At 36.5% G+C, this 72,089-nt stretch overlaps 1 protein-coding gene across 1 annotated transcript; it reads left to right on the top strand.

The window, feature by feature from the left end:
- Nucleotides 1-17,869: 17,869 nt before the first annotated feature.
- On the top strand, nt 17,870-63,424 carry LOC120068949. Its single transcript, XM_039020588.1, has 11 exons — nt 17,870-18,844; nt 20,288-20,564; nt 20,764-20,949; nt 22,751-22,903; nt 23,658-24,128; nt 25,242-27,455; nt 35,388-35,590; nt 35,674-35,829; nt 50,014-50,248; nt 55,308-55,615; nt 62,658-63,424. The coding sequence occupies exons 1-11, from the start codon at nt 18,072-18,074 to the stop codon at nt 62,971-62,973; spliced, it is 5,292 nt and encodes a 1,763-aa protein (XP_038876516.1). The 5' UTR covers nt 17,870-18,071; the 3' UTR covers nt 62,974-63,424.
- Nucleotides 63,425-72,089: the final 8,665 nt, after the last annotated feature.

Genomic DNA, 72,089 nt, shown 5'->3' with positions numbered 1-72,089 from the left:
ACTAAGACTTCATCTTTCTGAAGATTTCGAAACAAAAGCTCTAAGAAGATTTGGAAGACTTAAACTTCTTGTAACATTTGAGAGAGAATCAAAGGAATATACATTGGAGATTCTACCTACATATATTACAAATCAATATAAATATAATGTTCAAATTTCACGAATTAAATTTCATCGAAAATCTTGTCGAACAGTTTGGCACACCTAGTGGGACATCTCTACCATTCATCTCTTTTTCTCCTTTAAGACCTATTCAAATAAGTCATGGAATCTAAAGGCAACACTTCCAAAACCACAAGTCATGTTTACATGAGACTAGTTACTCGCAGTCGCTCATAGGTATCTCAATAGTTTGAAGAGTTGTTGCCCTTTAAGGTTGTGAAAAATATATGGGAACAATTTTCAAAGCCACAAAAAAGTGGAATCGTAATCAGGGAAAGTTCTATACTTGACAAACGTACTTCATCTTCTGAACAGTTAAGTGAGGAGGCATCAGATCCGTATCTGATGTTAGTCGTGATGGCCGACGTCGAAACAAATGAAGAAATGATGGCCAAACTCAAAATGAAAGTTAACATGCAGATGAACGTTGTTGAAGAAAGGGATTATGAAATTGTATCTCTCAAGAATCACATCAAGAATCATGACATTGTTAGATAAATTCATACACTTACAGTTAAAGATAATGACAAAGGGAAGGTTGTTCTGCAATAAAGACAACAAAAAATTCAACTTTAATTTTTTCGTTGTCTGTTCAGCAATTGCAATAAATGATTGTCAACTCCATCAAGGCTCTATCTATTCAGCAATTGCAATAAATGATTGCCAACTTCATCAAGGTTCAATATGGTGGACCTATTCAAACTTCCCCCTTATGTTCCAAGTTATATACAAAGAAGATTAACAATCTAAGAATGCTAAATAGATACCAACCACTTAAGTTCCAACAGTTTGATGGGAAGGACAACCCAAAGCAACATGTCTCTCATTTCATTGAAACATATGAAAACACTGTCACGTGAGGAGATTTGCTAGTCAGATAGTTCTTTCGAATTCTAAAGAGAAATACCTTCGACTTTTACACTGACCTTAAATATAAAACTATTAATTGTTGGGAGCAACTTCAAAGAGAATTCCTCAACCACTTCTACAACTCTAAGCGTACTGTTAGCATGATAAAGTTTACCACCACCAAACAATGAAAAGGAGAGTCGATCATTGACTACAACAATCATTGAGGAGCATTAAGCCTCGATTGCAAAGATAGATTAATTGAACTGTCGACAGAGAAAATGTGCACTTAAGGAATGCACTAGAGACTTTTATATATCTTGTAATGGAGAAAAAACCCGCATCTTTGAAGAGTTATCAACCCAAGCTCATGATATGGAGTTAGGCATTACCAATATAGGAAGCAACGATTTACTGGTCCCAGAAGTAAAGAAAGAAAAGAAAGAAGTGACGAGCATCCAAAAGGTACCGAATGGTGCTACTAAAAAAGCTATGACGACCTCTTTAAAGTTTATCTTTAAGGAGAAAAATATTGAGAAACGTCAAGATTGTGGGGAGAAAAGACGCCTGACGTTGAAAGATAGACAAGAAAAAGTAACTTTTCCAAACTCTAATATGCCTGATATGTTAGAGCAATTATTGGAGAAACAACTCATCGAACTTCCTAAATGTAAATTGTTGGGGTTGGTGCCCTAAATCTCGTATGGACTGTAGTTTGTAAACACTTGTATGAACAAACATTCGTGATTTATAATATATGATATTTTATTCACTTCAGTCTATGAAATATTTGATAATTTAGTTGCATTAATCACAAACCAATAAACTAAGATTCATGGTTATCATTGTAACTTAAACATGTATGTGGAGACATACAAGTAGATCATGTTTTAAGTGATAACCTAAATGGTCTATAGTATAAGGATAAGGAGGAATACCTTATCCTGGTAATACTACGAGTATGACCCACTTTATAGGTGTTACAAATGTTGTAAAGTGCTACAAATGATCTGATCCTGTTCATTCGTGTATTAGACATGCGAGCGGGGATATTCTGTAGAAAGGAGTTTGTATAAGACGGGACCATGAAATGTTTAGTCTCGTTATATAACGTCATTCATAATTGAGACTTTCATTTCACTAGGATGACCATAGGTAACATGACCTTAATCCTGAGTGAGTTGTGAACTCCTGCCTATGAGGGCAGTCCTTTGATTTGCATGGGTGAAAGTGACCAGATCTCGGATTCAACAAGTCTACCATTTTGGAAATTCTTCCAATTAGGGAACTGGGAACTCAGCTAGACAAGATGGAATTGGGTAAGTAGATAAATTGCTCCCTTAAAGGCTAATTCCAAGGCTTGAACAATGTGACACCACACCCTCTCTTGGCCCGAGAAGGGTTTAGTCATAGTGAGACTATGATCTATTGTTCATTAGAGAAATCAATGGTACTTAAGAAGTTAGATGTAACTACAGGGGCAAAACAGTAAGTTGGCCTAGCTGTACTTACGAGCAATTTGTGAAAGGTCATCGTACTGTAATTGGTTTTATCCAATGGATGCACAAATATATCTATAGTGCAAAGAGTGCAGCTGTCGATCTTTAGTGGAGTGCCCGACAGTTAATGAATGGTGGAGCTTCAAGCTATTTACCTACCGTTGGAGCTTCAAGCTATAGGTTCATGAGGTCTCCTTGGTAGCTCAATGGATTCAAGTTGAGAATCAGTTTTTGGGTTAATTTGAAATGTTCAAATTAACAAGAGGAAATTTGATTATATATGAAATAATTAAATTAATTCAGTTATATATGATATAATTGATATAATGTATTTGATACATTATTATTTGATTAGAGAAACTAGTATTTGAATATGATTCAAATATAATTTCTATGAAATAGATTCATAGTTATTAAATTTAATATAAATATAATTTATTAATACCATAAAATAGAAAAAGAACTATGGTTTATATATTGTATATGATACAATATTAAGACTATAGGTTATAAATATAATATGATAAGTTAGCTATCATATTTATTTATATTTATTAATTATTTGATAATTAATTTCTTTTTCTCCATAACCACCCTTAGTGGGTAGTTGTACGGTTTTATGGTAAAGTGGAATAAAGATGAAAATTGATTTTCTAATTATTCTACGAAAATGAGATATCAGATTAACTAGAGTGACTACGGGATAGAATCAAGTTTACTAGACGATAGTTTGAGAGACTAAACGATCAAGATTCTATTCTATGCGATAGACTTCATCTTGTACACGATAGTTCGTTCATTTACTCAATCGTTTCCTCCTCCACTCTAAGTCTTCCCTCAAACCAAAATAAGCCAGAACCCACCAGTCCTGGATTCTCACGCCGAGAATGCCAAGGTAATCTAGTGGTAGTGTCTGGATCTGTTCGAGGATCGAGTTTCTACTTGCTGGTGTTCGAGGGAGTTCGAGTTGCTCGTTACGTTCGAGTTTGATCGAGAGATATTCTTGAAGAAGTGTTCTTCAAAGGTATTGTCTCTTTATCCTTGTATTTAATTCAAAGCATGTTGTAATTTATGAGTTAATGCATAATCTGTTTAGTATGACTATGAATGTATGAGTTCTTTCACAATGGAGTATGGACGATCCACTTCCGCTCATAGGTCTTCTATAACTAAAGTTCCTTCAGTGATGACCCTTCATAAATTGCTCGTAAGTACCGTTGGGCCAAAATTACCGTTTTGCCCTTGTAGTTACATCTAACTTCTTAAGTACCATTGATCCCTTTAGTGAATAATAAGTAATAGTCCAACTATGTCCAAGTCCCTCTCGGGCTAGGAGAAGGTGTGACCACTATGTTCAAGCCCCGAAATCATCCCTTAAGGGAGCAATTTATCTACTTGCCCTTCCATTGGGGAAGAAATGAGTTTCATCTCGTGTAACTGTGTTTCCGGCTCCTCAGTCAGATGAATACCCGAAATGAGTTCACACCTCACTCAGGATTCAGATCATGTCACCTATAGGCATGCTAGTGAAATGTAAGTCTCTATTATAGACTAATCATTTCGTGGTCCGGTCTTATACAAATTCTTTGTATAGGATACCCCACTCATATGTCTCTACATGAATGATCAGGATCATATCATTTGTAGTACTTTATAACACTTGTAACATCTACAAAGAGGATCATATCATTTGTAGTACTTTATAACACTTGTAACATCTACAAAGCGGACCATATCCGTAAGGTACCCAATCTTATCCATCTACTACAGACCATTTAGGTTATTATTTAAACAAGATCCACTTGTATGTCTACATACTTGTTTAAATTACATAAAATAACCTAGGATCTTAATTTGTTAGGATCTTAATTTGTTGGTTTGAGTATATGCTTATAAAATAACACTTATTTTATTAATAACAATATGTTTATACAAAGTTTACAAACTACGAGATTACAAGGAGAGATAAGGTATCCACGTATGTCTTGTTTAAGTTACTAGATAACTTAGAATGGTACTTGAATAATTAATTAAACTTCTTTATTAAATTATACAATATATATTAACTGTCGGGCACTCCGTTAAAAACCGACAGTTGCCACTATAGATATATTTCTGTGTTGATATAAACTCACTTTACAGTTGCAACAGACCCTTCAATGTAGATGAATTTCATCTACATTCCCCCAAAATGGCAAGTTTATTGAGTCGAGAGACAAATCCCCCTCAGGTTTTGTTCGTAGTCTGGTCTTATACAAACTCACTTTACATTTGTGAAGTCTACAAAACGGGTCGTATTTGTAATGCCAGTATCAACCACCTCTACATAAGCTATAGATGTTAGTCTTGGATGTTTAAATATCAAATAAAACATCTCATATTTTATTAAATAAATTGTTTATTATAATTACGAGACCCTACGACATTTAGGATATCAACTCTAACAGTTTAGACCTTTCCGAAGTCATCTTACATCCAATGGATCGAATAGTGATATAATGGGGCTGTTTAGACCTTTCCGAGATAAAAAAAAAACACCTTTTGCAAAGATATGTGGAAGTCCAAACAAAAAAGTTGCTCCTCCTTCTTGAAATGTTAGTCAATATAATAGCTTATAATCTGGAATAAAATAAAAGAAAATAATGCGTTAAAAAAATTAAGAACAAAAAAATGGCAAACTTAATTCTTTTATTTTAAAGAAAAGAAGCTGTAAAACAAAGTGATTAAAAAAAATTGATTTTTTTTTTTATTGTGAAGAAAAAAGTTGGGATAAGTAATATAAAAAAAGTAACGAAAAGAAGTTGTTTGTATAAAATAATAATAATAATAATAATAAGAGAAGAGGTATAAAAAGGGGGGTGCAGTGGCGTCGGGAAAATACAAAAATCACAGAGGAGCCGATTTGTCTTTCCGGCAATGGCGGCGTTACGGCAGCAGTAGAAGCTGATTTCGACGTCACTCAACACCAACACAACTACCACCGCACCTTTCGATCACGGCAATATAACAAAAAGCAAAAAGAAAATCAAAAGACAAAGAGGAAGAAGAAAAAAAGAAGATTTACAAAGCACAGGAAGAAATTGGAAGAAGATGGGCTTCAAAATTTTCCCTTTTCATCACTCACACTAAGGAAAAAAGAAGTAGTTTGCTAATGGGTGAATTTTCCTTTTTTTTTTGGGGGGTTCGATTAAATTCTATTTATAAATGAAGTGTTAAGGGTTTGTTGAGATTTAAAATCAAAATCTCAAAAGAAGTAAGACTTTAGATTGAATTTGAAATCCAAACCTCAAAACAAGTTTAGATTTTAGATCGAAGATTTGACCTTTTTTAAAAATTTTAGTTAGATTGAATATTTTGGGTTTTAATCTAACCAAAGTATTTTATTTATTTATTTATTAATGTCAAAATTTGTCCCTCCACCAAATTTGACTAATAAAACATGGTGATTTCATTTCAGATCAAATTGAAAGTATAGTCTAAAATTAATCATGCTTTTAAAAATCAATTGGTTAAGTGAATTTCAATTTCCATCCAATTATGATGCTTGCTTACCATAATTGTTTCTAAATTAGGGCAAAGCAATGCAAAATTAAATTATAAACTAAATTCATATTTTGATAAATTAAATTGAAATCATTGCTCAAAACATACAATGTTTTCGAAATTCATCCACACATGAATGTGCATAAATTTCGAAAAGGGAACATTTGTTGGAGAAGAAATCTTGACTAATTACAAAATGCCACGTGTCTTCCATCCGACCATTTGATGACAATAATGGCTTATCAACTTCAATGACCATAATTACCTAAACCATGATCGATAAATTTGGCCAAAGGTTCAATTAGGTTTCAATTTATAAAGTGGATTGGGTCAAGTGGTTAAAACCGCTCGAGTCCAAAATTTGAACCAATTCAAATCTACGGTGGAAAATTTGGACCGAAGAAAATATTGGGCCTAAGTCCAACTTTAGCACAAAACCAAAAGGTAATTAGTTGTTAGCTCTCAAAAAGAGCTAATTCTATGTCCTTAATCCTACTGATTTGGATAATTCTTGTATTCTATTTGTCTTATTTTGTAGAAAATTGATCCCATGAAGCAAGTGTGTTGTTGAGATGAAAAATCGAGCTAAAAGAATGGAAAATTGGGAGTCAGATGCACTAAATTGAGCGGAGATGTCAAAAAGACCAAAGTGCCCTGCTTCAACGTTGCAACGCTCACCAATTGCCTTAATCCAACGTTTGCTTGACGCTTGAAGGCGGTATGCTGGTGTGCAGGGTAGCGTTGCAATGTTGCCCCGAGGGTTGCAGTGCTTCGAAGATCTTACAATGCCATCGTCGTTACACCACCCCAATGCTCTAGTTCAACGCTGCAAGGCAGTAGCTATTGAATAGGGTAGCGTTGCAATACTGCTCCGAGCATTGCAATGCTACAAACTTCTACGGACGAACTCCTCCACGTGCGTGCAACCGAGCGTCACAGCCTCGTTGCAACACTTTCTCAACATTGAGTTTGAAGCCGCACAGTGTTGCAACGCTCTCTCTAGCATTATGACGCTGCGCCAAATCTATATATGGGTGTTTTCTGTTCCAACCGAGTGGTGTGAAGAAAAACAGAGTTTGAGGACGTTTTTGGGAGCCGATTAAGTCAAATTGCTGAGCAAATTTCATCATATTCAGCCTCATTTCTACAACTTTGATTAATTTTTTAATATGCTTATGCTAGGCTAGGTAAATTTTTCTTGGGATTAGTTGTATGTTTAAATTCTTGAAAGATTTCTAGTTAACTTACTGAATTATTGTGAATTCTTTGAGATGATTCGATTTAAGTTTAATAGAAATTTTCTGAATTGATATGAAAAATTGGTTTATTGAAATTCTTGTTTGCAAAATCGTTATAGCCTATGCAAAAATTGATTGATTTAGTTGCAAAAATTAGGATCGCGTGTGTAAAGTCTAGATTTTTTCTGACCAAACTCATGTATGCCTTGATTTAATCATTCCCAATTAATCATGCTATAAGATATGGCTCTCCGGCTTGTAGTATGTCTCAACAATTGAACCCTTTCGTAATGTAATTCGGTTTTCACTTATTAAAAAAAGTTGTAAATTGAATTAGAGCTAATTTGGTTTAATATCGAATTTGGCTAATTGGGTTGTTAGATGGGGTTCACAGATTTAGTACAATTAAGTGGTGTCTAATGATAAAAATATTAAACATACATACTAAGCCCAAGACTTTTTCATTGATTTAATCCAACCCTTTTGCATACTCATTTTTGTTTCTTTATGTTGCTTGACAAACAGAAAATTGTGATTTCATTTTAGATCAAATTGAAAGTATAGTCTAAAATTAACCATGCTTTAAAAGTAAATTGGTTAAGTGAATTTCAATTTCCATTGTGAGTTTTTTAAACTAACTTAAATGGCCAAACTCTGAAGAATTGAAAATTGAGGTTCTCAAGTGCTGAAGAACTCAACAATGAAGGTCCCAAGTTCTAGAGATGTGAAGATCGAAAACTTAAGAGACTGACTCCAAGCTCCTTACTTTAAAACTAAAGCTGAAAGACTTAAACTTCTTCTAACATTTGAGAGAGAGTCAAAGGAACATATATCAAAGATTGTACCTACATATATTACAGATCAATACAAATACAAAGTTGAAATTCAACATTAATTTTCTTTGAAAATCTCATTGAATAGTGATATTGCTCATCAAAATATTAAACAATTTTCTTGATATAGCTATTGCAAGAGAATATTTTATATATGAACAAAATAATACATCTTCTTTGTTATATGCTCATTAGTTTATAATTACTTATTGATTTAAAATCATACAACTACTGGTGCATATAATTAGACTGAACAATACTTGATATAAAATAATACTTCAGGTGCTTCTTATCAAAATGAACATTTATTTATTTATGCAACTTTAAGTGCATATAATCAAATTGGAAGATAATTACTAGAATACATCTTTAAATTTGCCAAAAAATAACCAAATATATATATACATTTTCTCTATATGAAATATATAAATGATTAATAAATAACTTTAAAAAAAATTAATTAACCATTATATGATCATAAATAAAATAAAAATGGACTAATTCAACTTCCAGGTTAGTTTCCAAATAGAGGTGTTCCTTTTCGATCAACTTAAATACTTCAATCTAGACAGAACCATCTTTAGACAGAGTTTATTTATAGTCAATTTTTATTTTAACAACATTAAATATAAATGAATCTAATTAGTGGATATATTATATACAAATATATCAATTGTAATATTATACATGGTGTATATATAAACCAAAAAAAACTTGCAATATTGACCATATGATGTACAGAGTATCAAAAGCAATTTAATAATTTAAACATTATATGCTTATGAAATGGCAAAAAACTATTAAGCAATTCATGAGACAAAGAAGATAGAATGAGGGCATTTGAATTCAATATACTAGGCTCAAAATCTAAAATTAGATTCATCGTAAACAAATAATAGATGCTTCTCATAACATGTAAAATAAAAACTAACATGTTGATCATACTAAATCACGTATAAGCTATATGTCGTCAACGCTCAATATGCAAGGTGTGTATTAGGTATATTACACATATACACCCATATATATAAAATGTATAAAAGACGTTTACCACAAATAATAAGTATAAAACAAATCCTACCTTCAACTCAATCAAAAAAGGTAAAGTCTTGTGCTAATAACATGTTATGAAATTAGAATATTATAAAACCAACCAGAACAAGAAAAACACAAAACAAATGGAGAGTAAAGGAGAGAACTCAGTTATTCTCAAAATGTGATGTGTGTTTCTAGAGATTTACACACCTCTTATTTACATTGTTTACAATAGAGTAGGCACCAAGTAAAATGTGCTTAAAATAGAGGAGGTGGAGAGTCTAAAGGCTAAAGTAAAGGAAGACAAAGTGAGTAGGAAGAATAGTTAACTGATATAATATGGAAATCTAATTAAATTCTCATTGTTTACAACAAAATAGACCGTTATACCCTTACTATTTAAGTTAAATTTTCGTTAACCGAAGTAATATCAATTGGGTTCTTACATTCTAGAAAAAATCCTCATTATATTACTCAACAATCTTGATAACCTTTTCAAAACATGCCTCCTAGTTTCCATATAACAATCTGCATGGTTTCATCGGGCTCTTATTTCAGTATCCCTCTTAGTATCTGTAAATATGCCTGAAACTTATTGATTGAGTTGTGGACTAGAAATTTGAGGAATCCATTGAATTCATAGGCTTATCCAAAAGGATGTCAAATTACAATAGCGGTGACTTCTTTATGAGTTTTCAGTTTACTTTCAAATTGTAGATTTGGAGTGTCAAAGAAATTGATTGTTGTGTTGTGGAATGACCACTATCTTGAAAGCAAATTATAAGACTACCTTGGTGCTAAACCGTTTCTTCTTAGTTGCTCCCTAAGGTTAATATCAACACCCTTCTTAGACGTTCACTCATCAGATAAAGATCTAAATTAGGTGTGAACTTTGCATAGACCAGAAGAATAAAAAAAAAGTGAGAGACAATATTAAAATTAAGCTCCCTTATGAAGAACTCCAAAAGAAAACATTTTTAGATTTGAATTAAATACAGAAAACATTTTAGACCTAAATTAAATAAAAAAAACATTATCAGGTCTAAATTTAATACAAATCTAAATGAAAGAAAGAAAAATGTTTTTCACATCTAAATTAAACCCTTATAAAATTTTCAAAAGAGAACAAAGCAAAAGATAGTTTTATGACAAATTATTCCAACACTTTATTAATCATTTTTAACCAGAGTTTTGTCAAGTTTGAGTAGTTTAAGGTTATTATTTAACCAAACTAGTTGTTGTATCTAGTTGAAATGATTATTATAGTCTGCTTGCAGCCACTATTTTCAAGACAAACAACGCTTTAAGTGTACTTCAACTACTTTTTGAATCTTCACAAGTTTTTGAGATTTGGTTAATTGAATTTGTAAGTCTTGCTTTCCCATATAACTTACTTTTGAGTTTAGAAATTGTTAGACGTATACAATGTGTATTGTAACTATCTGTATCTAGTTGAAATAGTTGTTTGCTAGTGTTATCTAGTTCGTATAAATCGTTTTCCCAAAAAAAGTTGGTATAAAATCTAATGTGTACTATATTAAAATGGGCAGAATGGGGAGAATCTTTGACTCCCCATTTTGCCCTTACTTCTTTTCAAAATTCCTTTTTTACTTTGTTTTCCTTAATTTCCTTACTTCACTTTTTGCTCAGACATTACTGTTTTTTTAATCTTCATATCCTTTCTTTTTAAAATCTTTTAGCTTCTTCATTTTACCATCCTTCAGGAATAACTAATTTTTTATAACATGATGGAAACTTTTTATGAACAAGAAGTTCCATAGAATTTTGTTGCTAAATGATTTCTTCGTTAAAAGTCATCGGATCACAAGAACGATGTTCAAGATTTTTGAAAGGTTAGTAGCCATTTTCACTTAGTTTCACAATGTTATTGGAATTTTAGTTTTCTCATATTCATTTCATAAAGATTTCATAAAATAAAAATAAAATAAAAAAGGTTATTAGTCCCACTTCATTTCTTCGCGTTATTCCAATGTATTTTGATAGTAGGAAGTGTCTACAATTCTTATGAGGCGCAATCAAATTTTATAAAAGTAAATGATGGAGAATGAAGTTTGTTTGAAAAGGAACATTTTTATGATGGGCATGGATGGATGGCAATTGGATTCACTTACATTCATCCATTACCATGATTTATTCCAATTTTCTTGCTTTATGGTTATGTCCCGAATTTACTTGGGTCTTAAAATGTGTGTGAATTGAAGATTTTTGTGGTTTGACTTTTTTTTTCAGAAGTAAATGATGAACAAATCATTTGAAATCTTTGATCGAAGATTAGGTTGGGGTTTGATTTTACTTTTTTTTATTTATGTAGATATAGATTTTAATAAGATTACTTCTATTCTTTATATATTAAATTTTGATATTTTTATTTAAATCTTTGATATATTTATAAGTAAGCATGTTAAAGAATCTCATGTTTTTTTTTTCCTTTTATACCTTGATTTTTCTTTTTATTCATCTATAATAATAATTTGTATCTTGGTGGAAGATTTATGTTACTCCTACCGACATTCACAAATGCAATCCTCTCACTCTAATGCCTCAAAAGATACAATTTCCTCTTCAAAATAATAGAAACGATCCTAAATCTATTTTTTTTTTTTTTTTATCTTTAGATTTTATGATATTTTGATATACATGAATTTTTTATTCAAGTTGTTTTGTAGTTGGTTGAGATGATGGAGAAAATCGTGCGGATGGAGAAAAATAATAGGTGCATGGGAGATATAGATAGAGATTTGAGAAAATTAGGAAATAGTGAAAAATGGATGGAGAAGTTGATAAAAACGCAGAGTTATTATGTAAAAATGCATTTAATTTTATTCCTAATTTTAGAACTACAATCATGAATTGATCTTCCTCCTCTATTTCCATAATCTATTAACAAAATTAAATATTATTAGTTGGCCATGAACAAAATTCATCATATTATTTTAATGTATCGGTAGATTTAGTAATTAGCTATTGGTATGTGTAATTAAATCAAAATTAAATATTACTATCCGATCATGAATAAGTTTCTATTTATTAATATAATTATTCAAAATTAAATATTATTTTGTATCGATTCTCTTAATTAATATTTTTTTTAGATTTCTAACGTTTTTTTCTTTTTTCCGTTTTTTTCTTTTTTCTTTTTTTTTTTAAGATTTTAATTAGATGGAGATTCATTTGATTATGAAAACTTAAGAGATGGTCTGAGAATCCATTAATTTATTTAATATTGTTATTTTAATCCTCAATCTTTTTCCATTAAATCTTTCATTTGTATCAATTCTCTTAATTAATCTTTTTTTTAAGATTCATAGCTATTGAAATTAAAGACATTTTTTTATAACCGCCAAACTTGAGAATTCATTAATTGATTCAATACTGTTATTTTAGCTTTTTTTTGTTTTTTTGTTTTTTTTTGGGTTAAATCTTTCACTTGTATCAGTTATTTTTGTAGATTCCTAACGATTGAAAGTAAAGTCAACAGGTACCCGAATTCGTCAATATAAACTTTGAATATTTACATTTTTTTTGTTTAATTTTTATATCTCATTTTATTTAATTTTTGGTTTATTTTCCAATAAAAATTGTCTCAAAAAATAAAAAATACGTCACATCCATTATAAATTAATTTGAAATAATAAATATATAATTTTTTACTCAAAGAATGTTGAATTAAAATTTTAGGTTAAAAACCAATTAAATCACAATTTAAGATTTATTACAAATATTTATGTCAGAAAAAAATTTAAGCCACCTATATCAACGTGGCTTCCAACTAGTTTTTGTTAGACATATTTAAATAATAATATATTTAATTAAAGTATAAATTATGTATGTAGATTAATAATTTATGTTGGGTCTTATTATGTGATTTAATTAATTAAAGTCCTAGATTCTTAATTGAGTATGGACTTAATACGTAGAAGCTCATTCCTAACTAATTAGGATTTAGTGTAAACCTAATTGAATTAATATATAAAGAGATCTTAGGGCTATGATCCCAATATACCAAAATAATAAGTACTAAGGGCATTCAGAGTTTTAGTTGAGGAAGACTATAGTCATCTTAAAGTCCGTCGTCATCTTGAAGCTATTATCAATCACAATGAAATCCAATATGTTATTTATTCTTGACAATTTGACATAGTGATCCTAAGATTTATCTATTCAATATAGATATATAGTGATATTTTAACTAAACTGGTATGTAACACGTAGTAAGCATGTCAAAATTTTAGTTAAAAAGAAAAAGCACGTGAAATTTCTGGTTTAATGAACGGTAGGAAGGTCATAAAATTATTATGAAAGCGTAGTTAAAATATTATTTAGAGTGCACAAGTTTTGTGTGTCAATCTCCAAAAATAGACGAAACCTAAGGAAGAAAATGGTTCCAACCAAACAAAACAATCGGGACCATTTTGATAGTGAGTCTGAAAATGAATTTAGTTTTTATTACAAAAGAAAAAATAGAGAAATTCTTATAAATTAAAAAAAAAATCCAAAAAATATTTTGGAACTTTTTACTATAAAATTTAAATATTTTTAAATATTTTTTTATATTTAAAAAGACCCCAAAGAAATATATACTCATAACTGTGATGACAATTCTTTTTCTTTTTCTTTTTCTTTTTTCTTATTTTTCTTCTTTGTTGGGCTAGCCCCGTAATTGTAGGATTTTTTTTTAACTACTTATCCCCATTTTTAAATAGAAATTAAAAAAAAATAACGAACGAAATTATCACAAATGAAGAAATTACCATTTTTTATTTCTCAAATCAATTCCAAAGAGAATATGACAGAAATCTATTTAAATTTCAGAGTCTATAAAATTAGGAGATAATATCCCATTTTTTTTAATTCTAAAAAGAAATATCATGTTTTAAAATATATAAGTTGAATGCTCTTGTGAATCAATGTAAACATGCTAAAATACAAATATATTGTATGTGAGAATTAAAGTCGAGTTGAATACTTTTTTATTTGATATAGACACATAGCAAAAACACAAATACAAAGAAGGTGATAACTAAAGCCAATACTATTCTTAAAATAAAATAAAAAATTTAAAAAAAAAAAAAAAAAAAAACTAAAGCCAACACAAATACAATAATGTACATAATCGTGGACTACCTTCAAACGCCTTCAAACACATATTGAATAAATGAAATGTTGTGGATAGCTACATATATTAAAAATGATACTTCTGTTTTTTTTAAGTGATATATTTGTTAGTGTCAAAGTTATATTGTAATATTCACACTGTATTTTGCTATATATGAAAATATTTGAAATTGACAAGTATTTTAAATGAGAATAAAAAATAGAAAAATAAATTTATAATCACAAGACAACTAATAAATAAAAATAACAATGTTAAAGACTTGATTATGGGCAATCAAAGAAGAAAGAGAGGAGACAAAGAAAAAAGTAATGTGAGATAGAATTAAAATGAGATGAATGACATTCTCTTATTGAAAAAACTTCAAAACAAAACATTTGCTACCAATCAAAAACGGTTTATAGAGTTAGTCTCATGTGACTTCTCTAGTCTCTATAGCTAAAAGAACCCACAAAAATAGTTCGGATTGGATAAGTGGCAAAAACCATCATACTTACGTTCAAGCTTTCAATTGAGTAAAAATTAAACCTTCAAACTTTGAAAGTATAAAAATTATACTTTTTAAACTCAAGTATAAAAATTGAATTCTTAAATTACATTATATTTGTGAAAATAAAATCTATTTTACTCGTTTTCTCTCATATTTTTCTTCTCTCTAATTTCTTAGGAAATTAAGATTAAGATATCAAAATACATATATTAAAATAAAATGGTATATAACCAAATAAATGAAAAATGAGGGCTAGTATGATATGTTTGGAAACTTCGTAAACATAATCCATTGATTTGAAAAGTGGGGTCCATTTGATTTGTTATTGGTGGTTGGTGTTTTGTAATCATAATGAAATGTGGATCCTATTATGAAATTCGTAATTAATAAATGTAATTCTATTATGGAGGGGAGGATCATTAATCCAATTACATTTTATTATTACGTGTACCCACACACTCTTTTTTACTAACTTTTCATCATTTACCTTTTTTATTACGTTTCCGAAGTAAACAACACTTATATTTTTTTTATTACTAATAAGTTGAATCTAGATATATTTACAATTTGGCATGACCGATTGGGTCATCTAGGATCTATAATGATGAGAAAAATTATTGAGAATTCAAATGGACATCCATTGAAGAGCAAGAAGATTCTTCAATCTAATGAATTATCATGTGATGCTTGCTCTCAAGGAAAATTGATAACTAGACCATCACTAGCTAAAGTGGAAATTGAATCACCTACATTTTTAGAAAGAATTTATGGAGATATATGTGGACCTATTAACCCACCAAGTGGAACATTTAGATACTTTATGATATTAATAGATGCATCTAGTAGATGGTCACATGTGTGCTTATTATCAAGTCAAAATCTTGCATTTGCAAGATTACTTGCTTAAATAATTAGTTAAGAGTACAATTTCTTGATTATACAATTAAGATCATTCTTCTTGATAATGCCGGTGAATTTACATCACAAGCTTTTGATAATTATTGTATGTCAATTGGGATAAGTGTTGAATATCCTGTAGCTCATGTTCATATACAAAATGGTTTAGCAAATCCTTTATAAAACGTTTGCAATTAATTACAAGACCATTACTTATAAGAGCTAAGCTTCCTTCATTTACATGGGGCATGCTATTTTGCATGTAGCATCACTTGTATGCATTGAGCTTATCACAAGTAGGATTGACAAAAATCCCCGTGGGTCCCTGCCTCAAATCCTAGTTTGACCGAAGATGGGAGTCAAACCGAGGATAAAAAATGGGTTCCCAATCGGGGACGTGGCTCCCAAATATTTTTCTAATAATTTTCAATAATATATATATATATAACAGTAGCTTGCTACTGTTTTATTCTTTTAACCTTTTTTTTAAAAAAATTTATTCCATAGTACAATTATCTTCAACTTTTTATTAAATCTAAAATATTTTTAAATTATTGATTTAAATAAATAAAATAATAATAATAATATTTTGTTATATTAAATATTTAACCAAAATTTAATTGATTTTAAATAAATAAATAATTAAAAATAAAAATATAAACGAAGAATTTTTTCTATCGAGGACCCGATCCTCGAAGGGGGATTCCCTTACCCCAGCTTCGACTCCCCAAATTAGAGAATGAGGTGGGGACAAAGATTATAAAACCTGTCACAGACATGGATGGGGAGTGCATCCCCGCCCTCGCCTGCCCCCGTTGCCAACCTTAATCATAAGTACTCACCATTATAATTAGCTTATGGTCATAAGCCAAATATTTCCCATCTGAGAATTTTCGGATGTACAGTATATGTTCCAATTGCTCCACCACAATGCACTAAGATGAGTTCTCAAAGGAGGTTAGGAATATATGTTGGATATGCTTCCCCATCAATTATTAAATATCTTGAACCCCTGACAGATGATGTATTGCACAATTTGCTGACTGACATTTTAATGAGACAAATTTTCCAACATTAGGGGGGAGAAATTAAGAAATTTGAAAACGAAATTACATGGAATGTATCGTCATTGTCTCATTTAGATCCCCGATAGATCATTGTGAACTTGAAGTTTAGAAAATAATTCATTTGCAAAATATAGCAAATCAATTACCACATGCATTTATAGATGCAAAGAAAGATAATAATGAGATTTTAATAAATTATGTCATGTAAGGAAAAAGATAGAATCGTACTGATCTAATTATTGACAATATTTTTGCGTATAATATTGCTCTTGATATTACATCTGAAAATGAGGATCCTGAACTAAAATCCGTTGAAAAATGTCGACATAGAAAAGATTGACTTAAGTGGAAAGAAGCAATCGAGACAAAATTAAACTCACTTTCAAAATGTCAGGTTTTTGGACCAATAGTCTGAACACCAGAAGGTGTTAAACTTGTGGATACAAATGGGTATTTGTAAGGAAAAGAAATGAAAATAATGAGCTCACAAGATATAAAGCAAGACTAGTTACACAAGGGTTCTCACAAAAACCTGATATTGATTATGAAGAGACATATTCTCTAGTGGTGGATGTAATTACACTAAGATATTTAATTGGCTTGACTGTGTATAACGGTCTGGATATGCATCTTATGGATGTAGTCATAACATATTTATATGGATCTCTTAATAATGATATTTATATGAGAAACGTAGAAGGATTTAAGGTACATAAAACATATACATCAAATTCCTAGGAATAGTATTCAATAAAGTTACAAATATCCCTATATGGATTAAAATAATGAGGATGAATATTTTTGTGGATCTTAAAATCACACATTTGGCAATTTCCATACAAATGGGAGAAAGTGGAGAAATTTGAAATTTTCTCCTCTTATTTTGTTATTTTATTTTACTTACTTATATATTATATCTTATTTATTTTAATATTATATTGTATTATCATATGTGTTCCCGTGTGCTCCTAAAATTCACAACAATTTTATTGAAAATTGAGATTTATTAAAGTGACTCTAATCCAGTGTGGGAAACTGGAAAGCAAGTTTACCAAACACGTGGCACAAAGAGATGTACCGTTGGGTCTCCATTTCCGAATCTATAACCAACTTCACTCCTCATATACCAACGGAGAGAATCAATATTTTCCCTTTCGGAGCGATTCATCAAACCCAACGTAGCATTATCAAATCCCATAAACTCCAATAATCAGTAGCCACCGCCTCCGCCACCACCTCTGCCACCGCCTCCGCCTCTTTCCCACTCTGCTTTTTTTCGCTGTTCCTCAAATTCTCATTCTCATCCAATTATTCATCTCAAATTATGACTTCGACCTTCGATTGCTGCAGCCCTCTCGCCGGAAAACTCCATTCTGGACCCTCATTCCTCCTCATCGATCCCTTTCATGTCCGTGAATTTCGTGTTTTTCGACGCCGGAGACTCAAGCATTACCGCCATGCCAACCATTGCACCACCTTCACCGTCCGAAGCCAGTCGAACCCCTTCGAGAACCTTTTCCATAACTTGGTTTCGCAAGTTACTACCGTCAATTCCTTGGAGCTAATTGCTCCAGCGCTCGGATTCTCTTCTGGCGTTGCACTTTACCTTTCCAATGTCGTCTCTGCCAAAAATTCCGCAGTGTCGGATATTGGCGAATGGATTTTGTTGTCCAGCCCCACGCCGTTTAATAGATTCGTGTTTCTTCGCTGTCCGTCTATAGCTTTCCCCGGAAGCGACACAAACCTTGTGGAGGATGTGAGTGAGAAACTCGTGAAGGAGGACAGACACTTTGTGAGGCTCAACAGCGGGAGAATGAAGGCCACTACTGGCGATGATGAGAAGGAAGACAAATTGATGTACCAAAGATTGTGTATAAGCACCGACGATGGTGGGGTAATTTCATTGGACTGGCCGTCTAATTTGAACTTGAGGGAAGAGCATGGTTTGGACACTACGTTATTGTTAGTGCCCGGAACTCCAGAAGGGAGCATGGATAGGAATGTGCGGTTGTCTGTGATTGAAGCTCTTGGGCGAGGCCTTTTTCCGATAGTCATGAATCCTAGAGGCTGTGCTGGTTCACCTCTTACAACTGCACGGTATGAACACTGCCTTGTAACTTCTTTGCTTCACTTTATCATAGATATGTCGACTGCTGGAAGGGAATGGCTAATACCCTCTGTTTTAATCGGTTTTGTTATTGTAATAGTGTTGTGATTAATATTTCGGTTGCTGCTTGGCTTTGCCACTCTAAACCAGTTTACGTGAATGTTTTCTGTAGCATTAGCTAGGTGTTTCTGATTTATGTTACAATTGGTGTATGATGGAAAAGCATGTAGCTGGTACTAAGGAAGGTTGGGGATTTACATGCGGGATTGTTTGACCTTTTTTTGATACTGGTTAGTCGAGCGTTCTTAGCTTATTCTTGATTCTGGTTTAGCTGGCTCATCTTTATGTCCTTTCTCTTTTTGGCTACTGTTTTCAACCTATTGCTTTATGACACATATTCAGGTTGTTATTGGCTTGTGGCTCTATAATCCAATACGAATGAATTGCCTGAGTAGGCTGGGCATATTTCTTAAAAGCTATTTCTCCCTTCTCTCCTTTATCTTTTAACAGTTATCTGTCCCCTGCATACAGAGAACTCGCAATCCAAATGATGTCTTGGTCTTTAGGACTATGCTGAACGAGAACCATCATCATCCCCATCCCATCCCCCACACCCCCACCCCCCAAACCACCACCACCACCAAAAAAAAAAGAGAGGAAATATAAGTGTGCAGAGTATGGAGAAATGAGTGCGGTCTTCAAAAATTGTGGTTGTAAATATGTTAGTTAGCTGTAAAATGATTATTGGTTTTTATTTATGATTCTTTCCTTTCATGTATCAAGCCTTTCTCCTACATAGGAAGGGTATATATCTTACATTAAAATTATTGGTATACATATATCATATTCCATTCAAGTCAAGATGGTATCAGAGCTAAGAACTACAAAACCTTAGCTATTTTCTTTCAAATCAAGCCCTAGCCACTGCCGTTGTCACTGTCCCCTTCAGATGGAACCTAACTTTCGTTGACTGGAACCCTAGGTGTCATGCACAATACCTTTGGCGAATCTCTAAGTTAGTAGGTTCAAAAAGTTGTTGAAGGTTGGAGAAGAACACTCGAGAACTCGCCAAAAACACTAGTTTTTGCCTCTAGTTTGCTCATGGTACCGTCCCAGGTTTGTGTTTCGTTGTTGAAGGCTAGAAAGAAAAGAGAACTCTCAACAAGTTGGAACTAATCAAGAGCAATAGGAAATCGGAGCAGGAGGATTTTTGAGCTCTGACAGGCTAGAGGTGTGTGGGCAGTGCGTGGAAAGTGTTAGAAGCCCTCTCCTATCTAGGACTTACTAGGCCAGAAGATCATTCCACTTCAAAAGAAGGCTATGTATCTTACATAACAATTATTGGAATATAAATATCTTATTCCATTCAATTCAAAACATACTTTCTCATGTGAGGTATCCGATAAAATAACTCCTTTACTGTATTTATGTAGGTTGTTTTCAGCTGCTGACAGTGATGATATCTACACAGCTGTACAGTTCATTAGTAGTGCAAGACCGTGGACAGCATTGATGGCCATTGGCTGGGGATATGGTGCAAACATGCTGACCAAGTACCTGGCAGAAGTTGGTGAGAGAACACCACTTACCGCTGCAACATGCATTGACAATCCCTTTGACTTGGAGGAGGCCACCCAGACCCTTCCATATCACATGGCTGTTGATCATGATCTCACTGGTGGACTGATTAATATTCTGAGATCTAATAAGGTTTGTGATTCCTGCACCTGTTTGTTGCCTTACTAAATATAGCTTAATGTTTATGAAGAAGTGCTGAAACTTCCAATGCCTTATTGCTTAATGAACTATGCTTTCACATAGTGCAGCAATGTGTGCCTATGGCTTTGTGATTGTTGTTTACTACTGGGAATACTGGATTGTAATGCTAGATGACTTTCTTAATTTGCAGGAACTTTTTCAAGGGAAAGAAAAAGGCTTTGATGTGGAAAAGGCTCTTGAAGCCAAATCTGTGCGCGATTTTGAGAAACTAATATCTAGCATTTCTCATGGTTTTAATTCTATTGAAGATTTCTACTCCAAGACAAGCACAAGAAATGTGGTTGGGAATGTGAAAATCCCTGTACTTTTTATCCAGGTGCATGTTTTCTACAAAGCTTTTTCTTTGAGTTTTGCTATTAAACTGCTGAAACGATATGGTAGATTAGGTTCTTTCAGTTCCATATTCTATTTATTTATTATGTGTACATGTGCCCATAAAATTCTAGTCCGGCCGATTGTAATGTGTTAATTTCATTTATTTCATGATGTTAAAAATTAAACCAACATAGTTAATTAAATTTTGGAAAGTGGCATTATGATAAAGGAGCAAGAATAAGTTATCTAGCAACAAGCTGAGCATGATTGACATATTTGCTCCAGCTTGAGGGGGAGTGTTATAATATATATTTATATTATAATTATGAATAGTTGTCCTTTATTATAATTTTATATCCCCTAGATTAGGGTTTCATAGTTGCCTATATATATGTATCTTTAGCCTGGTTAAATAATAAGATCATTATTCTCTTCAAAAGTATTGGGAATAATAGAAACATTTCATTGATGAATGAAATTAGGGGAGAACCCCAAACACCTAAAAGTGATTAAAAAGGAGAGTGCCAATTACAGACTAAAAAAGATAAACTAATATGAGAGAAAGGGTGTTTTGTTCTACACCATGAATAGACAAAACGAACTCCATAACACAAACAAAAGAGAAAGAGACACGAAAAAGCTTCTATTCCTTTTGCCCCATAAACTCAAAAAGAAAGCACTCATCAGAGTGAACCAAATCGTTTGCTTTCTACCACAAAAAGGATGACCCACCAACAATGGAGCCAAGATGTCTAATGCAAGAAGAGCTCCATATGGAATTGATTGAAAAGGAATCCCTTGCTGACAGCTATGTTTCACGTAGGAGAACAATGCCAGAGTTATGCTGAAAAACCAAGGTACAATTCCTCCAAGAATTGAGGCCCCTTACATTCCAAGTTAGGAACTTCATTGGTGATCCGAAGCACCCTCCTGAATAGCCAAGGTGGCTAATTTGTCATAGTGAATAGATGTATATGATCCCTATAATTCTCTCTGAAGCTTTGACTTTTTACCAACAGTAGTTTGCGATTTCTTGGTTTTAGAGGGAGGAGGGTTGGGTGGAAGTGCCGTAACGCAAAGGCCATGTTTAGTCAATAAGGAAGCTAAATCCCAAAGGCTGAAAAGGCTGAAAGGCAAGGAAGGTGAGGCCATGAGCTGCGGCTGTGTAAAAGAAAGGGGGAATGAATGTGGTGAGTCAAGCCTGTGAAGCAGCAATCTGGTTGTCAGCAGTTGGTGAAGGGATAGTGTGGCTAGAACTTAAGTCCGTTGGGAGGGGAGGAAGAGAGTATAATGGCAGTTGATTGGATTCATCTGGTTCGTCTTTAGAGACAGTCATATCAAGAGGATGTTTTGTAAAATTCGGATCTTTGGTAGGGCTAGATAGATATCCTTCTGTATCGAAACCAGCAAATAGAATATTAGTTTTATTGACTGAGGTGGAAAATTTGTTGCCAGCTTGGAGGGTGGTGGGCCCATTCCGGAAGGTAATAGTGGAGAGAGAGGGTTGTGACAAGGAAGGGGAGGCCAAATTGTTAGCCAGTTGTCTCCTTTCTTTGCAGCAAGGTTGTATCTACGGTGTTAAATTATTTCACCTCATTATCAAGGCATTCTAAATAGCTGAGCTAACCAGAAAATTTGATGTTTTAATATAGATTGTAAATGCATTAAGTTTGTATGCTCTGAGACATCTCATCATCTTATATATAAAGTATTGTTTTCAATGAGTTATGTTTGATAATTGACATTGCTTTCTCATCGAATAAAGCAGTTTTCTAACTTGTTTAACTGTCTGAAATTATCAGAATGACAATGGATCAGCTCCAGTGTTCTCAATTCCACGCAGTTTAATAGTAGAAAATCCGTTTACAAGTCTTCTGTTGTGTTCTTATTCGCCATCTAGTATTATATCTAGCATGCAACCTGTTCTATCTTGGTGCCAGCAGTTATCAATTGAGGTAATGAATTATTTTCTTTCAATGTGATCTTGTAACGTGTTAATTTATTTCATCATCTTCTAATTTATAGCCCATAAAATGTTGGTGTTCACTTTCATATTTGTTTATTAACTTACTTCATTTCAATTTTGGGGGATTGAAATGTAGATGATGTTAAAACTTAATAATTTTTTTTATAGAACTTTAGATTCATGCAAATTTTATTAATTCCCAGCTTAAATGAAAGCACCTCACTTAAAGCAGATAAACGGTTATTCTATTTATGGGCCAGTTTGAAACCAGCTGGACGCAAGGTATCCTTATATTATATGTATGAGTCAGCATTAACTGATATGTTCCTTCCTACTCTCAGAGTTCTCTATAATTTAAGTCAAGGTTGCTTGATAACTAAAAAGATCATGGTTTGCACTTGGGTAAGAGTTGTTATAATTGGAAACTTTCAATTATTTTTGAAGGAAAGCAATATACGTCATATCCTCTGATGAACCAAGTGAAACTGATCTTGTTTTCCTTCCAGTTTTTATTCTATAAAATTGAAGGTATTTATTACCTTTCAGCAATTTCTTACTATTCAAACAAAATATGATAGTTAGTTCTGTTGGTTCTCTGTTTCTCTTGATTCATAGGGTTTGGATTTTGAAATATCTTTTCCACAATTTAATTCTACCAAAACCCTTTTGGTAGGAAAAATGTGGAGTTCTTTGGTGCATCTCTCCTAGCCATATTCTAATTAGTATGCATGTAATACACATAGTGGCTTACAGCGGTAGAGCTTGGACTTTTGAAAGGGCGTCACCCTCTTCTCAAGGACGTTGATATTACCATCAACTCTTCCAAAGGCTTAGCTCTCGTGGAAGGCAGAACAGTGGAAGAAAGAGGAAAAGTCATCAGGCAACTAGGTTACAACGGGTCAGATGCTTCATGTGGGTACCAATCAACAAGGTTTATCAAGAAGAAACTTGAAGAGAGTCACAGTAGTATCCATACTGACCTAAGATCTCAAAATAACTCACAGAGCAAATCACAACTCGAGGATAAAGGATCTATTGAAATTGAAGTTGGGGTTTTGAACCAAACCAGCTCTATTAGTGAAGATATGGATCAAAAGGACAAAGTTCGTTTGGAAGATACTGAAAAAGGTCAAGTGTTACGGACAGCTGAAGTGGTTATGAATATTCTTGATATGACTAACCCTGGCACTCTGACAGAAGAAGAGAAGAAAAAGGTAATACCAGACCGTCTTCTCATTCATTCGTATAAGATTGCAGATTTCTTCAATTGTCTAAGGTTATAAATTATGATAAGCTTTATCCTTTCTTTACACTTTCTGTTGAGTGAATAATGTCCTTGTGCATTTGCTTTATTTATTTATCTAGTTTTCTTTTAGATCTCTTGTACATGGAAAAAGGGGGGAAATGGGGAAAGTTCAAAGACTTGTTTGCCACCGTTTTCATGCGCTTTTCTTTCTTCTTCTTCTCTTTCCTTCTCTTTCCTTTTTTTTTCTGGGATTTAGTGTCATTAAGCATACATACTTGTTGGATGGAGGAGCCATTCCAACAAATGTGCCTCTTAAGCTTATTTACCAATTTAATTTTGTTTTGATATCTTTCAAGGTTTCACTCTATTCCCTTCTTTCTTTCTCCATCGTGTTCAATTTTGCTCTCTCTTCTCTCTCTCCCCCCCTCCTTTATTCAAGCCAGGAGCTGGTAGTTATCTAAGATTTTTCTGTGTTACTCAATATAATAACATGTACTTTTATAGAAAAACCCTATATATCTCCTTTATTCTTCTTTCTACTTATGAAAGCATGGTTAACTTATGAAGAAGAAAGCAGAGAATAGGGACATGGAGAGGCGTAGTGAAAATGAAAGGAAGCCGGTAGCTCCTGCTCCTGATATCTTTGTTCTGTAAGATCTGTACATCAATTTCTTTATCAAGGACAGATTTGCACCGAATTTTGTTTAGTCACGTTGGCACATTTTCTCACCCTACTAATTTTTCAACGAGATCTGTACGAAAATATATGGTATATGGTTTTTGGTTACCTTTGCCCGATTGCTTTTTCAACCAAAATTTAGTCAAATTAATTCTCTTCACAAAATTTTTAGTGCTAAGAATTTGAAAATTTACTCCGTTCATGATTATTTGAGAGTCAATATCTTTTGTGCTTTGTCAAGTTTTTTTTTTATGGTCCGAGTCCATTACTGCTTACGTTGTTTTCTTACGTGTGACATATTCCCATTTCCAATATAAAAAAGAGAATGAAGCTACATTTTGCTGGCTCGTTAAAAATTCTGTTAGCCACCCATTTAAGTTGTTCTGTTGTTTCCTTGTTCAGGTCTTGAATGCTGTGGGTAAAGGAGAGACATTGATGAAAGCTCTGCAAGATGCTGTACCGGAAGAAGTCCGTGGAAAGCTTACAACTGCTTTATCTGGGATATTGCATGCTCAAGGATCGAATTTAAAGGTTAATGATCTAATTGGCAGTTCTCAAAAATCTAATGCCACATCAGAATTAAAGAGAAAGACTGAGGAGAAGGTCAGACACGTGGCAGATGCTGAAGCTTCCTCACAAATTTCATCCCCTTTGCATGAGATGGGAGCTGTTAATGATGTTTCAGATGGTTCAGATAGCTATCGACCTACAAAGGACAAGTTTATTGGGGAACTAGAATCTGATTCTCCTTCCTCTGATGAACTCCAGTCGATTGACCAAAATGGTTCTCAAGCACTTGGTATTCAGGGTGATGATACTATCAGTTCTATAAGGAAGGAGACCCGTGGCTCTGGTAATACTGAGTCAGATGATGGATTTTCTAGGGAAAATACTTCTCAATATCTTGTTAATGGTGAGAAAGAACTAGAGATAGATTTGAAGCCTGAACTTTCGAGCAAGGGTGAACAGATAGGTAGCCACAAAGTAGCCATTGGTGATAATTATAAAGATCAGGGTGGTGGAATTGCTCAATCAGATGAGGAGGAAGAGAATAAACCCAAGAAAAATGAAGAGAAAGCTGTAGGTCCTTCAAACGATGATAAGGCGGTTTCATCTTTTACAACTGAGGAAGCACTTTCATCACTAGGGTCTACTTCAGAGGCTGAGGCAATACAAGTAGAACATGAATACAATGACAGTCAGAAGGATAATAATAATATGCAACCTGTTGTAGAGCATACTAAGCCTGTCGTTTCTGAATCTAATGTCAACAACTTCAGTGTTTCTCAGGCTTTGGATGCCTTGGCAGGGATTGATGATTCCACCCAGGTAGCAGTCAATAGTGTATTCAATGTAATTGAAAATATGATATCACAGTTAGAGGGTTCAGAAAATGAAGGTGAGGACAAGAAGAGTGGTTCCTTAGTTGATGATCATTGCTCAAGTAATGATAATGAAATGTCATTAGGGAAGAAAGAATGTGGTAACATGGATTCGTCTGTAAATCCTGAAAGGAAAAGAGATACAGAGCATAATGTTAGAAGTGGACGGGAAGAGGAGGAATTCACTTCAGACCTGGTTTCAATTAATAGAAGCTCTTTGATTAGATCTCAGCCAGCCCAAGCAGGCAAGGATGTAAATGAAAAGGACAAACTCCTTGATGATATGGATGGAAATGTGGAGATGACTTCAAATGTGTATTTAGATTCTGTTCACAATAAATTTTTCTTGAAATACATTGCCACAAACATCCCTACTGAATCACTTGATAAGAATACAACTACAGCTTTGTTGCTTGATTATATTCCAGAAGAAGGCCAATGGAAGTTTATTGAGCAACCGGGAAATGGAAGTGGTGCTATTTCAGCAACTGAAGGAGTTGATGGACAAGTGAATGCCTATGCACATGCAAAAGTGAAGAATACTGATAATGTTATTGAGCCACTTTATATGATTATGGACAGTGACAATCAGCCAGGGCCAGTTGGGGAATATCAAACCACGGTTAATGGAAAGAAAGAAATCAAATGTAATGATGGACAAAAGGATTTGGAATACTTTGTTAGAACTATTATACAGGATAGTTTGCAGGTTGAAGTTGGTCGTAGGCTGAGTGCAGTTAACAAGGACTTAAAATTGGGTGTTGACAGAGACATCGAACATGTTGCAAATTTGTTGTCAGTGGCTGTTGGATATGGCAGTGGGTGTAGCCAATGTTTGGATTCCATTGCAGAAAAAGTGGGTACTCTTTGTGACGAGCGGATTATTAGATCACTTTCCTCTTCTGTTCAGGAAACTGTTTATTTGAAAAAGATTCTTCCTTTAGGTGTTATTATCGGCTCTAGCTTGGCAGCTTTAAGAAAACATTTTCATGTGACTACACTGCAAGATGATAACCAGGGCCAATGCTCGTTCTTTGATCAAGCTAAAAAATCTGGTCAAAGAAGTCATGGTGAAGCTAATAATGGGAGAGAGCCCACTCAAAATGTTATATTGACCGATACAGTGTGTGTGGAAGGAGGATGTGCTGAAATGAGAAATTTAGATAAAGATACTGTTGTGGTACGAGCTGTCACAGCTGCTCTTGGGGCATCTGCATTACTGTTACATCAGCAGGTATATCTGCTTTAAGATTTTTGTTTTTTATGCATTGCCTTTTGCACCTTGGCATGAATAAGCCTCGAATATGTATAATTTTAGCAAAGGAAATAATATTTTTCATTTGGATGTCCTTTTTTGGCTAAGAAACAATTTCATTGATAAATGAAATATCCAAAGAGTACACAAAATACAAGTGAGGAGATACAAGATGAACCAAAGTGGTAAACCCACAGCAGAAACCAAGGGCCAACAAAAGAAGAGAAAAACAGAAAGATGTATGGTGGATTGAAGCTGTAGAAAGCCCTCATATCGTATGGGACAAACTAAACAAACCAACAACCCAATGCACATCAAACCATGGCAACCTAAAAGCAAATGTGAACCTAAACAGATACACCCCTGACAAGCAAAACAACAGCAACATGAATACACTTGTTTATGAGAAGGAGAAAAGGAAAGCCAAAATTTGGATGGAAGAAACATAGAGCAATGAAAAGTTTAAGCCGATAATGATCGTTTTCTAAGCAAAGATGATGCTTTTTTCTTGTAAGAGATTGAGCATTCTAAGTTTTGGATTTCTCGAATGCACTTCCTTTGTTTCATTGTTTGCTTGTTTTTTTTTTCTCTATCCTTGTGGGAATAGCCATAATACAAAGGCCATTATCTCTGAACCAAGATGTCAATGCATTTTATTGAGGCCTTGCATGAACCATTATTGTTGGATGTCAACATTAAGGTTTGAGATAATCAAAATAATTTATTTCATTCATTATATATATATATTATATATATATATATATATAGATACACACAAGCGTACAAGGATTAACCCAAGTAGGAGAAGGCAAAAAGACAATAAAGGACAATACGATAAAGATATTTACAATAGTGTTATAATACCAATATTGGCACTATAATACTCCACCTCAAGTTGAAGCATTTTAATCATTTCCAACTTGTTACGTAGATAATCAATATGTGTTCAATCTAATGATTTCGTGAAGATACCTCCTAACTGTTCTTCAGTCTTCACATGTCATATAGATACCAAATATCGCTGAATTTTCTCATGTACAAAATGACAAAATGACAAAATGACAATCAACCTCAATTTGTTTAGTTCTCTTATGGAACATTGGATTATATGCGATATGAAGTGTTGTTTGATTATCACAACACAATTTGGCTGGTGTTGTAATATCTGTTGGAGATTTGGTTTGTTGGCATTATAATTTTCTCTAACACAGTGACCTTGTATATGTCTCAAATAAAGTTCTAACATCAAGTTTTGACACTATAATATTTTCCTGCGAAATACTTTCCTAATATGGAAATATTCGACAGATTGATGTAGTATGATATTTTCCTTTATTGTGGTGCGGATTATTTTCTCCTATTTGGGATATGTTTCCTTTTCTGGATTTGTCGATAAAAGGAGTGTTCTGGTATGCTTTCGATGAGCAATTTTTTGATTACATCGATTTCGGTTTCTGAGAGCAAGATGTTTGTAGCCTTCGGTCAAATTGTCCTACATTGTGATCTTTCGTTGCTCACTTTATTCCACTGTGCAAGTTCTTCCCTTGAATACAAGACTTTGAAGATTATTACGTTTTAGGGGGAGCCTAAGACTCAGTTTCGAAGAAGGAAGTTTTTCATCTTAGGGAGTTCCTAAGAATTATTAGTAAAGGGAGTTCACTGATATTGGGAAAGATATTGTCGTGAGAGGGAGTCTCACACATTGTCGGGTGTCGAAGTGTTCGTTGCTAATATTAACATACTTAGGGGAAGCCTAAGTTTAGTTGAGAAGGAGTCTCATCTAGAGGGAGTTTAGCTGACATGTGAGTTAAGCTCCACGTGAGCCACTGTTGGGGTATTACAGATAAGTACTACGTTGTAAACAGTTTAACTCTTTAATATTAGAGAACTATCTTTTCTGGGTGTTTAGCCCCCCAGATGTAGGTGTTTGTCACTGAACTGGTTACCAACTGCTGTGTGCCTTTACTTACTTTATTGCTGTTGGAATTTTTATTGTTACAACTATTGTCAGTGCTTTCAGCTTAACAAGCACATATTGAGTGACGAATCATCCTAACGCTTTTTCAATTGGTATCAGAGCGGGTCACCTTTATCTCAGGTGCTTCAATCAATGATGGAATCAAGGAAGGAGGCTCTACCACTCGTCCACTTGTTCTTGATGGAACAAACTATTCGTACTGGAAAGCTCGAATGTTTGCCTTCTTGAAATCGATTGGTAGCAAAACTTGGAAGGTTGTTGTATTCGGATGGACACATCCTATCATCAAGTTTGAGGATGGAAAAGAAATTTTTAGGCCAGAGGCTCTGTGGTCTAAAGAAGAAGATGAAGGGAAATTCACATCCCTTGAATGCAATATTCAATGTTGTAGATCGCAACATATTCGGAGTTATTGATACTTGTGTCTCAGCTAAGGAGGTATGGGATATCTTGTCTCTTGCTCATGAGGGAATGCCTAAAGTAAAGATGTCTAGGCGGCAATTGGAGACATCAAAGTTTGAGCATTTTAGAATGCACGATGAGGAATCCATTTCTGAATTCAGTGTTTGGTTGCTAGATATTGCAAATGGGTCATTTACTCTCAGAGAGAAGATTTTAGAAGAAAATCTTGTCAAGAAAGTTCTGAGATCTCTACCCAAGTTGATATGAAAGTCATAGACATTGAGGAAGCTCAAGACATAACAAAGTTGAGAGTAGATGAATTATTTGGCTCCTTACTCACTTTTGAAATGTCGTCCCTTGACGGGAAAGTTGAAAAAGAAAAATAAGGGAATTGCTCTTTGTTATAATTCTATAGTTAGGGTTTTCCATTCTTGTAAATATTTTGTGATATTTTCCTTTTCTATGCTTTGTACACTTGTATATATTCATATCTTTGGTGAATGAATAGAGTATTATGATTCTTTCTCAAACCTAAGAGTTTTACATGGTATCAGAGCTCTCTAAACAAACTTAGGGTTTTGTGAACCTTAGGGTTTGAGAATTTAGAACCCGTTTGTGATACGTTTAGGGTTTTGTGGAGAGGTGAGTTTACACTTTTGCTCACAGTCGTCGTCTTCGGTTCGTTCGCTGTCGTTAGCTGCCGCCGCCGCCGTAGTCATCAGTCGCTGCCGGAAAAAAAAAGCTGTTTTTTTCGACACTGCCCAGTCCAACGAGGAGCCCAGCCGCCGATCTACAAAACCCCAAAGTCCGGTTGCCATCTGACCAACGCGTGAGGCTCATGCGCCGCTTGTTCTAACCTACTGTCCGTCCATCGTTTTTCGTTCGTCTTCTGTGGGTTTCCTTAGTGTTGTTGGCTCTTTTTGGTGGTGTGTTTGTTTGGGATATATAGATATACTCACTGCTTGTAAAGATATCTCTTCGGTAAATTAGGGTTTGATTCTCTGCTGTCCCGTGTCTATTTTTTGAGGTAATGGCTGATAAGAAATCAGTAATGTCTGAGATTGTTCCTATGGTGTCAAAAGTAACTGAACACAAGTTGAATGGATCCAACTACTATTCATGGAGATCAAATCCAGGAGGTGTTGTTTGCTATTATTGTCATAAACCTAGCCATACGAAACGAATGCAGAAGATTGCTGAATAAGGGTCAGAGGATGTCATCACGCTCTGCACATGTCGTCTCTACTCCTGATAATCTTGACAAGTCAATTACGATTTCTGCAGAGGAGTTTGCTAAATTTCAGCAGTATCAAAAGTCATTGAAGGCATCATCTTCTACTCCTATTACGACCATCGCAGAGACAGGTAACATTTCTAAATGTCTTCTTTCCTCCACGTCAAAATGGGTCATTGACTTTGGCGCTACAGACCATATGACAGGTAACCCCAGTTTATTCTCTAACCTTTCTACATCTACCTCTTCACCTAATGTCACTATAGCTGATAGAACCTCCACTCCTGTTTTAGGATCAGGAACCGTCCATCTCACTGAATCAATTTCTTTGTCATCAGTTTTAAATTTACCAAATTTCTCATTTAATTTGATTTCGGTCAGTAAACTCACTCGTGATCTTCATTGTTGTCTACTTTTTTCCTGGTTATTGCTTATTTTAGGATCTTACGACGAAAAAGACTATCGGTAAAGGACGGGAATTTGTCTACTTTACATCTTTGAACCACAAACACCTATGGCCATCACATGCTCTAGCATGTCGTCTCCCTTTGAAGAGCATTGTCGTTTGGGTCATCCGTCTATCTCTGTGTTGAAGAGTCTTCGTCCACAACTTCAACATTTGTCTTCTTTAGATTGTGAGTCATGTCAGTTTGCTAAATTTCATCGTTTGAGTTCGTATCCTCGAGTCAATAAACGAGCTAGTGCTCCTTTTGAATTAGTCCATTATGATGTTTGGGGTCCATGTCCTGTTGAGTCCAAAGGAGGGTTTAGATATATTGTTACATTTGTCGATGACTATTCTCGTGTTATGTGGTTATATTTAATGAAAAGTCGTTCTGAGTTACTTTTTCATTTTCGTAACTTCCATGTTGAAATTCAAACTCAGTTTAGTGGTACTCTTAAAATCCTACGGAGTGATAACGTTAAGGAATATTTCTCTCATACACTCAAGTCTTATTTAGATGCCCATGGCATTCTTCATCAATCTTCTTGTGTTGATACTCCATCTCAAAATGGGGTTGCAGAATGAAAGAATCGTCATCTCCTTGAGACAGCCAGAGAGACAACTAGAGCTTTGATATTTCATATGCATGTTCCAAAATCCTTTTGGGCTGATGCTGTTTCCACAACTTGTTTCTTAATAAATCGCATGCCCTCTTCCATTCTTAAGGGTGAGATACCTTTTCGTACTTTATGCCCCAAGCAACATCTGTTTCCCATTCCACTCAAAATATTTGGTTGTACCTACTTTGTTCGGGATGTTCGGCCTCAGCATACCAAGCTGGATCCAAAGTCCTTAAAATGTATTTTCCTTGGTTATTCCCGTGTTCAAAAGGGGTATCGGTGTTATTGTCCTAGTCTAAATAAATATTTAGTCTCTCCTGATATCACGTTTTTTGAACATACCCCATTTTTTTCATCACCGTCTTTCTCTTCAAATAAGAGTCAGGGGAGCATAAGGAATTAGAGGATGATTTCCTTGTCTACACAGTTATTTCTTCTTCCGATCCTCTTCCTGTGGCTACCTCTACTCTTCCTCCCATCACTAAGGTCTATACTCGATGACAACCTCCTCTAGTTCCATGCCCTGTACCAGAGTCTTCTTCGTCATTGGATCCAAAAACGGGTGATGATCTTCCTATTGCTCTTCGTAAAGGTAAACGTACATGTGCTCATCCTATTTCCTCTTTTGTTTCATATAACCATTTGTTGCCTTCCACATGTTCATTCATTGCATCCTTAGAGTCTGTATCCATCCTGAAAACTGTTCATTAGGCTTTGTCTCATCCTGGTTGGTGTGCCGCAATGGTGGAGGAGATGACTGCCTTAGATGATAATTGTACTTGGGATTTAGTTTTTTTCCCTACAAGAAAGAAGGCTATCGGTTGCAAATGGGTGTTTGTAGTTAAAGTCAATCCTTATGGTTCTGTTGCTTGGTTAAAAGCGTGCCTCGTAGCGAAAGGCTACGCACAAACTTATGACATTGACTATGCTGATACTTTTTCTCCTGTAGCAAAAAGGCATATGTGAGGTTTATTTCATTAGCTTCAATCAATCATTGGCTTTTACATCAGCTTGATATTAAAAATGCATTTCTTCATCGTGATCTTCAAGAAGTGGTGTATATGGAGCAACCACCAGGGTTTGTTGCTCACGGGGAGAATGGAACGGTGTCTCGCCTTCGTAAATCCTTGTATGGATTAAAGCAGAGCCCACGAACTTGGTTTGGTAAATTTAGTCAGGTGATTGAAAGCTTTGGAATGCAGAAGAGTAAGTCAGATCATTCAGTCTTTTTTAAGAGATCTGAGAGTGGTGTCATCTTGTTAGTCGTATATGTGGATGATATTGTGATTATTGGTGATGATGCTTTAGGTATCCAGTCTCTAAAAACCTTTCTTCATAGTCAATTCCATTCAAAAGATTTGGGCATATTGAAATACTTCTTAGGAATTGAGGTAATAAGAAGCAAGAAAGGAATTATATTATCCCAGAGAAAATATGTACTTGACTGGTTGACTGAAACAAGAAAGCTAGGGGCTAAGCCATGTAGTACCCCAATGATGCCCAACTTACAACTCACAAAAGATGGAGAATTGCTAAAAGATCCTGAAAGATATAGGAGGTTAGTGGGAAAACTTAATTACCTTACAGTGACTCGACCCGACATAGCCTATTCAGTAAGTATTGTGAGTCAGTATATGTCATGCCCTATAGTTGATCATTGGGCTGCATTGGAACTGATTCTTTCTTATTTGAAGGCTGCTCCCGGGCGTGGTTTATTATATAAGGATTATGGTCATACTAATATTGAATGTTTCTCAGACGTCGATTGGGTAGGATCTAAAAAAGACAAAAGATCAACCTTAGGGTATTGTGTTTTTGTTGATGGTAATTTGATTTCTTGGAAGAGTAAGAAGCAAAATGTGGTGTCACGTTCAAGTGCAGAATCAAAATATAGAGCAATGACACAATCTGTGTGTGAATTGATTTGGATATATGAACTTCTTGTTGAGTTGGGGTTTGAAATCACCACACCGACAAAGTTGTGTGATAATCAAGCAACACTTCATATTGCGTCTAATCCAGTATTTCATGAAAGGACTAAACATATTGGAGTTAATTGCCATTTTGTACGTGAGAAAATTCAACAAGGGTTGGTATCTACAGGATATGTGAAGACTGGAGAACAATCAGGAGATATCTTCACGAAAGCATTGGATGGAAGACGTATAGATTATCTATGTAACAAGTTGGGCATGATTAACATATATGCTCCAACTTGAGGGGGAGTGTTATAATTCTATAGTTAGGGTTTTCCATTCTTTTAAATATTTTGTGATATTTTCCTTTTTTATGTTGTGTACACTTGTATATATTCATATCTTTGGTGAATGAATAGAGCATTCTGATTCTTTCTCAAACTTAAGAGTTTCACTCTTCAATCAGTTGTTAAAGAAGAGTTGATTATTGACGATAAAGATTCAGAAGTTCCTCTTGTCGAATTGATTGCGTTACTTCCAAAACAGTTCAATCGTGTGTTCAAACAATTTGGTAAGAGGTCTAACTCAATTAATGAGATTGAACAAACAAATGGTACTCACAAATGGTGCAATATCACCATGAGCTGATTTGAAATCGAATCTGATTGAATTGCTTGACTGAACCGGTCTGAAACACGACTATTAGGCTGATCGGATCTGCAGCTTGTGGCAACGGTCGGTTGTGGGAACAAAGGGTGGCGGTGCAAGGTGGCGAAGTTGTGCAACTGTGATTCGCAGACAACAGGTCACGACAGATTTGCGTGACGGGGCTGCGAAAATTGGATGTGCACTGCAGGAGGTCGAACGGAGGCATGATCGCTCCTGTGCGGAGTGGTTAGAAGGCAGATGGGTGGTCGGCAGTGCCGACTACTGTGCGGCGGAGGAGGGTTTGGGCGAAGAGGGTTTGTGCAGTGATGGCGGCGGAGATCCGGGGCGACGACAACGGCGGCGGCGGCGGTTGGACAAGGGTTAGGGTTTTATTTTAGCTCTGATATCATGAAGTTTTTGGTGAATATTGGTTTTTCTTATATTCAAAAGGACCCAATAATGGGTAATTATAATATGAGAGAAATTCCAACTAAGGAAATTAATTAAAAAGGAAATTACAACAAATCATAATTAAAATAATAATTGAGACAAATATATACTAAACACAAATCTACACTTCCTTATCATTTGTGTGTTTGAAAGTAAATGTGATTAGGTGCTGTTTATATTTGTGTGCTTTATATGTGTTTCTGAACTCAAACACGCAGCGTTTATGTGAAACTGATGAAACTACTGAAAGTTCATTGAAGTCCGAGGAGAAATCTAGTCTTCAGAAAGAGCCAGAAAGACGTGAGGAGCAAATAATACCTGAAAAGAATCATAACATTGTCACTGCTTTTGCTGAGAAGGCAATGTCAGTTGCCAGTCCGGTGATGCCAAAGAAGGAAGATGGTGAAGTGGATGAAGAAAGGTTTTGGCCGTAAATGCATGTTGTACACAACTTTTTATGTCCTTTTCTCTTGTTCTCTAAGTATTTCTTCCCTTTCCAAACAGGCTGGTCTCTATGTTAGCTGAATTAAGAGAGAAGGGTGGCATATTGAAGCTAGTAGGCAGAATAGCTTTACTCTGGGGTGGTATACGTACCGCAATGAGTGTGACTGAAAAGCTTATCTCGATCCTTCGAATAGCAGAACGTCCTTTGTTTCAGAGGTAATTTTTAATTGCAAAACTCTACTGCATTTCTCCAAGACATTGAATGCTGCTGTCGTATGATGTTCTTTCCTTTTGGTCAAGGATAGATGTTCTTTCGTTGGGGTAGCTACCTAATGACTATTTAATTATTCAATTTCATATATCAATTTATTAGAAATAAAAAGTTAATCATAATGTATATCACAATGTATTATTTATGTGCAGTTCTTAAAAATTCAATTTATTATCTTCTTGTACTAAAGGATCATTTATCTTCCGTTGGAATTTGAACGAACACTTGAAATGAAATAAAATTGATTTTGACTCAGCACATTTATTTAATCTGATATATAACATTAATGACGAATATTATTTTGCAAAGCTTTATTAATTTTGTTCTAAAAAGGTTATTATTAGATGATATGATATTAAATTTACCTTGATGTATTCAAACTTAGTGTGTTCGATGTGGTGTTAGTTGTTGTAGAACTTACCGGTTCTTTAGTTTTTAAGTTGTTAAGTTCTTTTAGAGGTAGCTCTAGGTTGTTATGGTTTAGTATTTAAAATAAACCTTTCAGCTCTTTTAATACAACTTTGAGGTATTTTTTTTTCCAAGACTTGATTCTCTTCCAACTTGATACACCATACTTTCACCCATAAGCTTAAACTTTTAGATCAATCGGTGATTTAAGATGGTATTAGAACAGGTAGTCCAAGAGGTCTTGTGTTCAAACCTGTGCATGTTATTTCTTCCCCATTTAATATTGATTTCCATGTTATGTCTTCTACATATTTCAAGCTAAGGGGGAACAGTGTTAGGTGCTAAGAAGCATGGACACTCCTAAAATGGCCATGTATTGGTGTCGGAACATGTGTCCGACACCGACAAGCCTCCGACACGTGTCTGACATGGAAGTTGGCGTGTCCATTATTTTATTATTAATATTTTATTTCTGACATGCCCCGACACGACAGGACACGTGAAGGACAAACCTGCAAATTTTCAAAGGAAAAAAATTATTAAAACAGGGCATTTGAATTGCAGTGTTATCAAGGCGACCCAGGCACACGCCTGATGCATCTACCCTTTTTTCTTCTATAGCTTCTTCAACTTCTTAGATGTCTTATTTGAGAAGAAATAAGTTGGGAAAAGAGAAGAACGTGAAAAAGAACCTGTGTCGGGAGGAGAAGAAAAATGCAAAGAAGAGTGAAGAAAAAATTGAAGAACAAAGGATGTATGAAAAGAAGAAGACGTAAAGAAAAATTAAAAAGAAAAAGATGTATGAAAAGACAAGACTTTCCAAACTGCATGCCATCAAATCTGGCAGCCAAGTGGCAGTGTTCTTCCTCCCATTTGATGATAGGATTGTTTAATACTCAGTCTGCTAGTTTCAACTTATCTAAAAAAAATTTTCATTTTTATATAAACTATTCAAAATTTCTGAATGTTTTAATTTATAAAAAATTCAAGATTTTTCCTCTTTCTCAAACGCAGACCTCAGGCTGGCAACTTTGGTTTCTTTCTCTCGTATTTCTCTTTTTTTTTTTTTTTTTTTCTTTTGTTTTCAATTCATATATGTTTTTTTCCTCTAAATTTGGAGGATTATCAGATAACAAATCTCTACTTTTCACTAATTTTTGCTGGAAAATGTTACAAGAATTAAATTTTTATTTTATGGTTTTTTTTTTTTGTTATATATTACATACTTTTCAACTACATACATACTTTTCGTCTAAATATTCTTAACACTCTTTTAATATGTGAATTCAATTAAATAGTAATATATTTTATNTTTTCTTTTGTTTTCAATTCATATATGTTTTTTTCTTTTGTTTTTATTTTATGGTTTTTTTAATGTCTCTAAAGGTAATATTTCACAATATGTGCACAACATATATTTATTTTGTAAAAAAGAAATGTGTCCCCAATGTGTCATGTCCTACTTTCTTAGAAATTAGCGTGTCATCGTGTCGGTGTCGTGTCGTATTCGTGTCATGTGTCAGTGTCTATGTTTTTTAGGTTAGATGATATAATATTAAAGTTATCTTCATTCATAAGTTTAAATTTTTGGGTCAATTAGTTAAGGGGTATTTATTTATTCACTATATTAGTTGCATGGATACTTAAGAGAGGGAGTGAGCGAAAAGTTGTAAATAGAAGTCAACTATGTAATAAAAGCATCAAAACACAAACATTCGCTATTGCATACAGAGGATGGTCTAGAAAGATACGCTGCTGGCATCCATCTTTTTCCTCATAATAGGAAATGCCAATAAAATTGGAGACCTTAGAGTTTAAAATATCGGTTGGTGCTGGGCTGTTTGAAACGAACGAGTCTCCACCTTTGAAGGGCTATCAAACCGTTGAGTTCCTTCCAACGAAATGTCTAAAGATGCACATCTATTTGGCTGGACAATATCCTTTTCCAGATGAACAAAGGAAGACTTCTTTCATCAAGTGTCGTTCAACAATAATGACTTTGGAGGCTGAAGTCACTTTTTATTATTTTCAACTCTACACAATACAAGAGAGGACAGAGATTTATATAGGCTCTAGCAAGCTCTAATATAAAAAAAGAAAAAAACCTCGGGCAAAGTAAAGTACTAAAATACCCTTGGGTTAAACTCACAACACAGCCCCTTATTTTCAACACTCCCCCTCAAGTTGGGATGTAGATGTCAATTATACCCAACTTGCTAACAAAAGAGTCAAAGCTTTGCCTGGTGAGAATATCAACAACTTGTTGACTAGATGGAATGTAAGGAATACAGATACTACCATTGTCCATTTTCTCTTTTATAAAGTGTCTATCAATCTTCACATGTTTTGTTCTATCATGTTGCACGGTGTAAAGCTCTTAGGTTTGAGAAAGAATCAGAATACTCTATTCATTCACCAAAAATATGAATTTATACAAGTGTACAAAGCATAGAAAAGGAAAATATCACAAAATATTTACAAGAATGGAAATCCCTAACTATAGAATTATAACACACCCCCTCAAGTTGGAGCATATATGTTAATCATGCCCAACTTGTTACATAGATAATCTATACGTCTTCCATCCAATGCTTTCGTGAAGATATCTCCTAATTGTTCACCAGTCTTCACATATCCTGTAGATATCAACCCTTGTTGAATTTTCTCACGTACAAAATGGCAATCAACTTCAATATATTTAGTCCTTTCATGAAATACTGGATTAGACGCAATATGAAGTGCTGCTTGATTATCACACCACAACTTTGTCGGTGTGGTGATTTCAAATCCCAACTCAATAAGAAGTTCATATATCCAAATCAATTCACACACAGATTGTGTCATTGCTCTATATTTTGATTCTGCACTTGAACGTGACACCACATTTTGCTTCTTACTCTTCCAAGAAATCAAATTACCACCAACAAAAACACAATACCCTGAGGTTGATCTTCTGTCTTCTTTAGATCTTGCCCAATCGACGTTTGAGAAACATTCAATATTAGTATGACCATAATCCTTATATAATAAACCACGCCCGGGAGCAGCCTTCAAATAACAAAGAATCAGTTCCAATGCAGCCCAATGATCAACTATAGGGCATGACATATACTGACTCACAATACTTACTAAATAGGCTATGTCGGGTCGAGTCACTGTAAGGTAATTAAGTTTTCCCACTAACCTCCTATATCTTTCAGGATCTTTTAGCAATTCTCCATCTTTTGTGAGTTGTAAGTTGGGCATCATTGGGGTACTACATGGCTTAGCCCCTAGCTTTCCTGTTTCAGTCAATAAGTCAAGTACATCTTTTCTCTGTTGATAATAGAATTCTTTTCTGCTTCTTATTACCTCAATTCCTAGAAAGTATTTCAACATGCCCAAATCTTTTGTATGGAATTGACTATGAAGAAAGGTCTTTAGAGACTGGATCCCTAAAACATCATCACCAGTAATCAAATATCATCCATATAAACGACTAAACAGATGAACACTTCTCTCAGATCTCTTAAAAAAGAACCGAATGATTTGACCTGCTCTTCCGCATTCCAAAGCTTTCAATCACCTGACAAATTTACCAAACCAAGCTCGTGGGCTCTGCTTTAATCCATACAAGGATTTACGAAGGCGACACACCGTTCCATTCTCCCTCTGAGCAACAAACCCTGGTGGTTGCTCCATATACACCTTTTCTTGAAGATCACGATGAAGAAATGCATTTTTAATATCAAGCTGATGTAAAGACCAATGATTGATTGAAGCTAATGAAATAAACAACCTCACAGATGCCATTTTTGCTACAGGAGAAAAAGTATCAGCATAGTCAACGTCATAAGTTTGTGCGTAGCCTTTCACTACGAGGCGCGTTTTTAATCGAGCAAGAGAACCATCAGGATTGACTTTAACTGCAAACACCCACTTGCAATTGATAGCCTTCTTTCTTGTAGGGAGAGAAACTAAATCCCAAGTACAATTATCATCTAAGGCAGTCATCTCCTCCACCATTGTGGCACCAACCAGGATGAGACAAAGCCTCATGAACAGTTTTCGGGATGGATACAGACCGTAAGGATGTAATGAATGAACATGTGGAAGACGACAAATGGTTATATGAAACAAGAGAGGAAATAGGATGAGCACATATACGTTTACCTTTACGAAGAGCAATAGGAAGATCATCACCAGTTTCTGGATCCAATGACGAAGAAGACTCTGGTACAGGGCATGGAATTGGAGGAGGTTGTCGTCGAGTATAGACCTTAACGATGGGAAGAAGAGTAGAGGTAGTCACAGGTAGAGATGAATCAGGAAGAGGATCGGAAGGAGAAATAACTGTGTAGACAAGGAAATCATCCTCTAATTCCTTATGCTCCCCTAGACTCTTATTCGAAGAGAAAGACGGTGATGAAAAAAATGGGGTATGTTCAAAAAACGTGATATCAAGAGAGACTAAATATTTATTTTAACTAGGAAAATAACATCGATACTCCTTTTGGACACGGGAATAACCAAGGAAAATACATTTTAAGGACTTTGGATCCAGCTTGGTATGCTGAGGCCGAACATCCCGATCAAAGCAGGTACAACCAAATATTTTGGGTGGAATAGGAAACAAATGTTGCTTGGGGCATAAAGTACGAAAAGGTATCTCACCCTTAAGAATGGAAGAGCACATGCGATTTATTAAGAAACAAGTTGTGGAAACAACATCATCCCAAAAGGATTTTGGAACATGCATCTGAAACATCAAAGCTCTGTCTCAAGGAGATGACAATTCTTTCGTTCTGCAACCCCACTTTGAGATGGAGTATCAACACAAGAAGATTGATGAAGAATACCATGGGCATCTAAATAAGATTTGAGTGTATGAAAGAAATACTCCTTAGCATTATCACTCTGTAGAATTTTAAGAGTACCGCTAAACTGAGTTTGAATTTCAGCATGGAAGTTACGAAAATGAGAAAGTAACTCAGAACGACTTTTCATTAAATATAACCGCGTAACACGAGAATAGTCATCGACAAATGTTAGAAAATACCTAAACCCTCGTTTGGACTCAACAGGACATGGACCCCAACATCAGAATGGACTAATTCAAAAGGAGCACTAGCTCGTTTATTGACTCGAGAATACGAATTCAAACGATGATATTTAGCAAACTGACATGACTCACAATCTAAAGAAGACAAATGTTGAAGTTGTGGACGAAGACTCTTCAACACAGAGATAGACGGATGACCCAAACGACAATGCTCTTCAAAGGGAGACAACACGATAGAGCATGTGATGGCCGTAGGTGTTTGTGGTTCAAAGATGTAAAGACCTCCAAATTCACGCCCTTTACCAATAGTCTGTTTCGTCGTAAGATCCTGAAATAAGCAATAACCAGGAAAAAATGAGACACAACAATGAAGATCACGAGTGAGTTTGCTAACCGAAATCAAATTAAACCAAAAATTTGGTAAATTTAAAACTGATGACAAAGAAATTGATTCAGTGAGATAGACGGTTCCTGATCCTAAAACAGGAGTGGAGGTTTCATCAGCTATAGTGACATTAGGTGAAGAGGTTGATGTAGAAAGGTTAGAGAATAAACTGGGGTTACCTGTCATATGGTCTGTAACGCCAGAGTCAATGATCCATTTTGACGTGGAGGAAGGAAGGCATTTAGAAATGTACCTGTCTCTGCGATGGTCGTAATGGGAGTAGAAGATGATGCCCTCAATGACTCTTGATACTGTCTCTTATACACATCTAGATGTGTATAAGAGACAGCTCTTGATACTGCTGAAATTTAGCAAACTCCTCTACAGAAATCGTAATTGACTTGTCAAGATTATCAGGAGTAGAAGCGACATGTGCAGAGGGTGATGGCATCCTCTGACCCTTATTCAGCAATCTTCTGCATTCACATTTCGTATGGCCAGGTTTATGTCAATAATAGCAAACACCTCCTGGATTTGATCTCCATGAATAGTACCATTCAACTTTTGTTCAGTTACATTTGACATCATAGGAATAATCACAGACATTACTAGTCTCTTATTAGCCATTACCTTAAAATATAGACACCGGACAATAGAGAATCAAATTCTAAATTACTGAAGAGATGTCTTTACAAGTAGTGAGTATATCTATATATCCCAAACAAACACACCACCAAGAATAGCCAACAACATTGAGGAAACCCACAGAAGACGGACGAAAAACGACGGCGCATGCGCCTACACGTGCCGGTGTGTTGAAAAAACAGCTTTTTTTTTTTTTCCGGCAGCGGCGGCGGCGGGTAACAACGACGAATGAACCGAAGACGGCAACTGTGAGCAAAAGTGTAAACTCACCTCTCCACTAAACCCTAAACATATCACAAACGGGTTCTAAATTCTCAAACCCTATGGTTCACAAAACCCTAAGTTTGTTTAGAGAGCTCTGATACCATGTAAAACTCTTAGGTTTGAGAAAGAATCAGAATACTCTATTCATTCACCAAAGATATGAATATATACAAGTGTACAAAGCATAGAAAAGGAAAATATCACAAAATATTTACAAGAATAGAAAACCCTAACCATAAAATTATAACACACGGGATTGTTGGCTATGCTTATAGCTACTTTGTTATCACAATAGGGCTTCATAGGTAAATCACTGTCTTGATGAAGATCAGATAGAACTTTCTTCAACAAAATTTCTTTACAGATTCCCAAACTCATAGTTTTGTATTCTGCTTCAGCATTGCTCCTAGCAACACCACTTTGCTTTTTACTTCTCCAAGTAACTAGGTTACCCCACACAAAGGTACAGTATCCAGAGGTAGATTTTTTTGTCAACAACAGATCCTAATCAGAGTCTGGTTTTCCTGAGCATCAGACCTTTACCTAGAGTCATTTTCAAATATCTTAGAATCCGATTCATAGCTTCCATATGTTCCTTGTAGGGTGCTTACATAAACTGACTAACAACCTTGACAACATAGGAAATATTTGGTCTAGTGTGAGATAGGTAAATCAATTTTCCCGCTAGACACTGGTACCTCTCTTTATCAATAGGAACTTTGTCAACAAAATCTCCAAGTTTAGCATTGAATTCTATAGGAGTGTCAGCAGGTCTACATCCAGTCATACCCGTTTCTTTTAACAGGTCAAGAGTATATTTCCGTTAAGAGACAGAGATCCCTTCTCTTGATCTTGTCACCTCTATTCCAAAGAATTACTTTAGATTCACAAGATCCTTAATCTTAAACTTGTCAGCCATTTTCTTTTTTAGCCTGATAATCTCAACAGTATCATCTCCTGACAAGCAATATCATCTACATACATAATTAGAGCAACAATTCTCCCTAATACTGACCTTTTTGTGAATAATGTGTGATCAGAGTGCCCCTGAGTAAAACCTTGGGACTTAACAAAGGTAGTAAACCTGTCAAATCACGCTCTAGGGGACTATTTCAAACCATACAAAGACTTCTTGAGTTTACAAACCTAATGACCAAACTGAGCTTCAAAACCAGGAGGACTCATATAAATCTTTTCTTCTAATTACCATTCAAAAATGCAATTTTCACATCAAGTTGATGGAGATGCCAGTCTTTATTAACTGCAACAAAGAGGACTCGAACTGTATTTAATTTCGCTACAGGAGAGAAAGTCTCAGAATAATCGGTTGAAAAAAGAGGAAGAAAGGAACACAAGATTTACGTGAAAAATCCTAGATCAGGGAGAAAAAACCACTATAGAGATTGATTTTTATTATTAATTATGATACACAAAGTACAAGAGAATAGGCCAAATAAATAGACTAGTGGGAAGCCCTAGGGTACATACAATTACTAAAATACCCCTAGGGTTACAAGCTGTTTTTCGACACTCCCCCTCAAGTTGGGGCGTAAATATCAATAAGGCCCAACTTACTGACGCAGTAATCAAAGCTTTGTCTCAGTAACCCTTTTGTGAGCACATCTGCAATTTGCTGATTTGAGGGGACATAAGGAATGCATATACTTCCGTTGTCAAGTCTTTCCTTGATGAAGTACCGGTCGATCTCAACGTGTTTTGTTCTGTCATGCTGAACAGGATTATTAGCAATACTTATTGCTGCCTTATTGTCACAAAACAGTTTCATTGGGAGCTCATTGTTTTGATGAAATATCTGACAACACTTTCATCAACCAGATTTCTTTACATATCCCTAAACTCATGGCTCGATACTCAGCTTCCGCACTACTTCTGGCCACAACTCCCTGTTTCTTGCTCCTCCAGGTCACTAGATTACCCCAAACAAATGTGCAATATCCAGATGTTGATTTTTTATCAACAACAGACCCTGCCCAATCAGAATCAGTGTAGGCTTCAATGCAATGTTTATCAGACTTCTTGAACATTAACCCCTTACCTGGTGTACCTTTCAGATATCGTAGGATGCGTTCAACTGCTGTCATGTGTTCCTCACAAGGAGCCTACATAAAGTGACTGACAACGCTCACTGCATAGGAAATATCGAGTCTCGTATGAGATAAGTATATCAATTTACCAACTAACCGTTGATACCTTTCTTTATTGACTGGGACACTGTTACTGGTATTGCTGAGCTTTGAATTATATTCAACTGGGGTGTCAGCAGGTTTGCACCCAGTCATTCCTGTTTTTGTTAGAAGATCAATCGTGTATTTCCGTTGGGGCACGGGCTTACCAGTCTTGATTGTTACAAAGGACGATGCTATGGAATCGAGCTTGTTCCTGGAGAAGAAAATCAATATATTGCTTATGTAGCTTATCCCATCCCTTGATTGGGTTACTTCCATTCCGAGAAAGTATCTTAACTTCCAAGGTCTTTAATTTCAAATTCTTTTGCCATCTTTGCTTTGAGTTTCACAATTTCATCATCATCATCACCGGAGAGCACAATATCGTCAACGTACACAATGAGAACGGCAACCTTCCCTAAAGTTGACTTCTTTGTAAATAGTGTGTGATCTGAGTGCCCTTGGGTATACCCTTGTCTTTTGACAAAGGTGGCAAATCTGTCAAATTAGGCTCTCGGAGACCGTTTCAACCCATATAACGACTTTCTCAGCCGGCAGACTTGCTGTTTGAACTGATCTTCAAATCCGAGGGGAGGATTCATGTAGACTTCCTCCTCAAGTTCTCCATTGAGAAAGGCATTCTTTTACATCCAATTGATGCAGAGGCCAATCTTTGTTAACTGCAACTGATAGCAATACTCGGATAGTATTGAGTTTAGCCATGGGAAAGAATGTCTTAGAGTGATCTACCCCAAAGGTTTGGGTAAACCCTTTGGCAACTAACCTGGCCTTGTACCGATCAACAGTCCCATCTGACTTGTACTTTATAGTGAAAACCTGGAATGGTTACCTTGAGTTGGAGGAGGAGTCATATATACTTCTTCCAACTCACCATTTAGAAACGCATTTTTTACGTCCAACTGATGTAGAGGCCAGTCTAGGTTCACGGCAACAGAGAGGAGAACCCGAATAGTATTGAGTTTTGCCACCAGCGAGAAGGTTTCTGAGTAATCCACCCCATACGTTTGAGTGAATCCTTTCGCAACCAATCTGGCCTTATATCTGTTGAGAGTCCCATCGAACTTGTATTTGACTGTGAACACCCATTTGCACCCGACTTTTTTGTGACCTCTGGGAAGAGCAACTAGATCCCATGTTTTGTTGGTCTTGAGGGCTCGCATCTCTTCCATAACTGCGGTTCGCCAGAAGAGAAACTAGGAATTTTCACAGTGTCAAGACTAGTGGTGAAGGCCTTGAATCTTGTTGACAAGCTACCGGAAGATAAGAAGCTTTTTATAGAGTGCTTAGTACATGACTTCGTGCCCTTTCGTAGAGCAATCGGTAAGTCCAGGGTAGCATCAATCTCACTGGTCCTGTCACCCTTTTCCTCTGTATTCATCTGCTGTACATTTTCAGTCTCTTGAACATCATCAGGGGGAAATTCATTACTCTCATCCTCCCTAATTTCGCCAGAGTTCGCTGCATCGCTAGTGTTCACTGCATTACTTTCAACAGATTTATTATTATCAAGAGTATGGTTACCTTGAGCTGGCTCTGGTTCCGACTTTTGAACATCTTCCGGTGGAGCAATAGGGGGAACTATTTCGGGAACTATTTCCTTTCGTAGATTCTTTCGATAGTAGGTTATCCAATGAACTTGTTTTGTAGGAAGGATAGGATCATTAGTGTCGAGAATTGGTGGGCCAGGATCATTAGTGTCTGGAATGGGTTCAAGGAACAAGTCTACGGGAATGGAATAAGTGGACGACGTGTTAACCTCTTCACTCGGAGTCTCCCTTTGAAGAGGACCAACGGGAAAGAAAGGTTTATCTTCTTAAAAGGTGGCATCCATGGTGACAAAGTACTTTCGAGAAGAAGGCTGATAACATTTGTAGCCTCGTTGATGGAGTGGATACCCAACAAAGACACATTTTTGGGCCCTAGGAGCAAACTTACTCTGGGTACCATGATGATGGACAAAAACCGTGTAACCAAACACCCGAAGAGGAACATCTGGGAAAAGACGGGTAGAAGAGAAGGCTCTTTGAAATGAGCTAAGGGAGTCTGGAACTTGAGCACTCGATAAGGCATTTGATTTCTGAGATGGCCTGCAGTGAGTACAACATCTCCCCATAGGTACGAGGGTAGGGACGCAGGGATCATGAGTGCCCGAGCAACCTCAATAAGGTGACGGTTTTTCATTCGGCTACCTCATTTTGTTGTGGTGTATGGGCACAGGAGTTCTAGTGGATGATATCTTTAGAGTCTAAAAAATCACGGAGGGATTGGTTAATGAATTCATGGCCATTGTCACTCTGAAGGATAGTAATTTTGGTATTGAACTGGGTTTCAACAGTAGTGTAAAATTGTTGAAAGATTATAGTCGCTTCGGACTTGTCCGTAAGAAGGAACACCCATGTAAGACGGGTGTGATCATCTATGAAGGTGACAAACCACCGTTTACCTGACATGGTTGTGATATTAGATGGGCCCCACACATCACTATGTATCAGGTGGAAAGGTTGGGAAGGTTTGTAAGGTTGGGAAGTAAAGGACACCCGAGGTTGTTTTACACGAATACAAACATCGCAAGATAAAGATGAAACATTAACATTATGGAACAAATGTGGAAACAGATACTTCATATAATGAAAATTTGGATGTCCAAGACGAAAATGCCATAACAAGAAATCAGTTTCAGAAATAGTAAGAGAAGACGGTAAACAAGTGCTAGATAAACTTCTAGAGGAAGCATCCTCCGAGAGGAAGTAGAGCCCCCTATTGTGCTGGGCAGTGCCAATCGTCTTCCCCGAGCTCAGGTCTTGAAACAAAATATTGTCCGGTGAGAAAACGACATTGCAATTCAGATCTCTGGTTATTTTACTGACAGATAGCAGGTTATAAGATATCTTTGGCACATGCAAGACATTCTGTAAAATTAACCTTTGAATTGGAGATAAGTGACATTTCCCAACAATGGAGGCAAAGGATCCATCTGCAATTCGTAGTCTCTCATTTCTCGCACTTGGATAATAAGAGAGGAATTGATCAGATGATCCATTAGATGGTCCGTTGCTCCTGAGTCAAGAATCCAAGATTCATCTCCTTCAACCAAGAAGTTAAAAGACTGATAAGTACCTGATTGCGCGACATTGTCGGTTCCAGCCGTACTTGACTCTACCTGGCTGGTGACTGATGATGTACCATCCCCTGTTTCACCTGACAAGGGTTCGACCGGTTTTAGACTTATCATTCGGAGGCCGTCGCTTGCCATTCGGTGGACGACTGTGTAACTTCCAGTACTGATCTTTGGTGTGCCACGGTTTCTTACAATGCTCATAGATTTGTGGTGACTTTCTGTTCTGTTTTTCGCTCTCTGATCCAGAGGACTTGGCCCCAAACGCAGCAAAGTCTAAGTGGGTGATGCTAGTGCCACTCATAGCACTGGTTCTGTCCTCTTCTAACCTGACTCCTGAGCACACTTCCATCAGAGACGGTATTGGTCTCTGTCCCAAAATCCGACTTCGGACACCATCAAATTTAGGGTTTAAGCTAGCCAGAAAATCATAAACTCGGTCCGCCTTCTCAATCTTTGAGTACTAAACCCCGTCGACTGGACAATTCCACATGACTTCGTGGCACAAATCCATTTCTTTTCACAGCAAGGACAATTTATTGAAATAAGATGTTACGTCAAGAGTCCCTTGTTTGCACTCGTGAACATGTTTCCTCAAGGTATAGAGACGTGAGGCATTTTGCCTCTTCGAATATAGCTTCTGGACAGCTTCCCAAATATCCTGAGCGGAAGCTGAGTACAGAAGCGGCTTCCCAATCTAGGGTTCCATGTTGTTTATTAGAATCGAGCGAAGAAGGGAATCCTCCCCTTTCCATATACGTTCCTGGGGATCACTAGGGTTCGGTCTTGGTATTTCTCCAGTTAGATACCCGAACTTATGTCGTCCCCCAAGGACCATTTTCACCGATTGGGACCAAGGGAAATAATTTTGGCCGTTAAGTTTCTCGCCAATAGAAATTCTTGCAGAGTTTCCCACAGAACCTGACATAATATTTGCTACAGGTAAAGTAGAGTAAGCATTTACCGGTGTTTTTGAGCATAAAGAGAAGTCTGAATGTGTATGTGGATGAAAACCAGTCGAAGGACTTATCATGGATCTAACCGTGGCTGGTGGCTTTCCCTGCATCGGCTGAATCTGAGGAAAAAGTGGTGCGTGAGGGCTCGGTTGGGTCACGGACAATGAGATCTCGATCGACGACTGTGTAAGAGATGGGCGCTGGCGGTTGGAGCTCGGATCTGTGCGTCGATCGGCTCTGTGGGCTTGACCGGTCAGGTCTGCTGAGGAAGTCCACCGACTGGAGTTTGGATCTGACACGGATCGGATGATTTGAGGTAGCGCGGTGTGAAAATAATGCTCAACGGCTTCTCGTATGGTTGCGGCAACTTCAGCGTTCATGGATCCCCTCGTTCCAACGGAGGTTGCTGTCGGAGTCTCTGGTTTGTTCTTATCGATGACGGCCAGGATTTCGTCGCCATGCTCTCATACCATATTGAAAAAGTAGAAGAGAGGAAAAACATAGATTTACGTGGAAACCCTAGATCAGGGAGAAAAACCACGATGAGAGATTTTTATTCTTTTTAATTTTCTGATATACAATACTCAAGGACAGGTATAAATAACCAAACTGAGATAACCCTAGATAGTAGGCGCTAAGTAAAAGACTAAAATGCCCTTGGGGCTAAAACACCATTTCAACAAAACCCATGCAATGTCTATATTGATTTCCACTTGTTGGGTCTTCTATAAATTGTCAAGCCTACAAGTGAGGCGGAGTGTTAAAGTGTCAAATATAATGAAATTTATCAAAACCCATCAACTTAAACTTTTGGGTCAATCGGTGATTTAATAGAAATAATATAATTTTTAGGATAATCATGTAATTGGAGGCATCGTTTGCTATCACATCTTTTCTTACTCTGCTGGCTGGATAATCTAGAATACTTGAACTTTTTTATTACTTTTTCTTTTTGACCCACTAGATGGACAAGTGTCTTATAATTTATAGTATTTTAGATTGAGGGTTCCTCATCTTCGTCATACTTTGTTTACTAAATGACTAAATATTAATATCTTTGATCTAGTGGTCATTGATTTACTCTTTTATCTCATCAACTGTTTTGTAGGATTCTTGGGTCTGTCGGCTTGGTGCTTATTTTATGGTCACCAATTACTCTTCCACTGCTTCCCAAACTTGTTGATAGCTGGGCTTCTCGGACTCCCTCAAAAATTGTTAATCTTGCTTGTGGTTTTGGTCTTTATATTGCTCTCACGATTCTTGTTATGATGTGGGGCAAAAGAATACGCGGGTATGAACATCCAGCAAAAGAATATGGGCTGGATTTGACATCTTGGTCGAAGGTACCATTTTCAGCTTGGCACTTGATGAATATGTTGTTAAGAACAGACTTTGCTTACGTCTACCTTTTTGGAGTAGAGATATCAGCCACTGTTGCTTGTATTATTTAAATAGCTTTTCTCTTTATTATATGATACTGCTTTTTGTTGAAATTAGGGTTTTGCGCTCTAGGGGTAATTTCATCTTTTTCATTGTACCCTAGGGTTTCCCTGTTCTCTATTTAAGCTGTTGGTTTACTGTATTGCTTTGTATCAGTTTTCTAATAATAATTCCCTTATCCCGTGGTTTTTCTCCTTGATTAGGGTTTTCCACGTAAATTCTTGGTGTGCTATTTTCTTTTCCCTACTCTATTTTTCATCATGGTATCAGAGATGGAGACGAAACCCTGGCCACCATTGAGGAAAATCCAACAGGAATCCCAAACTAATAACCCAGATATAACCACTGTTATCCAAAAAGCCATTGATAGATACTTCCAAACCCTTCTTCCCCACTTCCGTGAAGACCAGCCGCCGCCGCCCTACCCACTGCCGGCTGTCCCCGTCACCCCAATCGCCGCCTTCGAAGATCCAACCACCAACCGCAAAAACCCACTCGAGTTCTGTTCGACCGCTACCCATTCGAACCAGCCGCGCGCAAATGAAGGAGGTTGCCCAGTTCAGACGTGCGTAAATGAGGTGACCGACGCCGAACCAACGACCAGCCACGCGAAATCGGTCCGACCGGTCCCAGACGCTGCCGACTGACGCTGTGGAGCACTGATCTACTATACCCAGCACCGATTGGTCCAGATCTGTGATGCCCGACGTCGATCAGTCAAGTTTCCGTCCTTCGAGAGTGTTGCCAGCCTTTTCTCAGATTGGAGCCTCATCCTAACCTTTTCCGCACCAAAGGATAGATGGAAGAAATATGGGTACTTTCCAGCCGGGTATGAGCAACCGAATGAGGCAGTTTTCGCCGATCATGGATGAGTTTGGAGGGGGCGAGTCTTCATCATACCACCAGGACCAAGGAAATATAATCCAAGATCAAGTTACCCAGTTGCAGTTGTAGATTAAATGACAGAACGAGATGTTTCAACAGCAGCTTGCTGCTCTTGGGGAGCCATGGGATCGAAATCCAAGATCCAATCAGATCTAAATCCATACCCTGAAAACTCGGTAACTTCGTTCCCTACTTACTCCTCAAATTTATGTTCTGGAACTATAGGCAATTCTTTTAGAATTATTATAGGAGAAAAGTTGAATGGTGATAATTACTTTTCTTGGTCCCAATCTATTAAAATGGCTCTTGAGGGCTGTCACAAATTTGGATATCTGACAGGTGAAATACCAAAACCAAGGATAGGTGACCCCCAAGAGCGAATGTGGAAAGGAGAAGATTCTTTGTTGAGATCAATTTTGATTGGCAGTATGGAACCTCAGGTTGGAAAACCTTTATTGTATGCAGCTACAGCCCGTGATATTTTGGGAGGGTCAAGTCCAGAAACTCTACTCCAGGAGACAGAATGCCTCACGTTTATATACTCTACGTAAGCAGGTCCATGAATGCAAACATGGAATGATGGACGTTACTGCTTACTTAACAAGCTATCTCTGTTGTGGCAAGGGATGGATTTGTGCCGTGAGATATGATTTGGAATTATCCTTGTGGAGGAGTGTTACATTATCAGTCTGAAGAAAACGGATCGGCGTGTATGACTTTCTTGTAGGACTCAACTCTAAATTTGATACAGTGCGTAGTCGTATACTGGGGACCAGACCTATACCATCCCTAATGGAAGTCTGTTCTGAAGTTTGCCTGGAGGAAGATAGGTCGAGAGCCATGAACAGTAACACCTGTAACACCAACAGATTCCGCTGCTTTCAAAAACATCAGGCCCTGTACAAGATAAACAGAACAGTAAGCCGCCCCCAATGTGCGAACATTGCAAAAAAACCCTAGCACATTAAAAGATCAGTGCTGGAAACTCACGGCCGACCAGCCAAATGGTAAGAAACGACAGCCAAATCGGGCTCTTGTAGGTGAATCTGTTACTGAAGATATCAACTCAGAACTCAGACCGGGAAACTACTCAGAACACTACTACAGTGGGTGTAAGTGCAAATCGCCCATACAAGTACTTTTCAAATCTTTTGGCCTTGTGAGTATAACTGGTAATAAACCGTGGATATTAGACTCAGGAGCCACAGATCACCTCACTGGTTCTTTTGACCAATTTTTATCTTATCAAACCTGGTGTTGGAAATGAAAGAATCAAAATTGCAGATGGGTCCTTTGCTCCTGTTGATGGAAAAGACGGGTGTCATCCTTTGCCGGTTTAATACTCCAAGATGTGTTGCATGTGCCAAAAAGTGTCTTACAATCTGTTATCTATTAGTAAACTAACAAGAGATTTGAAGTGTCGTGTTAGTTTCTCACCTGATGATGTTGTTTTTCAGGATCTGACGTGCAAATCCAAATCGGGCAGATCTAGCACTGCCCGGCATGATAGGGGACTCTATTTCCTTATTGAAACTGATTATATGTTGTGGCATTATCACCTTTAGGATATGTGATAGGACTAGTTTGTTTTCTTCTCATTTTTCCATTTCTGAAACTGATCATATGTTGTGGCATTATCGTCTTGGCCATCCTAATTTCCAGTATATGAACTATTTGTTTCCTCATCTTTTTCGCAACATTAATATTTCTAAATTGAAATGTGATGTGTGTGTCCAGGCAAAACATCCTCATGTTTCTTTCTCTTCTCAGCCCTATAAGTCCTTTAAACCGTTTACTCTATTCCATAACGATGTCTGGGGTCCTTTACCAGTCACTACCATAACTGGGAAGCGTTGGTTTGTAACTTTTATTGACGATCATACTCGTCTAACCTGGATTTTTCTTCTGACAGATAAATCAGAAGTCACTTCAGTTTTCCAACAATTTTACAATTCTATAGAAACCCAGTTCAACACTAAAATCGCTATTCTCAAGAGTGATAATGGTCGAGAATACCTTAGTAACACCTTACGTGAATTCCTTATCTCCAAAGGTGTTGTCCATCAGAGTTCCTGTGCGTACACTCCCAACAAAATGGAGTGGTTGAACGGAAAAACCGTCACCTGGTTGAAGTTGTCCGCTCTCTTATGTTGTCAACCTCTCTTCCCTCTTATTTGTGGGGTGATGCTATCTTGACAACAGCCCATTTAATAAACCGCATGCCATCCTGGGTCCTAAAATTCCAAACCCCATTAGATTTCTTCAAAGAGTCTTACCCAAACTCCAGATTTCTTTCTGATATACCCCTTCGTGTCTTTGGTTGTGTGGTGTTCGTCCATACATACGGATCTAACTATTTACCAAGTTTACCCCTCGGGCACAAAAATGCGTTTTTGTAGGGTACCCTCTACATCAGCGTGGGTACAAGTGTTATCACCCTCCTTCCAGAAAATAATTTGTCTCTATGGATGTAACCTTCTTCGAAGATCATCCATTCTTTCCCAATGGTTCTCTTCAGGGGGAGCATTCTAGTGAAGAAACCAATTGGGGTCCCAGCCTTTCTGCCTTATCTGAACCTGAACCCATTCTTGATGTCAGTGTCAGTACCAACGCACCTATCCTCCCAACCAAACAAGTCCCTTGGATCACATACTATAGAAAGAATCTCAGGAAGGAAATAGCGCCACCTGTTATCTCTCTGGCTCCAATTCATGAGTCTGAACAGAGATCAGTTTCAGGTACTAGTAGTCCTATCCCTGATCATGATAATAAATGTGATAACACTGATGCTTGTGTTGAAAATGATGAGAGCAAAAGTAGGGAAGATAATGCCAGCAAGGATGTGATTGAGGTTGATGATGGTGCACAGACAGATGAGTGTGACTCTTGAGGACATGGTAGAACCTGGAAAAGAAGTTTCTCTTATTCCTGCTGGAAAAAATGTTGAAGAGTGGGAAAATAACAGAATCGGAGGGAGAATGCAGTATGTCAGAAGAAAATAGAGATAGAGATGAATCCCTTGATCTTTCGATTGCCCTAAGGAAAGGTACGAGATAATGTACTAAATATCCGTTGCAGAGTTACTTGTCCTATAATAATTCTGATTGGGCAGAATCTGTAGTAGACAGAAAATCAACATCAGGATATTGTACCTTTGTGTGGGGCAATCTTGTTACATGGAGAAGCAAAAAGCAAGGTGGTATTGCCAGAAGCAGTGCTGAGGCAGAATCCAGGGCCATGAGTCTGGGAATCTGTGAAGAGATCTAACTTGAAAAAGTCTTGAAAGACCTTGATCAAGAGCATACCAGTCCAATGAAACTCTACTGTGATAATAAAGCAGCCATAAACATGGCAAACAACCCTATTCAACATGACAGAACAAAGCATGTGGAGATTGACCAACACTTTATCAAGGAAAGACTCGATAGTGGCAACATTTGTGTTCCTTATATTCCCTCCAATCAATAAATTGCAAATGTCCTTACAAAGGGGCTTCCTAGACAGTTGTTTGACGCATGTGTGAGCAAGTTGGGACTTATTGACATCTATGCCTCAACTTGAGGGGGAGTGTTGAAATTAGGGTTTTGCGCTCTAGGGGCAATTTTGTCTTTTTCATTGTACCCTAGGGTTTCCTTGTTCTCTATTTAAGCTGTTGGTCTACTGTATTCCTTTGTATCAGTTTTCTAATAATAATTCCCTTATCTCGTGGTTTTTCTCCCTGATTAGGGTTTTCCACATAAATTCTTGGTGTGCTATTTTCTTTTTCCTACTCTATTTTTCATCAGCTTTAATCCATTCAACTTTTTTTTTTTTTTTTTTTTTAATTTGCAAGCCAAAGTTTCCTGTTTGCCGTATCCAGGTGGAATCCCAATATAAATTTCTTCTTCCAAGTCACTATGTAGAAGAGTATTTTATCTTCATTTAGATTGGATATTATCTTTTGTTCTTTTAAGTCCAACATGTTGGGGTTTGAGATTCGAGCCAACAGCCTTTTTATTGAAGATACGAAAAATTATTCTTTCTTAAAAAACTCTAGTTTTCGGTCACCACTAATAATACTTGGCTCCGTGCCTGCAGTTTTATGATTTTATTATGGCCTTCCTTGGAGGAGTTGCGGTTTTGTTGGGAATACAATTCGTGAACGGGTTTCTTGGCTATACAACTATTTCATGGCCAGTTATTCCAACTTTGGGAAACTTGGTTTCTTGGTTGAAGGTGTTTGGGGGAAGTCTGTTGCTGGTTAGTGTTGGAATTATATCATCAATAATTGTTACATCTGTAGAAGAATTGCTCTTTAGGTCATGGTTAACTGAAGAAATTGCTTTGGATCTTGGATACTACCCAGCTATTATCATTTCAGGGCTCGCTTTCGCGATATTACAGAGGTAACATATATTTATTGTTTGATAATATTTCCTCCCGTCCTATCTTGGTTGGTTGGTTCTGTTTTATGTTGGTTTTCTTTCTAAATTATTTTCATGCTGTCTTTTTTATTTAGAAATGTTAACATTCCTTTTTTTGTCCTATTACCAAAAAACGGAAATTTTCTTAATAGGTTTGAAGGAATTCAAAACCAGTTAGTTTTGACTTTTGAGTATGATTTCCATTTAGTCTCTAAGTTTCAAGATGTTACTTTTATGTGAGTTATGAAATTAGTTTTCATTTGGTTCATAAGCTTCAGAAATTCACTTTTATCCATGAGTTTTTATTTGGTTGGCAGAGTTTGTAATCAAAGGGAAAACAAAACCCATTTCCACCAACTCTTTTCAAACCAACTGAGCAAAATCTGCAGGGGCATTTGGACCCTTCAATTTCTTCACAGAATTCTGATCAAATCTCAGAAGCCCAACTCTGTAAATTTGTACTTATTTATGAAATTACACTTTGTTGGAGCTTCAATTTTTTAGATTAGAAATACGACGATGAAATAAGGTGAAACTCTGCTGCTGGTGGGAGTTAGTGCCATTTCTCTCAGGGTTTCGGCTTTCACTGCCACGACTGAGAAGCCATTTAAAATACTGGAGAGTGTATTGCAGCCCATTAAGGAGATTTCCGAGGACCACCCACTTGCCTGGTTCTTAGACCCTTTCTAATCAAATTCTGCTTCTCGCTGTTGTCTCTGATGTTTGCAAATCGTTAGGGAGACATGATTTCACTGTCACTTGAAACCATAACTTAGGCAAGAAAATTTGTTAATACTCTCCCAATCTTGGTTTTCATCGGTGGTCGAAGCTAGTTCGAGACAAATTGTTAATGAAGGAAAAAAAAAAAAAAAAAAGGAGAGAGAGAGAGAAAGAAGAAAAAAATCCCTTGTAAAGAAAGAAGACAGCAAGTTGACAGAAATTTTAATGGAAGGACTGCATTGTTACCAATTGTTAAAAATAAAGAATAGGGAAGAGAAGAACAACAAGATTATGTGGAAACCCTAGTGCAGGGAGAAAAACCACGATATAAATACTTTTCTTATTTGTTTTTAAAACTCATACACTGAATACACAGGGACACACTATATAAATAGACAGTAGGAAACTCTAGGAGTTTTACACAATTACATAAATGCCTCTAAGTTAAAAGCCCTATTTCAACGCTCCCCCTCAAGTTGGAGTATAGATATCAACAAGCCCCAACTTGCTTACACAATAATTAAAATTTTGTCTCAATAACCCTTTTGTAAGTACATCAGCAACTTGTTGGTTTGAAGGAATATAGGGGATGCATATGTTTCCACTGTCCAACCTCTCCTTAATGTAGTGTTTGTCTATCTCCACGTGTTTAGTTCTGTCATGTTGAACTGGGTTGTTTGCAATACTGATGACAGTTTTATTATCACAAAACAATTTCATTGGAAGCTCATTATCTTGCTGGAGATCTGATAATACTTTCTTCAACTAGGTTTCTTCACAAATCCCTAGACTCATGGCCCAATACTCAGCCTCAGCACTACTTCTAGCAACAACTCCTTGTTTTTTACTTCTCCAGGTGACTAGATTTCCCCAGACCAACATACAATACCCAGACATAGATCTTCTATCAACAACAGACCCTGCCCAGTCAGATTCAGTGTAAGCTTCAACAGATCGTTTATCGGTTTTCCTGAACATTAGGCCTTTACCAGGAGTTCATTTCAGATACCGAAGAATACGTTCAACTGCTATCATATGATCCTCACAAGGAGCTTGCATGAACTGACTCACAACACTTACTACATAAGAAATATCTGGTCTTCTGTGAGACAAGTATATCAACTTCCCAACTAACCACTGATACCTTTCTTTATTAACAGGAATTATATCATTCTTATCATTGAGTTTCGCATTGTATTCTACTGGCGTGTCAACAGGTTTACACCCGGTCATACCTGTTTCTTTTTGCAAGTGCAGAGTATATTTTCGTTGAGAAACTGATATACCCTCTTTTGAGCGAGTCACTTCCATTCCCCGAAAGTATCTTAGCTTCCCGAGGTCTTTAATTTCAAACTCTCTGGCCATCTCTGTTTTTAGTCTTGTGACCTCTACATCATCATCCCCAGATAAAACAATGTCATCAACATAGACAATAAGAACGACTATCTTCCCTGATGTTGATCTTTTTATAAAAAGTGTGATCAGAATGTCCTTGAACATACCCCTGTGCTTTCACAAATGTCGTGAACCTGTCAAACCAGGCCCTTGGAGACTGTTTCAATCCGTATAGTGAATTCCTCAATCTACACACTATTTTTAAATTGACTCTCGAACTCGGGAGAGAGACTCATATAGACTTCCTCCTCAAGTTCCCCGTTCAAAAACGCATTTTTAACATCAAGTTGGTGTAGGGGCCAATCTTTATTCACAGCTATTGACAGAAGCACTCGGATCGTGTTAAGTTTAGCCACAGGTGAAAACATCTCAGAATAATCTACTCTATATGTTTGGGTAAAGCCTCTTGCAACGAGTCTAGCCTTGTACCAGTCAATCGTCCCATCTGACTTGTACTTTATAGTGAACACCCATTTACATCCCACTATTTTGTGCCCTTCAGGCAAAGTCACCGGTTTCCAGGTTTTGTTCTTTTCTAGAGCTCTTATTTCTTCCATAACAGCAGACCGCCATTCTGGTTTTTTCATAGCAACACTTATGTTATCTGGAACCACCTCAATGTCCAAGCTAGTAGTAAAAGCCTTGAACTTGGATGTCAGATTACTATACGTCATGTAACTATGCATAGGGTATTTAATACATGAACGGGTACCTTTCCTCAAGGCTATAGGAAGATCAAGTGATACATCATGTTCTTTCACCTCTTCAGGCTTCTCACCATGATTTACTATCTGTGTATCAGAAACTTCAGTAGTATCTTCCATTTCATCCTCTGCAACTTCAATCATTTCATCCTCTGCAGTTTCCCTTTCTATCACTCTTTTAGTATTACTGCTCCCTTCTCCCTTGTCGTGCCTGCTTCATCATTCTCCATACATAAATCAACATCATTAGGAATATACATACCTGGACCTAATGATGGGTCTGACTCCTGCACTAGAGCCGGCAGTTCTGGTTCAATAGGCGACACTGCTTTCTTCTTGAGATTCTTCCTGTAGTACGTTTTCCAAGGAACTTGATTGGTAGGAAGGACCAAACTATCATGCTCAGGACTAGGTTTAGACAAGGTTTGAATGGACGCTGACTCTAAAGGAATAGCATAAGATGACCAGTTAGTCTCTTTATTTATGTTCTCCCCCTGAAGATAACTAATAGGGAAAAACAATTGATCCTCGAGAAAGGTGACATCCATAGAGACATAATATTTTCGAGATGATGGGTGATAGCACTTATATCCACTTTGATGGAGTGGATATCCAACAAACATACACTTCTGAGCACGAGGAGTAATTTTCGTGCGATTTGGACCATGGGAGTGAACAAAAGCAACACAACCAAAAACCCGAAGAGAAACATCAGAAATCAACCGAGTAGTAGGAAAGGACTCTTTAAACAATTTTAAAGGAGTATGAAGATTAAGAATACGAGAGGGCATCCGATTAATGAGGTGAGCAGCAGTAAGAACTGCATCTCCCCAGAGGTACGACGGAAGGGTGGCGGATAACATAAGATATCGGGATACTTCAACCAGATGCCGATTTTTACGCTCAGCTACTTAATTTTTTTGCGGAGTGTAAGCACACAAGCTCTGGTGGACAGCTTTAGAATCAAGAAATTCTCTGAAGGAGGCATTAAAAAATTCTCGCCCACTATCACTTCGTAAAATCCCAATCTTTGTTTTAAATTGAGTTTCGACAGTTGTGTAAAGCTGTTGGAAAATAGAGGACACTTCAGATTTATCAGTGAGAAGGAAAACCAAGGTGAGACGGGTGTGATCATCTATAAACGTGACAAACCACCGTTTTCCCGTGGAAGTAGTGACCGGTGAGGGACCCCATACATCACTATGAACAAGAGAAAAAGGACTCGAGGGTTTGTAAGGTTGAGAACGGAAAGAAACACGATGTTACTTGGCATGAATACATACATCACAATTAAAAGAACAAGTACTAGCATTACGAAATAAATGAGGAAATAAATATTTCATATATTGAAAATTCGGATGTCCTAAGCGAAAATGCCATAACATAACATCATGTTCAGAAACAGAGAAATTTAAAGACATAAACCCAGATTGGTGATCATTCCTAGAGGAAACTTCGTCAGAAAGGAAGTATAGTCTCCTATCGTGCCGGGTAGTGCCAATCGTCATCCCCGATTTCAGATCCTGAAATAAAACTGAATCTGGTGAGAAAATCGCTTTACACTTCAAATCTCTTGTTATTTTACTGACAGATAACAAATTATACGATATTTTAGGCACATGTAAAGTATCACGTAGGATTAAACCATTAAATGGAGAGATATTGCCCTTTCCTGCAACAGGGGCAAAAGACCCGTCTGCAATTCGAATACGCTCATTACCAGCACTTGGATTATATTACATAAAATAACTCTGAGGAACTCGTAAGGTGATCAAGTAGCCCCTGATTCCACAATCCATGGTTTCTTACCATTTATACTAATTAGGCCAAAAGAAGGAAAATTACCTGACTGTGCAATTGCACTCACCCTAACTATACTCGAGCTGTGTTTACCGTCATTAGAAGATTGCTTCTGATGTTCATCTACTGAATCACTTACCAGGGCACGACTAGTATTAGATTTGTCATGAGACTGTCGTCGCCTGCTATTTGGGGGTTTCCTGTGTAATTTCCAACATTGATCTTCGTATGCCAAAGCTTCTTACAATGTTCACAAACAGGAGGAGGTTTCTTATCACCATCAGTACCGGACGGCTTGGTGACGAAGGCGGCTGCATCAGTAGTGGAAGTGGTATTATTAATGGCACACGACCGATCTTCTTCCAACCGTATTTCAAAACAAACTTCTCGAAGGGAAGGAATCGGGCGCTGGCCCAAGATCCGGCCCAAGATCTGACTATGAACACCATCAAACTTTGGATTTAATCCAGCTAAAAACACATAAACACGATCTGCTTCCTCAATCTTCAAATATTAGGCCCCATCCTGTGGACAATTCCAGACAATCTCTCTACACAAGTCCATTTCCTGCCACAACATTAACAGTTTGTTAAAATAAGAGGTAGCATCCATGGACTCTTATTTGGATTCATGGACCTGTTTATGAAGTGTATATAGCCAAGAGGCATTTTGTCTTTTAGAATATAGATCTTGCGCCGCCTCCCAGATATCCTTGGTTGTTGCAGCATATAATAGCGGTCTTCCTATCTGGGGTTCCATACTGTTCACCAAAACAGATCGTAACAACGAATCTTCTCCTTTCCAAATTTGTTCTTGTGGATCACCTGAGCCGACTTTGGAATTTCCCCTGTTAAATATCCAAACTTGTGATGCCCTTCCAAGGCCATTCGGATTGATTGAGACCAGGAGAAATAGTTCTGGCCATTTAATTTTTCCCCAATGATAAATCTTGCAGAATTACCCATCGAACCAGATAAGTAGGAAACGTTAGGCACAATTGGTAATGAGTTTACCGAATTTTCTGAATAAACCGGTTGAGGATTTGCACCAAACATCATATCCAAATCAGAAATCTGCTGTTGTAGGTAAGCGAACCGTTGTCTCACATTGTTTGGGTAACGAGTTGAACTACAATTGATTGGAACAGGTGCTGGTCGCTCGGGCTGCTCAAGACCTCGGCTGTTGGATGTGGAAAGACCATCGGGTCGGGTTGTGAAAGAAACCGGATCACCGGGTCGGGCTGGATTGGTTGAAAGGGGATCGACTGGTGCAAAAAACTGGGTTGAAGAACTCTCGGGTCGGGCGAATCTCAGGTCGGAGCTAAAATAAAAAAACTGGGTCTGGTTCTGTTCATCGCTGGTCTGCCTTGGTTCAACCCGGACCGGCCCGGTTTGCTCCAGACCGGTACCAACTCTAATCAGATCAGTTCGATGCCTCTACTCGCCTCGGATTCTACCTATTCTGCCCTGATAGCTCCGATCGAAGGTCAACATCTCCTCGCGACCAGCCTTCCCTTCACGTTCGAGGCTGTCGACTCTGCCATGACCGTGATAGCTCTGATCGTGAATCGTTGGTTCTTCGCAGTCGGCTCTAGCTCCGATTGTGACCGGATTTCGACTCATTTCTGCATGGTGATATCCTATCGGCTGAGGCGATTTTCCAAGGATTGCAACTGGACAGCAAAAATTAATTCCGGTAGGGCATCCTGAAAACATTCCTTTACAGCTGCTTGGATTGCCGTTTTCATGTAAAAACTCGAAGACCCTTCAGCAGAAGAGGATTGAGGTTGATTCTCTTCCATAACAGCTAGGGTTTCGTCAACGCGCTCTGATACCATGTTAAAAATAAAGAATAGGGAAGAGAAGAACAACAAGATTACGTGGAAACCTTAGTGCAGGGAGCAAAACCACGATATAAAGACTTTTCTTATTTGTTTTTAAAATTCATACACTGAATACACGGGGACACATTGTATAAATAGACAGTAGGAAACCCTAGGGATCTTACACAATTACATAAATGCCCCTAGGTTAAAAGTCCTATTTTCAACACCAATCTTAAAGTATAGGGATGAAAACATTTCTTCTAAAAGTCTAGGATCAAAATTGATTTTTACCCCCCCCCCCACCCCAAAAAAAAAAAAGCCCTCATAATGGAGGCAAGTTATGTGTTTGGGAGTTTCATATGTGCTCTGATTTAGAGTTCTACTACTTGACTGCTTCCTGATATAGTTCTTAGCAAAGTTTGATTTGCACTTCGGATCTTTATCTCATGTGTCACAGTTGAAGGTTCTATTTTTCATGTAACTGCTATCTATAGTTTACTTTGGAAGAGCCTCTGCTTGTCAATGCAGCCTCAGGTTGCCTTATGAAATTCAAATAACTGAGATAAATGTCGGGTTTCAGGTCCCTGCAAGCGATACCGATTTTATGGGTGTTGTCCTTGGGTTTGGCAGGTGCCCGCCAAAGGAGGGAAGGCTGCCTGTCGATTCCTATTGGCTTACGTGCAGGTATAATGGCATCTAGTTTTATTTCTCAGAAGGGTGGATTCATAAGCTATAAGCCCATCCCTACGCATCATCCTGTTTGGATTATGGGTATCGACCCACACCAACCATTGAGTGGGGTGGCTGGTTTTGCATTTGCTTTGTTGGTCGCTTGTATTTTCTTCCCCAGAAATCCCATGGAGAAGAAGAATTTGAGAAGGACGATCCGTGAGTAGAAGATTGATTGTATCAATCGAGCATCTAATCATTCTTTGCGAAGCTGCACGTTTTGGGAGTGTAAATGGCCAGAGAGTTTCACAGGGTACTAAGGAAGAAACACCCCTATGAAACCCTGCAAATTATGGTCCAAAATGAAGATGGCTTTACATCGGCATTGCTGCTCGCAGTGGCTCAGCTCATTTCCTGTATCTATATTGAAAATGCTGCAGTTAATGCATACATATATTTAAAATACAACTGCAGTTCATATAGTTTTGTAAAGCATTCGCTGTATTTATTCCGACAGACGTGTAAATAATCAAGAAAATAGAAAATTGATCAGGACCTCTACACCATTTGAATGAATAAAAATGGAAAAAGAAAAAGCTCTAGTATTTTGATAATTGTAAGAGCTAACATCAGCATGCATGGATTTGAAGGTATATTATTCTAAGAGGTCTGTTTGAATTCCAATCTCACATATGTTACTTTTTTTTTTCCAGCTAGCCCATCAAGTATATCATGAAATTTTGAGAGATTTATGATTTATCTGTGATGTTGGACTTCATTATCAATTTCGGAAGTGTTGCAATTTCATGATTATTTATTATTTAGATTTACGTGGAAATTGTTTCAACCACAAGATTGTGTGCTCTTGGTGATTTTTCTATACATATTTGAATGTGTTTTGTGCATGTATGATAGAATGAGAGATCTTTAAGTCCACTCAAGCTTACTCACAAGTTTTGGCTTTGAGTTGGGTATTGGAGTGCTTAGCCCTTTTGAGGCAGGTTTGTATGTACGTGTTTATGACCAGTGTTTTTGTTTTGTCATTTGTCTTGAGATTATTCAATGTATTACCGGAGATTGTATGCATGTCTCATATCGAAAATGATTTTGCTATATGTCTTTGAGTTTATTCCATGTATTGTATGACCAAAAATGATTTTGCTCTATATTTTGAGATTACTCACTGTATAATATGACTTGAGATTGTTCTTCTATGTATCTTGATATTGACTATTGAGATTATTCTATATCAATATGATCAATATTTGGGTACAATTTTGGTGATAATTTTTACTAGTTTATTTTAACGATTTTTTTTCGTTTGCTTGACTAAGTTAATTGATTAATGAAATGAGAGAAAACTCCCGGTGATTACAACACAATTCTCCAATTGTCACCAAATAAAGTAGTATATGGAACTAAAAGGCTCCCTCTTGACGATACCTTATAGACCCATTTAATGATGGAGACAAGGCAAGCGATCCGCCACCCTTATCGTTCGTGACCATCTCTATCACCGTTGATTGGGATTTCGGGATGTCTGCTTGCCTCGATTGTCGATCAGTTGCTTGATCAACTTCAACCTTTAGTTCACGTCCTTTAACTAGTACATAAAATTCTTTATAGAGATTTTTTTATATTATTTCGTTCGGGCTCTTAACATCTTCATTTTGGAGGGTTTTTTTTTCCTCCTTCTGGTGTGCAATATAATCGTAATTGTTTGAATGTCAAAATTACTACGATTCGACTTAATGGGAACAATTTTCTTCACAGGTCCCAAAATGTCCAAATGTATATTCGTGGATAAAGAAAGATTAGATATCTTACTAGACAAAAGGGATATGCTAAGGTTGATATGCTAATTATTACGTTGGATACTAAAAACTTCATTGTTATAACCTAGTTGATCAACTCCATGCCTAAAGAAATATGTTCCAACAGTATGTGTACTCTACCATGAAGACTTATGGGACACAATTTTAACAAAATGTATGTTGATCTAAACAACCAATCACAAGTTCTTTCAATGAATCTCAAGTTAGATGATATTCAACAAGATGAGGATATGGTTACACAATATTTTCACAAACCGGCCATAATTTGGTGAGACTTGGTTTCTTTGATAATTGTGGATGGGAATTGCCAAAAGATCAAGCACACTATAAAAGGATCGTGAAGGACGATCGAATTTATAAAATTTGCACTAGTCTCAATGATGAGTTTAACTCAATTAATGAAGTTTTCTCTAAAGTTTAGAGGGAAGAGAGTTGTCAGAATGTTATGCTTGGCAAAAAAGGTACCAACTCTGTTGAGAAAAGTATCAACTTAGTTGAGACTTGCTATGGTGGTGGAAGGCATTCCCAATAAGGCTTCAATTTAGCCTAATAAACCTTGGTATGCTGCCAAAAGACCTTGCTAAATTGTAAGAGCATTAAACCCAGAGATAAAACTATTGATCGATATGCTACTTTGAGTGCTAATAGTGTTGACTCCCATCCCATTTAGTAGAGAGAAAATTGAACTCTAGAAGTTTGTAAAGACTGATTCTTCATCTAGCAATCATAGTGTTCCTTTAGTCTAAACAGGTAACTATCCTCGAGCTTTTTCTTGTCTTAATTCCTCTTTGAGAATTAATAATTTTGAAACTTCTAACCATATGACTAGTACTTTAGAACTGCTTGACTCATATTCTCTCATGTATTGTACTGAAAAAACTTCGGATTGTCGATGGTAGTTTCAATTCTATTGTATGAAAATGGACTATTCATTTGACATAAAAAAAATTACCTTACACATAGTTTTTCATGTTCTTGAAATAGCTTGTAATTTGTTGTTAGTTATTAAATTCTCTAAAGATGCTAAGTGTTGTATCACTTTCTTTTAAACTCATTGTTTATTTTAAGATTAGGATTCGAGAAGATGATTGGATGTGCTAGGATTACGGGTGTTCAAAAAACTTGATAACCCGACCAACTCGGACTACCCAACCCAAACCGTAAAGGTTGGGTTAAAAATTTTTAAAAATTTAAATTTGGGTAGGGTCTCGGGTTACTCACATTTAGGGTCGGGTTGACTCGGTCCGACCCGAATATATATATATATATATATATATAAACAAAGTAGAAAACCCTCGCTTCGCTGAGATGAGACGCTGATGGACTCCGATTTGGACGCTCGCTATAATATATATATATTAAAAAAACAAAGAAACTCAAACTCTCAGTCTCAGTCGCTCGCCCTCGCTAAATGGCCCGAACCCTCCCTCGCGACGCAAACATAAACGTCGATCCAGTTCCTCCTAACCCTTGCAGTCATCGACGACGCCTAAACCCTTATCGATCCGGTTTCGCCTTAGTCCCCTCGTCGATCCAGCCCACGCCTTCATGTTTCCGTCTCCCCTCAGTCCCCTCGCTTCTGATACTAACTCACGCTTTCGGTACATTAAAAAAAAAAACTGAGACCCAACCTGAAAATTTTGGGTTGGGTTGATCCTTCAGCCAACCCGAATTTTTGGGTTGGTCCACAAAATTCCTCCAACCCGACCTATGTACACCCCTAGTTAGGATGCTTGATGGGTTGCCTTTTCAGCCTTAATCTCAAATTAATTAGTTAATAGTTTGATGATAACAAACTTGCTTTTATTTACTAACAATTTTAGTATTTTAAAGAGCCTATTATGTAGAGCTCACAACAAAATTTTCCATGACATTTGAATAAGTTAAATTAAAGCATCAAATGAAGAAGATATATTAAAAAACAAGTTTAATTAAAAATGGGGATTCTACAAGGCCTTATGTAACGACCCTAATTTCTTACTTATTTCTAGGACGCTACTTCATACATGCATAATGCATAGGCTTAACCGTACATTTTCTTTTAATCCAGCAAATGAAAGAGCCGAATTTTATTTAATAGTGCTCAAATGAGCAAAGATAAGAAAACATAATTAAATAATAATAAATAAACTAAAACAAAAATAAAATAAAATAAAATAAAAATTTACCGTTCGGGTACCTCTAAACCCAACTTTAAAATGAAAACAATTAAATAGTCAAATAATAAAATTAATAAATTTTGTATGAGAGTTTAAAACACCTAACTCCTAAACCAGACTAAAAAAAACATGATATTAAGTGCGGAAGTAGTAAATCGTCTTAATGGCTAGGTCACGGATCTCTCTTCATGTGCCACTCTGTCATTACCCTTACCTAAAACATAGGGAAAGAGAAGGGTGCAGTCCACTCAATGATCTGTTAGTCTTTTTATTGGACCAAAATGCACAAGAACATCATAAATAGTGACACAGGTCACAGGCATAAACTAACAGACATAAACATGCAATCAAGGCCAAGGCCATGAATCGGCATCAAACTTGCATAAACTAACAGACATAAACATGCAATCAAGGCCAAGGCCATGAATCGGCATCAAACTTTAACACCGTCAAACTTTACCACCGTTATCCATATATCAACTTTGTCACAGTCTACTCATACATCAACCTTAGCACATTATCCCCAATCTACTCATGCATTAAACCTACTCATCCATGACATAAGATTTTTCAGTAGACTTATCAAAATCTTGTGGCAAAACCGGCAGTAAACCACCAATCTCGGGGTAACGAACTGCCCCAAAACAAACCCTTACTCCATTTGGAAACTTCCTTCACCACCACATATTCCTGAAACCAACCGCAGATTCCATGAGTGAAGGTTAGCTTAGGCCTAAGAATCTCAAAAGACAATGAGCTACCAAAAGAGAACCGAAACTTCCCCAAATAGAAGAATCAGGTGGAATCAACCACGATTCGGCAACAACCGGCACTGCCCGCATCAGAACTGGCGAACTCGGCGCGCGACGCTGCTGGCTGGAGGTCTGACGCGCAGCGGACGAACATGGGGAGGTGCAGCTGCGAGCCGTCGGTGGTCGAGATTCGCAGCGACGCGAACAAAGGCTTCGGCTCGGCGGCGCGTGGTCGACGAACGGAGGCGGCACGGAGAACGGAGACGGAAGAAAGCAGTCGAATAACTCGGCGCGGCTGGAGACCCACGGTCGAGTGGCTGGAGGCGGTCGAAGTGCGCTGGTCTGAGGCACAAGGAGGCGGCGGCGGACGAAGCTTCGCGATCGGCTCACCGCTCTTCGCTTTGGTTCGACGGACAGGGAAGCAAAGATGGCTGGCGAGCGCGGTGACTGCACAGTGGGGAGGGGGGGCGTGCGGCTGGAGGTGGAAGAAGAAGGGAAAAGTCAAAAAAGATCTTTTTCTTTTTTTTTTTTTACTTTGCACACAACCCAAGGTCTCCAAATCACCTTTATAACCCAATTCCCTTTTCTTTTCCTAAATTAACTAACAACTCTTTTTTTCTTTTTCCTTTTTTTCCTTTTTTTTTTCTTTTAAAAAATGTACAAATCTTTGGGCGTCACACCTTAATAGGCAAGACTAAATTTTATAAATGTCTCAAAGTTACCTATTTTTTCAAGAATGACCTAACTAACTCTTTTTTTTCCTATTTACTAATTAAGCGCTCACACATTATTTTTAACCTAGAGAGAATCAAGAAAGGAGAAAACATTTTTTCTCTCCCATCAGTAAAAACCCTAAAAGCCTATCTTCTGCCCTATTTCAGTCGACCCTCTATTTTCTTCTCTCTCACTAAGCTCAATCTCCCGAAAAGTCTACTGTCGAGTGAGTGTTACTACATCAATAAGAGCCGTACCGATGAGACTGTAATCGACAAGTTTCTTAAGGAATCTTGGGTTTGTGTTGATTTGGTTTGGCCCTAATTTCAATTTCAAATTGCAATGGATTTTGCTTTGTTCCTCTTCTTCCTCTAAACAAATATCTCTAGTTTTAATTTTTAATTTTTAATTTCTTCTTTTTATTTTACTTTCTTTTAAATGTTAATGTTGCCGTGAGGATTCAAAATTTGCTACTGTCGAAAATACAGTATGTATAGGGGTATATATTTGGAAAATGATTAGAAATAACACCTTTTTTGAAAATTTATTAGAATAGTTTTTCTCTTTCTATCTTGTTTGAGATCAACCATTGAGATATTGTTAAAAAAAAAATAACTTTTTCTAACTTATCGATTGTCTTGCACCTTCTCGGTATATCTCGTCAAAATTATACATCGAGATTTGCTAATTTTTTCCAAATGTTATGTAATCTTCCCAAATCTTTCCAAAATTTAAAAATCACACTACTAAATATTATATTATTTGGAGAAATTTGAAAAATTAATTGGTAAATTATTTAGATAATCAGTAAATCAATCTAAAAATTCGTGTAATTATATGGATCTCTGTTAATCTTGGGTAAAATAATATCGAGATTTTATATATTTGGGCTTTCTCGTTGAAACTTGGACATAATTAACACCAAAATTTCGTGGCGGAACTCGGACATGATTAACATCAAGATTTATGGTTGGCAATAAAACCCATGAGGTTGGGTCCCTGCGCCCTGCCCCAATTAATAGGGGTATACATGGGTTGGGTTGAGGGTATTTTTTGGACCAACCCGAAAATTTAGGTTGGTTTGATTGGTTACCCAAATGATTCAAATAAAATTTTCAACCCAACCCAACCCTTAAAATTCAGGTTGGGTTGGGTTGGGTTGTCAGGATATAACTTTTTTTTTTTATTTTTTTATTATTATTTTTAATAAAAATATGTAAATTTATATACAACACATGACTAATAATTAATATCTCATAAAATTAAGATGCTAAATACCAAATATTTATGATATTTATTGTAAATTTGAAACAAAGACAAATATCATAACAATTTTAAAAGAAAATATTAAAAATTCAAAAATTAATCAATACAACAAAATAAAACTTTAAACAAAGAGGAATATATATATATATATATATATAATTCGGGTTGGGTTGGTTCAACCCAAATTTTTTTTAAGCCAACCCACAACCCAACCCAACCCACGAACAAAACTAACCCAAACCAACCCTTACATTTTGAGTTGGGTAGTTCGGGTTGATTGGTTTGTCGGGTTATTTGAACACCCCTACCAATTAGGTCGGGGAATCCCCAGTTTAAAATCGGGGATAAGGGTCAACAGAGGCTTTTTTTAAGGTGGGGATGGGCTGAGTTCTCGCCCCAACCTCGACCTCGATAGAAACATTTATACATACATACATATATATACACATACATACATACATACATATATATACACATACATATATACATATATATACACACATACATATATATATACACACACACATATATATATATATACACACATACATATTTATACATATATATGTATACACATACATATATACATATGCTAAGGAAATTGTCAAAATTGGAGAAATATTCAAACTATTTACATACTATAGCAAAAAAATGTCCAATGAAAAAGTATCTTTCACTTTTCTAAAAATTCAAAAACTATCCCATACAATTCAATCTCGCTTTGCTTTAGCATTTGATTCAATTCATCTACACTAATCGCCGATTTTCCATTTTCTTCATCGTTGTCTCCATTGACTTAAGGTACGCTTCTTCTTCTTTGATCCAAAAAGAGAAAAAAAAAAGAAAAGAATTCACCTCTCCAGCAGCCACGAAACGTCCATCCTGGGCATTGCCACACAACTCAGAGGTTTGCATGATCGATGAGATACCACGAGACGTGATTGCATACCAGAATCAACATTATGTACAACCACAATGCACCTAGCCAAATAGGCACAGTTTGAAGAACTGACATTGGAAGCCAACCCATTGTTGTTCTTTGTAGTGGTACCGATAATTTCCTTTAATACAACCTATCAGAAACATCAAACATAAGGGAGAATGACAATTAGAAAGCATGATAGTTGGAGGATTGGAAGTAATGGCCTTAAAACAGAAAATTGAAATGAGAAACAATGAGGAAGAGATTGATATCTTTGAAGATGATTCGATTTTTTTGAGCTTACAATTCGATTTCATATTAATTGCTTAGTTGTTTTTTTCTTTTTGGATTTTGTGCTGTTTTTTTTTCTTCTTCTTCTTCTTCACAAAATTTTGTTCGATACATAGGGCTCTTTTAAGTTATTAGCAATAAATGATTATGTATTTTCATTTAAAACATTTGTTATTTGTCGAACACTAACAGACAGAGATAGAACTCTATCTTTGACTATCGCCAATAGTCAGAGATAGACGTCTATCTTTGTCTATCCCTTTGTTTCGTCGCTATTTTATTTTGAATTAAATTTACTACTTTGTATTGTATCAACATGAAAGACTTTTATCAGTGGTAGATAGACAATGAAATATCACTATCTCTGTCCATCACTCATTATTTTGTCTTTCGATGATAGGCAGAAATAAAACTCTATCTTTATCTATCACTGACTCTATCTTTGTCTATCCTTGATAGACAAAGATAGATGCATATCTTTGTCTATCTCTTTGTTTTGTCCCTGTGTTTTTTTTAATTGAATTCAATACTTTGTATTATATTATATTAGCGAGATAGAACTATTCATTGATAGACAACTATATATCATTATCTCTGTTTATCACTTATCATTGTGATTGAGTCTATCGGTGATAGACAGAGATAGAAGTCTATCTTTGTCTATCACTGATAGACAAAGATAGAACTCTATCTTTGTCTATCAGTGATAGATAGAGATAGAAGTTTATCATTGTGATAGACAGTGACAGAGTTCTATCTTTGTCTATCACTCATAGGCGGAGATAGAACTTTACTTCTATCTATCACTATTGGATATTTTCATTATGTGTTTCTTACATAATCTTAGTAATATTTTCATTACGAGTTTCTTATATAATTTTTTTTTTCATTTTGCAGAATACCATGACTATTCTTATAATTTTTTTTTTATAGAGGACAATGGAATGATTCACTTCTATGAGAATTATGAGGTTGGTGAAATTTTGGTAGATGACTAGATAGACTTCAATGGTTTAGTTGGTTTAATATATAAAGAGATTCAATTGAATGGATTGATAGATTTGTCAGCTTTATTGGATTTTGGTAAAAATATTATTCAAATTATGGTTCCAATAAAAAAGGACAAAGATGTTTTTTGTTATCTGACTTTGGCTAAAGATGCAATCAGTAGACATCCATTAGTTGCTCATGTAAGTGTTTGTTCTTTGGAAGGGTCTTCTACTGCTATTAGTAGTGTAGGTGATGATAGTGATAGTTTGCTCACGTCTCGAATGAATTCAAGGACATATACATGGGGATTCCGTAAAGATTCCATTCCAAAAAGAGAAAGTTCGAAACAAGTGAGATTTTTTTGGAGATTGGATGTAGTTACTAATTCATGATCTGACATGTACAAAATGAAAA

Source organism: Benincasa hispida, unplaced genomic scaffold (assembly GCF_009727055.1).
Source record: "Benincasa hispida cultivar B227 unplaced genomic scaffold, ASM972705v1 Contig159, whole genome shotgun sequence".
Lineage (NCBI taxonomy): Eukaryota > Viridiplantae > Streptophyta > Magnoliopsida > Cucurbitales > Cucurbitaceae > Benincasa > Benincasa hispida.
The sequence above is the reverse complement of the archived record's forward strand: the minus strand, read 5'-3'. Positions and strand labels throughout refer to the sequence as shown.

Bases quoted from the DNA above. Each gene is read 5' to 3' on its own strand.
- LOC120068949 (XM_039020588.1), top strand. From the start codon at position 18,072: ATGACTTCGACCTTCGATTGCTGCAGCCCTCTCGCCGGAAAACTCCAT. The intron at 24,129-25,241 runs GTAATACCAGAC...TTCCTTGTTCAG, and splicing joins CAGAAGAAGAGAAGAAAAAG to GTCTTGAATGCTGTGGGTAA. The intron at 35,830-50,013 runs GTAATTTTTAAT...ACTGTTTTGTAG, and splicing joins GAACGTCCTTTGTTTCAGAG to GATTCTTGGGTCTGTCGGCT.